Source organism: Amborella trichopoda, chromosome 6, assembly GCF_054954075.1.
Source record: "Amborella trichopoda isolate Santa Cruz 75 chromosome 6, AtrichopodaSantaCruz75HAP2 v2.0, whole genome shotgun sequence".
Classification (NCBI taxonomy): domain Eukaryota; kingdom Viridiplantae; phylum Streptophyta; class Magnoliopsida; order Amborellales; family Amborellaceae; genus Amborella; species Amborella trichopoda.
The window spans coordinates 5,980,560-6,052,648 of NC_142341.1; the positions used below are offsets into that span (position 1 = coordinate 5,980,560).

At 35.4% G+C, this 72,089-nt stretch overlaps 2 protein-coding genes, 1 non-coding gene and 1 pseudogene across 4 annotated transcripts; 2 read left to right on the forward strand and 2 right to left on the reverse strand.

The window, feature by feature from the left end:
* The first annotated feature begins 14,194 nt into the window (after positions 1–14,194).
* LOC105420674 (uncharacterized) lies at positions 14,195–15,537 on the forward strand (annotated as a pseudogene). The gene has a single exon (XR_016058405.1). The product of XR_016058405.1 is annotated as an uncharacterized LOC105420674 (transcript).
* Positions 15,538–20,765: 5,228 nt separating this feature from the next.
* On the forward strand, positions 20,766–23,820 carry LOC18434365 (uncharacterized). Its single transcript, XR_016058407.1, has one exon. It is a non-coding gene; the product is annotated as an uncharacterized LOC18434365 (transcript).
* A 10,171-nt stretch (positions 23,821–33,991) lies between these two features.
* LOC18434363 (nucleolin) lies at positions 33,992–35,014 on the reverse strand. Its single transcript, XM_006844435.4, has one exon. It carries the CDS (start codon positions 34,940–34,942, stop codon positions 34,313–34,315), a length of 630 nt encoding a protein of 209 aa, XP_006844498.1. The 5' UTR covers positions 34,943–35,014; the 3' UTR covers positions 33,992–34,312.
* Positions 35,015–45,484: 10,470 nt separating this feature from the next.
* On the reverse strand, positions 45,485–50,710 carry LOC18434362 (protein AUXIN SIGNALING F-BOX 2). The gene is made up of 3 exons (XM_006844434.4): positions 49,249–50,710; positions 47,777–48,269; positions 45,485–47,204 (listed from the first exon to the last, which is right to left on the reverse strand). The coding sequence occupies exons 1-3, from the start codon at positions 49,698–49,700 to the stop codon at positions 46,422–46,424; spliced, it is 1,728 nt and encodes a 575-aa protein (XP_006844497.1). The 5' UTR covers positions 49,701–50,710; the 3' UTR covers positions 45,485–46,421.
* Between the last annotated feature and the right edge of the window lie 21,379 nt (positions 50,711–72,089).

The window sequence follows — 72,089 nt, forward strand, 5'->3', positions numbered from 1 at the left end:
AATGTGGATTCGTTGATAGAATCTGTACCTTTTTATGAATAAATTTTGAATTCTATAAATAAAAAAAAGGTTGCAACCTTATAGAAACCGCACCCAAATTGTCCATCCATTCTGAATTCAATTTTTAAGAAAATAAGTAAATGTGGCTTGGGGTTAAAGGGATAGTACGAAGAAATTGAAAAGTGATCTACTTTATTTCTACTTTTGCATGTTGCTGTATGTACTAAACATTCTAGGCAATCTCATTTTTCAAGTGTTCAAATTTGAGCCAACCTCTTTTGCTTTTATTGAAAAATTGATTGTGAAATAAGCCACAGGAAGAAATTTCTCAATTCAAGTCAGAAAAAAAACACTACGTTTTAGAGGGGGACAACATGGGCCATAGGTGTGAAACTTTTCCTTTGCATCATGGAGGCTAGGGTTAGGGTTTCTAAATTCTAACCTTGAACTCAGTCTTCATACTCTGCTTGGTTTGTTTGAAAAAGGCCATTTATGTACCTTGTAGAAACCATAGTTAACCAAACTTAAGCAACGGTTATAAAAGCATCAAACATAATTCTAAAGAACCCCATGATATTTGTTTCAACTGCTAAAGAATCCACTATCTCTCTCTCTCTCTCTACATACTAAACAATCTCTCTCACTCTTACCATACTAAACAATCTCTCTCTCTCTCTCTTTTACCATATTGGTCCAAAAGAGCACACAGTTGCAGTTGTCTCTTTTATTTTTTGTCTTTATTGTCTTTATCTTTAGAACATGTGTATAGAGAAGCTAATGGTATCGCTCATTCTTTGGCTAAGAGAGTTCTATTGGATTCGCTGGCGATCGCTAATAATGTGGATTCGTTGATGGAATCTGTACCTTTTTATGAATAAATTTTGAATTCTATAAATAAAAAAAAGGTTGCAACCTTATAGAAACCGCACCCAAATTGTCCATCCATTCTGAATTCAATTTTTAAGAAAATAAGTAAATGTGGCTTGGGGTTAAAGGGATAGTACGAAGAAATTGAAAAGTGATCTACTTTATTTCTACTTTTGCATGTTGCTGTATGTACTAAACATTCTAGGCAATCTCATTTTTCAAGTGTTCAAATTTGAGCCAACCTCTTTTGCTTTTATTGAAAAATTGATTGTGAAATAAGCCACAGGAAGAAATTTCTCAATTCAAGTCAGAAAAAAAACACTACGTTTTAGAGGGGGACAACATGGGCCATAGGTGTGAAACTTTTCCTTTGCATCATGGAGGCTAGGGTTAGGGTTTCTAAATTCTAACCTTGAACTCAGTCTTCATACTCTGCTTGGTTTGTTTGAAAAAGGCCATTTATGTACCTTGTAGAAACCATAGTTAACCAAACTTAAGCAACGGTTATAAAAGCATCAAACATAATTCTAAAGAACCCCATGATATTTGTTTCAACTGCTAAAGAATCCACTATCTCTCTCTCTCTCTACATACTAAACAATCTCTCTCTCTCTTACCATACTAAACAATCTCTCTCTCTCTCTCTTTTACCATATTGGTCCAAAAGAGCACACAGTTGCAGTTGTCTCTTTTAGGGTATTTTGAATCAATCACGTGTTATTCAATTGTGAAATTGGCAACCATGATGAATAAAGGATTGTGAGCTGAAAACGTTTCTTCCTCTCTCTCTCTCTCTCATAATTCGATTAGAACTTATTATATCAAATACGTTAAAAAAGAGAGAATCGTGCCTATATCTTTCCAACTTCCGATAAATTGTTTTTTTGAAAAGAGAAAGGAAAGGGTTCAAGGCCAGGTGGTCCGGATGGTGGGATGCCACAACATGAAAGTGGGTCTTGGGTTTATGCAGCCTTGGTTGGGTAATGGATGTAAATTTTCAAGAGGAATGGGCTCAAGGCCAGGTAGTCCGGGTGGTGAGATGTAACATGACGATGCGTTTTGAGGCTTATGCAGCCTTTGGTGGGTAATGGATGTTACCAAATCTTTTATGATCCCAAAAACGGATTAGGCGAGGAACACAAGGACATGAAACCACATTCTTGCTCCAAATGACAAAGAACAAAATGTGACCAAACACAAGTCTCTCTGTCTATTCCTCAACAAGAATGAGGTAGTTGAGCTTAGGAAAAGGACAGTAGAGTCTACCTAATTTTGTTTTGCTTTAAATTTTCATGTGAAGTTCAGGAGTGGACAAGCTATGCTTCTGTCGAATTATATGTCTCAAAATATTTAGATCAATCACGTGGATCATCCTTAAAGTGAACAAGGCAAGAAAGTTAAGGACATGAAGTCACATTGAAAAGGTTCAATACCCTTTTATCTTTGTTTTGATCCAGTGTCCAACACTCTTTTATTCTGTTCACATTTCCTTTGTGGTTAGTAGTTCTTCTCACCCTTGGTCTCTTGGGCTTTGGACGTGGTGAGGGGTTTGAATGAGTAAGGTCAAGGATTGAAGTTGGAGTCTTTGAATGTTTCCTGAAAACGAACGAAGTGGTCTTCCCACTTTTCTTTTTGAGCAAGGTCTGAATAAATGGATCGACGACCCTGATGGTCCATTCTGAAAATTAGGTCGGATCGATGGATCGGTGATCCATATTAGAGAATTGGTTGAATCTGACCTTAAAATTTCAAAAAATTACTAAAAATCAATATACATAATCTTAGAGTAAAGATCCTATGAAGACACTCCCACACCCATTGTGTGTATGATCCCAAATGATCGCCATTAAATTTTGCACAGATCTCTAAAAAAGTTATCATATGGGTGTGTGACTTGAGTATTCTAGAGATATTTATCAAATTTAATTGTGATCCTTTGAAGTCCTACACACATGGGTGTGGGAGGGTCTCATAAGATCCTACGCACTTGACTTTGGGTTTTCAAGAAAAAATGGGGGTAATACATTATGAATTTCCATTATCTTGCAAAAGTTAGTGAATATTGAGATGTTGTTTCCAATTTGAAGGTCTGATCATATTCCCATTGTATTTCCATCCATTATTTCATGGAGCTTTTCTCTTTCTAGAGATGATGAGGGAAGAACTATTGGTTTTGAGGTGTGCTTAAGCTTTTTGCTATGGTGATCTCGGTTTTTATGTATTTGGTATTGTTTGTAATGTGATGAGAGAAACATGTCATGAGGTGTGTATGTGCCATTTAAATTTTCAAATGATGGCCGGGCGGTAAAAAATTTAGCTTATAAATTTTTTATTTTTAAGGGGAAAAGAGAAGGAAAAATCTAGGTTATTATCCCTTAATTTTTTTATATAATTGGAATTTTAGTTCCGTTGTCCAAAATCCCGGCAAAACTTATATCAGACCCTATTCTCTGTCTGTTCGTGGAGAGAGAGAGAATTCGTAATTGGTGTCATGAAGTTCAATGTTGGTACCTTTTGTGAAATTATGAAGTGAGAGTTTCTTATCCCCTTCTTATTGGGCAATGATGTCATATCATTGTCTTATTGTAATATAGTGGAAGCGCACTTTTAGAAAATCATATTTATAGTATTGTATGACTTTAAAATTTCCACACACCTTCTGCTCATCCCAATGGTCAATCCCTAAAGAAGTAAAATTCAATTTGCATCTTAATGCTCAAAATGAATCTCCTCCAATAATGAATTTTTTTTTAGGTAAGTTCCAACAATAAACTTAGACCATCCATTTGGTGAATTTCAAGATTTGGGCATTTACAAACTCAAAATAAACTTCTTATTTTTTTTTGGCATTGTTCATCTAATGATAATAACATCATCTAGAAAATTTGGAAAGAGAAAAATACTTTTGAGGCCTAGATCTAAGTGTGTCACCAAAATAGACGGTCTATATTAATTGAGCTAAAAGAACATTTTTAAGACGTGTTTTTAAATTTTGGTTTTTTATAATTGTTCATTAGAATAAAAATAATATATATCTAAAAAGGTCAAACAAATGACCCCAACATAATTTTTTAATATTGTTTTACTATATTACCATACAACCTTTACAAATCACTCCCCTTTTTTATTTTTCATTATTTGTTTGAGTATTTATATAACGTACTCCTTTGACTGTGGGTGTTTTAGTTGTAAGTTCATGTAAAATATACCACTTTATTTAGACCGTACCCCAAGAGGACGAGGGTATACTTCAAGGTCCCCATGAGGGAATTTGCCTTTTGTCCCACACCAAGGCCTTGAAGTGTAACGGTGAGTAGGTGGGATACAATAACGTTAGTAGGATGAGAACTTGAACGTGGGGTGTGGGGTTGTCCTAGGAGGGTGGAACTGAAAGAAAAGATCTATGTGATCATTTATGGGGGAATATATATATATATATATATATATATATATATATATATATATATATATTTTTTTTTTTTTTTTTTTTATCTCTTTTTTTTTGGCAAAAGATCACTTATTGTAATAAGATAAATTTCAAAATAAAATCAACATAACAATAAAACCAAGATCTTAACAACTTGATATAATTGAAATAACTATGCACTATGCTTGATAATATAAGATAAGATTGTAAAAAACAAAAGGAAGAGTGCAGGAGATTACCTCAACCAGGCTTATTACACACCACACCGAGTCACCACCATCCGATGGCGCGAGATCAACGGTCTAGCTTCAATCTCGAACTGGGAAAGCAAATTTCGACCAAGCCACACCAATGAAACGTGAACCCCTTTGATCACAAACTCAAACCCTAGGTAAATTCTCTTAGCAATCTAGTTTGAGAGAGATGGATTCTCTTTTTGCTAAACCCTAAAACCCGTATCCGTAAATCCATATTTGAAAGATAGGAGAGAAGAATTCCATAGCCTAAATCTTTAGGCTATGGAGAGAGAGAGAGATCAAACATAAGAGAGATAAACTTTCTTAAGAGAGAGAGAGAGAAATATAAGGTGTAGAGATTTTTTTGTAGAGACAATCATTTTTTATAGATTAGGGTTTTTAGGGTTTTATTTGGCTTGCCTCTTCTGATGAGATTGAACATAGACTGTCGATCAATGGTGACTTGTGGGATGAGAGATCTGAGTCATCCATTTCATAATGGGTCATTAACATTATGGAAGATGCATGAATCATTATCTCCCTTTCCTAAACTATTTTCCCATTAATAGAATTTAAATAAATTAAATCTAATCAAAATATTGTGCATACCATAAAATAACACAAGTCTATTCAATCTTTTCACAAAATCTTTCAAAGATATATCAAGTCAATATCACCATATGGCCACATGCCATATTACCAAAAAGTAGGAAAGAGAATAAGGGTGGGGCGTACCACCCAAGGGAGGTGCTCATGGGCCCCACCTTCTAAAAAATATGACGGGCCTATGTGCACAATGGCTCCCCATGATATTTTTATATATTTAAACTTAATAAAAGGATTTTAGAATATTTATTTGAATATGTAAAATCAATATCTTTAATTTTATAAATCCAAAAAATTATAAATAAAATATTCAGGGTTTTATAAAAATTCAAATAATATTTTTAAAATAATTTTCATCATAAAACAAACACAATTAAATTAATTAGATGGGAAAAAGATTCATATAGTTTAAAAATCAACAATCATGGGGCACTCCACCTTCAACTGTGGACTACAGACCACACTGGCTTTATCAGACCGACCTAATGCTTCCCATTATCTACAGTTCAAGCAGAGGCTCATTAGCGGGTCACCAAAGTCAGGTCGATGAATCAAAGGGTCGCTATCCCAGTCCGTGGATTATAGGTCCTCCCCTAGAGATGAGTTAAGGTCATCACGACCTGATGCGACCACAGCTCTATGGCGCATAGGGGTATCTCTCGCATATGCATACACTTCACCCAAAAAGGTGGATTTCTGGCTTTCCCGAACAATCTATCGATATGCATGTTGTGCGTGGTACATCGATGAGGTTTTACCCCCTATCTCTATAAGCCACCATCACACACAAGGGTCATACAGTCCTTCGACTCACTCATCCGGACATATTCTTTGACCTCACTAAGGGCTAACCGATTAGAACCCTTCTCGGTTTGTTCTTTATGCTCAAGTAACATGGGTCTTTTCCAACTGACTGGCCTAGATCATCAAGCATAGTCCGATATCTACAAACATTATTTGTTAGTATGGTCTACGAGGGACCACACTCCCACTGAGTTCATGTTCCACTATATCATTTCATTTTACAATCACTCATAAGGCCTCTAAAGGCCACATAAACCCAACAGGAGCGTCATAAATAAACAATCAAAAGGCTTGCCCTTATGATTGGAGGGGTGGCCTAGCCCTCTTCATTTTAAAAAAAATCAAATACCAACGTAATATAAATAAAAGTAAATAAAAAATTGGAGATTTTGATAGAACCGGCGGGTTCTTGATATTTAACAAATTTAGATCCGGTGGTTCCAAATATGGATCACCAATTTGTAAAACATTGTTTTGGAATCAGCTTGACTGATTGTCGATTTGGATCAGCTGGTTCCATCATGGATCACTGATTTTTAAAACATTTCTTTTTAAGAGTTCTCATCACCCATAAAGGTGCGTGACAAATGAAAAAAAAAAAAATGGAATGGGGGAGAATTAAGGTGATTTTGGGCTTCCACAAATCACAACCTCACACCTCCCAATCCTAATCTAACTTGGGCAATACTGAATGGGATTAGCATTTTTTGAAAGAAAAAGTATATAATGAAACCATTTACCTTTGATATAAGATAGTCACAATTACTTTTGACTATTGGATGTGAAATTGGGTGGCTGCATTTATTCCATTGACCAAGCTCAAAGTTCAATTTTTTTTTTGTTTGAACTTTGTGACACACTTAAGCTATCCAATTTCACATTCAATGTGATCCATAGAGCAAAGATAAATGGTCTCATTTTATACAATCCCTTTTCGAAATCCCTACTATATAGTACGATGTAAGATAAGTTCACATAGGCAAGTATAATAGTGGACCTCTCTTCAAAAAGCTAACTCTTGATCTACTTGAAAAACAGGTTGGGGCCTGTCTTCCGCGATAAATTACCCAAAAAATAAATAAAAATAGTGGGCCTCTCTACGGGCGTGAGTTAATCGATGGTGGCTGACCCTTTGGAGCAACATACTCTTTACCCCATGGGATTATTTTATACTCAATGTCTTTCCGGATTTTGTCAAGAGGCTGATATACCCTATAGGCTGTGACTATAACATGGGGCACAGAGATCAACAGTCTATGATCCAACTTATTTCACAAAGGAAAAAGTTTATATAAGGTCGAAGCTCTGAACAATCAAATGAAGTTGTGCCTTAAAACACACTATAAGAAGTTGTTTCAATGCCGAAAAACCCTCAAATCCAATCTTGACCTTGAGATACATGGATGTATAAAAAAGAAAAATAGTTAAAGTCTTGAAAATAGTGTATCTTGTAATACATTATCTAGACCATTAATTTTCAATATCTTTAAGTGTTTATAGATCTACTTAATCTACACTAATTTTTAAACTTTAAATTTTATAAGTAAAGATGAAAATAAATTTTCAGATCATCATAAAGATTTTCGATACTGAAACGATATTTTTCGAAATTATTTTAAAGTACGCCTTACTTTGAAAGTTTAGGGCTTCATCCTTATACAAACCACACCCTTTCACAAACTGTGGAAGTCATCGGTTCATCTCCGATCAAGAATAAAGACTACGGAGAATGTCCGGTTTGTTTAGACCATGGTTTACTCAACGATTACAATTTATGGTAGTTTGAATTCCCACAAAGTCTATAATTATCATTATCTGTTAACTCTATATTCCGATTTTAAAATATTTAATTTTTTTTACTACTTTTCCGAAATTTCCTAGTTTTTGTGTCGTCTCCATGACCTTTTTTTTTTTTTTTTTTTTTGTGGGAATTTTTAATCATGACATTCAAGATTTTCCAAATTTTGAGAGAGCTAAGATAAGAGAAAGTAGACTTGGGTTGGCTCGCCATGTACAATATAAATCCAGTGCTGCACCTATTAAGAGGTGTGAGTTGGTTTAAATAGAAGGCTCAAAAGAACATGATTAGTAGTAGTAACACAAGATAGGGCGACTTATGCCCTCACTAAGGGTATGACCTTGATAATGGGGTTGGGATCGGTGGTAGCACCACTTGTGCCCCAGCTATTCGATTATCACCTAACACATTAAAAAACCACTAACAATTTTAAAAATGGGTAGGGTATAGAGCAAAATGACAGATCATAATTCATGTCGAAAACCCCACATGGTTAGAAAAATGCTCTAATGATGATGATGGGTCAATAGTTTCTAAAAATTCTATTTCAAATAAATTTTGTATCATTATCATCATCATCATTTTTATTTCCACAACCACCACCACCACCACTGTGATGTTGTTGTAAGACTGGGTCTATGAAAAATTTTCACATGGAACTAGGAGTGTGTATCCTCTTATAACGTATTTTTCTATGTATGGGTGCAGGTCGTCCCATGTAGGTGTTTTTTACATGATTGTTTATGCCTTCACTCCTCTCTTTCTTATGTGCAACGCACTCAACTAGTAAAAGCCAAAAATTAACTATTATACTGATTTTGTAAAGTGGTTTGGCAATTTAGAAAATATTTTTTCTACTATTAATACTTAAAATTTTATTTAGAGAAGTTTATCAAATGAAAAAGTATATAATAAGACCATTTATCTTTGGTAAAAAATGATCACAATTAATTTTGACTATTGGATGTGAAATTGTATGGTCGAATTTATTCCATTGACCATGTACAAACTTCAAAAGAAAATTTTTTCAAACTCTATGACACACCCAAGCTATCAAATTTCACATCATATGGTTATAAACAATTGTGATCACCTTGTATCAAAGGCAAATGGTCACATTGTATACAATCCCTTATCAAATTACACTTAAAAGTAGTCCCACATTTTATCATCTGTCCACCTTTCTTTCGATCAACTTCCAAATAGCTCATCAATTAACATGTCATCTTGAATTTATAATTTATTAAATCATAGCTAGAACAGAATGTTAAATAGTTTAATTTTTAGGTGTTAATTGAAAATTTTCTCTTCAATTTATAACAATTTAAAATATGAGACTCAAAATTTATTTACAATAACATCAGTTGAAAATGAGGGATATGACACATGAAACATGCAATTACTTTTCTTGTTTGGAATAGAGATTGAAGGTTTCTTTAGGTAACAATGTTTTAATTAAAAAATAGTAGTTTATGAAAATTAGAAAGCATATATGTCGAATAAGAAATTTCACACCATCAAAATCTTTTTCTTATTTCAACTGTGATTTTATTTTTTTAATTCCTACTTATAGAAAACTTCTAAAACTGAGAAGAGAGAGAGATTTTTTGAGACGAAGTACCAGCTATTTGGCATATTTATTTTAGAGGAATCATACATGTCAACTGCAGGATTATTATTATTATTCTTATTATTATTTGAATGTTAGGATTATTTTCTTTTCACAGGAGCAATATATATATCAAGTGCAGGATTAAAGGGATAAGTAGAGACATCTCTCAGCCATGTCCCCAATTCTCCTCCTTGGTCCCCCAGAAGTCGAACACCCCCCAAAACAAACCCAAAATACCAGTGACACATTCATGGACCTCCTAAACCAATTCTTCGGGAAGCATGGGTCGAACGTGGGTCATGGACCTCCTAAACCAATTCTTCGGGAAGCATGGGTCGAACGTGGGTCATGGACCTCCTAAACCTTTACTCCGTGAAACTGGTCACCGGAAACCAATTCTCCGGGGAACTGGTCATGGGTCAACTCCGCCAGCTTCCCAATAACTGGAAACCCCTGCCTTCACTTCTTCTTCCATATTGTTCCCTATACTCCACCCAAAAAAAGGCACTAACCATTTCTCTCTGGCTTGGAACCACGATATCCTCTGACTACCCTCAAACTCATTGCTCAGCTTCGAGGAATTCGAGGCCAAGGCAAATCAGATGCAGAAAAAATGTACACAGCTGCCCTATGGCTTCACCAAAACCTTAGCCAAAAATGCCCACGTCTTTGGGGAGTTTGGATATTTAAAGGACTTGCCCGAGATCCCCTTTCTATTGATCGAAGCACCTGTTAGTGTATATATTGTATGGGCATATATCTCTTAATTAAATTAGGTGTCTAGAATTATGACAATATTAGTTAGTAATTATCAATACCTGTTGATATCTATCCATAATTGTTGGTGTCTATCCAGAATTGTTACTAGCCTTATATTTGTATAAGGTGTTATATATTCTTTATAAATCAATAAAGAGAGAGTTATTTACAATATTCTGAGTTTCTAATATGGTATCAGAGGTCAACCTCAGATCTGAGCTCGTGCCTCAGATTTGAAGTTGTCAGATCTGAGCTTGGTTTCAAATTCGTTCCGACTCTTTGTCAAACAGTTGCACCCAATCTGATGTTGTCTTTCTCTCTCTAAAGTGATCTCGACAGATAGTCGGGTTTTCTTTATTTTGGTGATCCGTACGGATTTTATCTCTCTCCTTCTTGATTCAAGAACCCAACAGAATCCCAGAAACTCTCTTAAAAAAAAAAAAAAAAGTCTCTCTCTTTTAGGTTGACGTCCACAAGCATTTTAGGTTGAAGCATGCATGGAAAAGCTTTGTGCACCCCTTAGCCCCGCACCCATATTTCCAACTATTCTTCTCATCCCTTATTTATTTTTCTTACCAAAGGATCCAGGAAGTCATCATTATTAATCAGTCTTGACCATGCAATTCGAATTTGCTTATTGCACTTTGAAGGATCCAGCACAAAGGAAAATCTGACCCCTGATCTCGGTATTATCATAAAAAAGACTCCCCTTTTACACAAAAACTTCAGCTCTCCTCTTCGTCCATAGTTGAATCAATCAATACTCTCAGTTTAATGAGAGAAACTCATAAACCAAGGAAGTACTGCCAAAGGCCTCAGATTCGCTTTCGACTCATCTGTTCTCTGCTGAGTTGTGTTTTGACTCTTTATCGAGTCGTGTTTCAACTCTCTGCAAAACAACCTTTATCTCTGTTCTGGACTGCGAGTTACTGAATCTGTCTCGAACTGCGAATTGCTAAATCTATCTCGGACTGCGAGTTGCTGAATCTATCTAAGACTGCAAGTTGCTGAATCTATCTCAAATCCACACCGAGTTTTGTTAGCTCTTCCAAGTGGCATTCTATTTTCTCAGCTGTCTCGACCGTTTTTTGTCTCCTGTGAAGATCTGGAGTTTTCTCAGTTGTCTCATCCTTTATTTTTCTCACTAAAGGATTCAGGGAGTCATCACTTTCAATGGGTCTTGACCATGCAATTCGAATTTGTTTATTGCACTTTGAAGGATCCAGCACAAAGGAAAATCTGACCACTGATCTTGGCATTACCACAAAAAAGACTCCCCCTTTACACAAAAACTTCAGCTCTCCTCTTCGTCCATGGTTGAATCAATCATTACTCTCAATTTATAGTGAGAGAAACTCATAGACCAAAGAAGCACTGCCAAAGGCTTCAGATTCACTTTCGACTCATCTGTTCTCTATCGAGTCGTGTTTCGAGTCGTGTTACGACTCTCTGTCGAGTCGTGTTTTGTCTCTGTTCTAGCTTGTGTTTTGGACTACTAGTTGCTGAATCTGTCTCGAATTACGAGTTGTTGAATCTATCTCGGATCCATACCACGTTCTCTGTTGGTGTTTTCAAGTGTCATTATGTGATTGTTGTTCAAGCAATCTGAGCATGGAGACCACTGCTTCTATTAGGCACGCCATGCACATGAAGACTTGAAGATCGAACTCATTCATTTTTGCAACTTATTGTTCAGTTTATGCTACTTATTGTTCAAACTCCAGCTGCTTTGTGTAAAAGCATCTTGAGTTTGAAAGGAAGTGTTAGTGTATATATATCTCTTGTATGGGTATATATCTCTGGATAAGATTAGGTGTCTAGAATTATGAAGCCATTTTTATGGAGCCTATTTATAGAATTGTATGATGATCTTTATAAAAGAGCTACATTATAGGAAATCTTCAACAAAGCTCAACCCAAAATCCTCAAAGCTTGGAGAAGATTTTGGACTCTGCAAACAGTCGTTTCATACTGATAAGTACGTACTTGTTTAAGTGCTCGTTGAGATTGAATCGCTCTCGTGGAGTCGAACACTCCTACCGGCTCTGCTTTAACCTTAATCTCTCTCGTGGAGTCGAACACTCCTACCGGCTCTGCTTTGACCTTGAATCTCTCTCGTGGAGTCGAACACTCCTACCGGCTCTGCTTTGACCTTGAATCTCTCTCGTGGAGTCGAACACTCCTACCGGCTCTGCTTTGACCTAGCGACCTGGTCTTGTCTTATAGATGAATTTTTTTTATCAAAATGTTTCTCTGATTGCTCAAGACATCTCTTTTCAACTGAGGAACAAAACAAGATCATTTTGTTATATTTTTAGTAAAATAGTGAAGGATATTCTATTAGTAATGCCCAAAGGGGTGGAGGGGATCCGTATTTGTTGTTCAGGTCGATTAAAAGGTACAGAAATAGCCAAAACTGAATGCAAAAAGTATGAAAAAACATCTCGTAATGTATTTCACCAGAAAATAGATTATACTCCTACAGAAGTATCTACTCGTTACGGAATCTCAGGTGTCAAAGTGAGGATCTCATATAGTAAAAAAAAAGAGGGACGTGCTATATCTGAAACGTACGAAATATAGTAAATATCGTAAAGGTAGATGTAGTAGGGGTCGCGAACCAAATGGTACAAAACTTGGTTATGGAAGATATGGCACAAAAAGTTGTGGAGCTGGTCGACTTTCATATCGAGCCATTGAAGCAATGCGTCGTGCTATGAGCGGACAATTCCGAAGAAATGGTAAGATATGGGTAAGAGTTCTCGCGGATCTCGCTATTACCAGTAAACCTACAGAAGTTAGAATGGGAAGAGGAAAAGGGAATCCTACGGGTTGGATTGCTCGTGTGTCTACGGGACAAATCCCATTTGAAATGGATGGTGTGAGTTTGTCAAATGCTCAACAAACCGCTACATTAGCGGCACACAAACTATGTTCGTCAACCAAGTTTGTTTAGTGGTTGTAACGTAATTGGTTACTGGAGAGAAACCGGGCTAGTACTCAAAAGAATTAGGTGAAGTGTTGTGTTTGTTCCTGAACGATGGAAGTGAAAAGACACTAAGGGAGAGTCCTTTCTTTTTACAATCGCTGAAATTGTATGACGAACATGCCTTCTTGTTTCAGGCGTACGACTCGAAGACGTAATTTCAATCTTCCGGCCTTTGGTAGTAGTAAAAAAACGAAAAAAGAAGAGCTAAGATTCAGGAAAGGAAGACCTTAGGTTAGGGTATTAGTTCCATTTGTTCAATGTAAGTAGTTTTCTTTTTATCCCTGGCGCTCGGCCTTATCGTGATTGCCTTCCTTTAGCCACCCAACAGAACACCCCTTCGAATCATCAGTTCAATTATGAATGATGAGGAAAGAAAGGCCGGGAAGGGCAGTCTTTATGGGGAGGGGGGGGGGGGGGGGGGGGGGGGGGGGGAAAGCCTGTATGTTTCTGGGGGGTGGGGGCTATCTATTTAGAAAGGGATCAGTCTCTATCCATCCATCCGAATACCACCGTAGGCTACCAAGTCAGTCTATTCCGGTGGTTGGTATATAAAAAAAATGAAGCAACACACTCAAACATGAACAGTTGGTTGGTGAGCTAGCTGCATTACTTGTGAGTCAACCCCCGCACATGGGCAAGCAGCGGAGGTCAGATCAACGCGAGGGCCACATACGTACATCAGTCGCATCTGTATAGTGTTGTTAGCAAGTTCAAGGCAGCGCACCATAATTGTTCCTAGTCTCTATTAGCAGAGAGCCTACTGAGTTCCCGGGGTCGAGCTGAGGCAGCCCGCTAGGCATGCATAATGCAGCAGCCCACTGGGCCTGCATGACGCAGAAACCCGTTGGGCTTGCATGACACAGCAACCAAACCTCGGGAACTCATAAGAGCCAATAATTATCAATAACTATTGATGTGTATCCAGAATTGTTGATGTCTATCCAGAATTGTTACTAGCCGTATATTTATATGAGGTTGTGTAAATTCTTTATTAATCAATAAAGAGAGAATTCTCTATAGTATTATGAGTTTCTAATAGGACGTGATGCTCGAAAACTCAAAAGAGAAGAACACGAAAGAAGGGAGAGTGAATTAGAGAAGAAAAAATTGTGTCGAAAGGATCAAAATGTGTTGGTATATTACCCGGAAAAGCGCTAATCCAATCAAGAAATCGAACTGCCCGAGAGAAGATCGCGTGGCTTAGGCCCTTGCAAGGTGCAGGGCTTCGAAGGTCAAAGGCAAGGAAGAGAGAGAGGTTAAATCATGCAAGGAGAGCATTGGAGAGGTATGATTCTGACCCCCAATACAGATATCTCCATGATGGGATTTCAGAAATTTTTGCCAAGGTAGCACCAAATCCCTGACCCTCGCAGCCAAATGGTGCCCATCTTTGGACTCTTCGTATAATCGAGAAAGTATCGCAAAAAGGATGTTCCCTAAAGATTCAGACCCAGAATACAAGAGGTATTACGCCTACTGGGTTCGAGATAGGCTGAGAAAATATGTGCTCGTGCCTCTTCGAAAAGCCCTTCAGCTGCCCGAAATCTATATGAGCACAAATCGATGAAGCACTCTACCTTATGACAGAGTAGCCTCAGTGGCCATGAAAACCTATAAGAAGCTCTTTCGAAAGCATGACGCAGAGAGGTTTGAGAGCTTTCTAGGAGAAGTAAAGAGAGGGGAGAAAAAGATAGCAGCTGGGGCTTTGCTTCCTCATGAGATATTGGCTTCTCGTGAAGACCAGGTGGCTGAGCTTCAATGGAGGAGAATGGTTGAGGACGTGAAAAAGCAAGGGAAGCTTAGCAACTGCTGAGCTGTTTGTGATGTTTCAGGATCCATTACGGGTACACTGATGGAGGTCTCTGGTTTCAGATCTTAGCGAAGAGCCATGAAAGGGGACTCTGGTAACTTTCTCATGCAATCCCCAAATACACAAAATTGAAGGGGAAACTATCTTTGAGAGGAAAGAGTTGGTGGAAACAATGGAGTGGGGCGGCAACACTGATTTTCAAAAGGTTTTTGATCTGCTTTTGATTTGTTTTCAGCGATATTGAGTTCGATCAGGCCTCTATGAAGAATTGGGAGCCTGATTATATGGTGATAGAGAGGAAGTTCAGAGAGAGAGAGAGGATATGAGAAGCCTCCTCAGATTGTGTTTTGGAACCTTAGGGACTCAAGGTCTTTCCCAGTGGTGAGTGGGCAAGAAGGGGTGGCACTAGTGAGTGGGTTTTCAAAGAATTTGAAGAATTTGCTGAAGGGGTTCATGGATAATGGAGGAGAGAAACTCTGAGCTCATAATAGAGGCTTCTATAACAGGGAAGCTTTTTGATAAACTAGTTGTCATAGACTGAACCATAATTAGGGAATGACTTGAATGAGGAAATCTAAATTGTTAATGCAGAGAGAGAATTGAATGAAATTTTTCTTTTGCTTCTTTTGTTATTTATTTCTCTAAACTAAGGATTTGGAAAGATGATGCAATTGCATATTACTAATGGACCAAATAAGCAAAGCCTCGTCTCATAACTCATTGAAAATAACCTTTATATTGATCTTCTCAGTTTGAATATTGTGTTTTGTGAAAAAAAAAAAAAAGTTTGAAAATCTAAAAATAATGTAAATTGCAACAAATTATCTAGGTCGTCTACTTTGGGCTAAAAGTAAGTATTATAGATCCGCAAGATTGGTACCATTTTTTGAGTTTCTAATTTTATTGTTGATGTTGGAAATTGATTTTAGAGCCATCATGGAGATTTCCATTATCGAAAGTGCTTTTTAGATAAAGATTTGAGGTGAAGCTTTATTTTGTTCTCATAGAGCCTAAGCCTTATAGAAACTTCATCCATTTGTAAAATGATTTTGCAAGTGGGGGAATAACGATATATTGTTAAACCAAATCCATTTTATTCCAAAATTTAGAGGTAAAAAATCAGGTCAAACATACAAATCACTAAAAAATAAGTAATATTAAATAATCGTGAAAGATATAATTATGATTTGGATTTTTTGATGGATACAACAAAATCCTTAAACAATATATTTGTCTTATAACAAATTTTTGTCAATATTTTCATTAGATACAACAACAATGCTCACTTTGATGGATTTATTGGGAGCGCATAATGGAACAACAACAAAAATACTAAACACAATTATTACATTAATATAATAATAAGAATTGTAACCTTATAGGATTACTCTTAAATATAGCAAAAAGAAGACCCTTAGTTTAGTTTGGGATTGAAGTTAACAAAAGCATAAAAAACCTAAAAATATGACGGTAGGAAAAAGTTTACATAAGGGCTCAGTTTTATACCGTACGGCAAGGTGCACCTAAAAATCCCACTAGTGAAGGTTGTTCTTATGCCGGAAAACCTTCAAATCAATGATCTCGACATCAAGATTCATAAACATGAAAAAAAAAAGATGGGATTTCTAGTCCTAAAATAGTTCATCTTCTAACCTATTATATGAACCATCTATTTTTAAGTATTCATAGATCTATTGATCGTCACTATTTTTAAAATTTTAAATTTCATAATCGGAGGCGACAATAAACTTTCATATAAGGCCTTGTTGCACCCAAACTACATTTTCAACATAGTTTTGAAACGCACCTTACTTCAAAGGTATAAGGTTGATACCTTATACAAACCTCACCCATGACAAAAAGGGCCATCCGAAGTGTGTTATTTTATACACTAATAAAATAACAAAAACCCCATAAAGGTAATATTAAACAAACTTATACATACAAAAAGCAAGCAAATAGTACTAATCAAACTTCTACATACAAAAATAAAGCGAGACGCAGTTTAGGCCTGACAATGGGCTCGTCAGCCCAACCTAGCCTGGACCAAAAGAGATGGCCTAACCTGGGCTGGGTCATGATAAGGCTAGCAGGCCTAGCCCTATTTTTTTTTTTTTTTTCTTTTCTTCTTCCTTACTCTTAGGGCTAGGCCTGCCCAACCCAGGTCAGGGCCAGGATTTGGCCACTTTAGCCCAAACCTAAGGGACTAGAGTCAAGCTAGGGCCAAGATTGGTCCTACCCAAGCCTGACCCATTGCCAATCCTAAAAGCAACAAAATGCTTACTTATACGAAACAACATGTGAAAGCAAACCCAAATATTCAAACTTCACCCCGAACTCCGAGCAGCTCAAATCTTTGGTTGTGATTTATGCAATCTCTTGCTCTTATAGCGATGCTCTTGATTTAGAGGAAAGAAAATTTTTCATTGAGTTACTCTTCCTTTAACTTTGCCTATTATTTTGAGTGGCCTGGAAGGAAGTGTACAGGAGAATAAACAAATAAATTATTAAAAGTTAGGGTAGAGGAGATTCTCTCTAGACGCATTTACATTTCTGCAAAGCAAATAATCTCCAACATTTGAAAATGAACTAGAGTTAGCCTATTTGAAGATGAGAATTCCAATTGGAGTAGAAAATTGACTTTTTGGTAAAGATATGGGTGGAAAATCAACTTCTCATCAACAATTTTGTTAGGTTCAAATAAATGAAAATATCAAGATATGCCTTTCAAAAGCTTGGTTTCACCCACTTATTCCTTCATTTTTCATTGGCAAAAGAGCGACCTAACTCCACAATATCAAGAGAATTCCATCGCAATTAATTTGCAACAAATTTCAAGGAGTTATGGATGATTTTGTGGAGAGATGTCCACAAAATCAACAACTACATCATTTCTATACAATTTTTCCATATGTTTCACCATTTTTTTTTGCTGGATTCCTCTTATTCTGGTTTCACATAATCGTATAGAACAATCCTAGCAATGATTTGCCTCAAATATCACCCAAACACTCAACATATAAGATGAGTCATGGGTCTTTTATTGTGCACAAAATATAATTTTACCAACATTTAAAAATTAGTCACAGTTGAGCTTCAAAATTACCCTCCATCTATGATATATGTATAGAAAGACCCATAATATACATTGTACATAAAACCGTAAGAAGAGGTATAACAATAAAGAAAAAAAAGTCACAGAAAAAGAAGTCAATAATATAAGGCAAAAGTTTATATAAGGATGCAACCTTGTAATGTAGAACTACGGATGCACCTCAAAAATCCATCGGAAAAGGTAGTTTTAATGTTGAAAAACCCTTTGATTGATCAGCTCGACATCGAGATGTATGACCATAAAAAATAAAAAGATTTTAAGTCTCAAAAATAGTAAATTTTACGACATATTATCTACACCGTCAAGTTTCAATATTTTCATATGATCTACTTGATTTTAACCATTTTTGAAATTTAAAATTTTATAATTAGATATAAAAATAAATCCCAAGAACATTTTACATCAAAATTATATACCATAATAAAATTTTAACGTGCACCTAACCACTACAGTTACGGATGCATCCGTATGTCAACTGCACCCATAATATAATGTGAATCTATTTCTAGAATGTTAAGTTGAACTTAAAACACTTCCCATGTTCTTGAAAATTATGTAAAAGAATTAGTGTCTTAAAATATTATAAAAAGAAGAAGAAGAATGGACATGGACATAGGCTTTTAAAATAGGGGTTGCCGACAAAAAGACCCTAAATCTTTTGTGCATGGATGTTCCAATCATCTCCTCTCATTAAAAGTCAAATTGAATAGCTTGAGGTGAGTCACAAAGTCCGAGAAATTTTTTTTTTTTTGAAACTGTCTATTAAATAACACTCTTACAATCACCCATTTTGAAATTTAAGAAGCAAGAATGATTATAACCTCCCGGTACAAAAGATAAATAGTCTATTTGTAGACAATCCCTTTAAAATATATAAATATTAGTCATAAAATTTCAAGAAATTGGTTGTGAACTGTTTTCGAAATGTATAAAAGTGAATTTGGTCCTTGTGTTTTAACAAGCAAAATTTTTTAAACCTCTAAGAATTCATCATTAGTTCGAAATTCGCCCTTAAACGTTTTTATATGGCAGAAGATGAAGATCTAATGAAATGATGACATTAATTTTTTAGAGTCTTTTAGAAGTTCTTAAAAAAAGAGAAATTAGAGTCGTAATGTAATTTAGAACTTAAGAAGATAAAAGATTTAGAATACAATTTTATTTTGATATTTAGTAAATCAAATTGTATTAAGAAATTCAGAAAGTTCATTAAAGATAAATTTCAGAAGCATAAAAGCCGTTGAAACAAGGATGGGAAGGAACATAAAAGTCTATATAGATTTTTGTTCAATTCGCCTAAAAACTTTCTCCCCTAGAAACTCTAAATGTACAGGTTGTAGTAAAATGCTCCAAAAAATCATTAAAATACAACAATGAGGGAAGAAATAAAGTTTACATTTAGCTTTTAATAATTCAATATAAGAAATTTGTAAGTTGCTTATAAACTATTTTGCTGTGATGAAGATTTACGAAATGATAATGTTAACTTTCTCCATCATTTCAAAGTTCTTAAAAATGGAGAAATTAGTCATAGATGCAACGGATTACACTTGATACCTAGAACTTAAAAACATAAAGAATTTATGTTAAATATTTATAAATCATAATAAAAGATTCTTGTATTTTGAGGATCTGAATATTCAGTATAAATAATTTTTAGAAGCACAAAGAAATTAGAATAGTTGATGTTTTTCAGACTGTTTTAATAGGAAGAAAGAGACGTTAAATAGCAAATATTGTATGAGCGTTTAGGTAACTTATAATACTAGAAGAAACAGTCGACTACAAGATTAATTATGTACCATCATTTTTTCGTGCCAAATCTCGAAAAACACCATTAAATCACTTTTTTCAGATATTTGACCATCGGATGAATCAAAACATGGATAAAGGTGCCCAAAAAAAAAACATAGATAAAGGTCACGTCCCTCTAACCCTAGTTTATAAATAGGACCAAATACACAACCTGGTCATGCTCCAATCCCGCTGAACAAAGGGCACCACGATTGTCAACATTTTTCATCACAGTGACGAAACATGGCCTTGTTCGAAAAATTTTGTATCCCAAAACAAGGCTAATGAATGTTCAATAAATATTGTGTACATTAAATAAATATTCAATGTGTAGGAGTACCCTGATAAAATCCATTATATAATTATAATTAAATGAAAAATAATTATTATTAACTATTGATTTATAATTATATATCCAATTTATCTAATTAGATATTAAAATAAAAATTAATAATCTAGAGAATGATAAAGATGGATAGACAAAAAGGATTAAATTTGAATAAATTAATAATGAAGAGTAAAGGGGTAACCATCTTGTGCAATATATAAAAGAGAATATACAAGTATAATGCATTCACGATATTTACCAATAATTGGAGTTACATTTGTAATTATTGTAATATACATTACATTTAAGTCTCTTACCAAAAAAAGTCTTCTCTCCATTTGATATGTCTTGAACTATTTCATCCATGTTCTCCCAAAATTGTCTCTTAATTACATCCACTAATCCTACTTGAGATGCATAAGCACTAATAATGTTAATTATTATTTTTTAATATAAATTTAATTAATAAAAGCCGATCACCTATCACTTTATATATATATATATATATATATATATATATATATATATTAACTACTTTGTCTTTTAAATCTTTACCTACCATTATGCCTATGTCATTTCTATTATTATCATTTCTTTTAAACCAATGTTTATACATATCTATTTCTTTAATTTTTTCATCATTTCTATTATTATCAGAAATCAGAATGTCAAAAAACCCCTTACCTATTTTTCACTACAACGGGTCGCTTTTGAGGAATTTCCTAGTTAACCGATAAGATGCCGCTTAGGGGAACGCCCTAGCATAAATATGAACAGTGGGTTGCCTATTTTATTTTAATTCTTTCACAATCGAAATTTAAGTTTAACCCTCGAGTTTCAAGTTCCCATGGATATTTTGATTCATTTCATTTTTTTTTTTTGACCAATTTATTTAGTTCATTTATTACAAGTTATTTTTTATAATTTTTCAAATATACATGTGGCATAAAAACCTTCAAACTTTCCTGTCCATCCAATTTAAAAAAATAAAACAAATATACTATTTTAAGCCATGGTCATTCGTATGAGAACACCTTCTAACCAGTGCTTCGAAACAAAATAGGGTGTCGAAGAACACAAATGCCAAAGCACGAGAGAGAAACGCAAAAGAAGATCGTAGTCAACACAAACATGTTTTCTCCCAGCCATTTTCTCCTAGGCGAGCCTCAACTGGTATTTGGGCAACTCATATACTATTCAGCAATCTATACCATACTATTCAGCAATCTACAACTCATACTCTCCAGCGATCTAGAAAATTGCCAACCTAACCCAAAAAGAAAATTATACAACAGAGTCTCAAGAATAACAAGCCATTTAGTATATTTATTCTAAGAGGAATCATAAATGTCAAAGAGGAGGACTACTTCCTTTTCAACCTCCAGTCTATTGCTAGTATTGTGCTGTAACCTACAATCCGTGGACCCAAGAAACAATCCTCTCTCTCTCTCTCTCTCTCTCTCTCTCTCTCTCTCTCCTTACTAGAAACAATCCAAAGATCCTTGGTCCCCAAGAAACATTCCTCTTATTAAACACCCCACCCCACACCCCCTTCTCTCCAATAACCTCCACCCTCTCCAGGTCTCGCCCATCTCTCTCTCTCAAAGTCTTCTTGGCCCCAAAACTCTCCATCCTACTCCATACCCTCTCTCTCTCTCTCTCTCTCTCTCTCAACATGGCCCCAATTCTCCTCCTTGGTCCCCCAGAAGTTCACCTCCCCAAAAACCCAAATTCCAGCAATCCCCATCATGAAACCCTGAAATCTGGCTACCCCCAAAACAAAACCCAAAATACCAGTGACCCATTCATGGACCTCCTAAACCAATACTCTGGGAAAGTGCTCATGGGTCGAACTGAAAACAACTCTGCCACCTTCCTAACAACTGGGAACCCATGCCTTGACTTCTTCTTCCACATTGTTCCCAATACTCCGCCTGAAAAAGTCACTCACCTTCTCTCTCTGGCTTGGAATCATGATTCTCTGACTACCCTCAAACTCATTGCTCAGCTCCAAGGAGTTCGAGGACAAGGCAAATCAGATCGAGAAAATTTTTACACAGCTGCACTGTGGCTTCACCAAAACCACCCAAAAACCCTAGCCAAAAATATCCACTTCTTTGGGGAGTTTGGATATTTAAAGGACTTGCCTGAGATCCTGTTTCTACTGATTGAAGGACATGATGCTCGAAAACTAAGAAGAGAAGAGCACCAACGAAGGAAGAGTGAATCAAAGAAGAAATATGCATTTCGCTGGATATTCCGCCGACGGAGAAGGATCAAAATATTCCCGAGTCGTAGACAGAAAACGGCAAATCCAGTCAAGAAATCGAACCGCCCAAGAGAAGATCGTGTGGCTGAGGCGCTTGCGAAGGGCAGGGCTTTGAAGGCCAAAGCCAAGGAAGAGAAAGAACAGAAGCAGTTAAGACATGCAAGAAGAGCATTGGAGAGGTATAATTCTGACCCCCAATACAGATATCTCCATGATAGGATTTCAGAAACTTTCGCCAACTTATTGGCCTCTGACCTAAACCATACAAATTCTGGTAATACCAAATCCCTGAGCCTCGCAGCCAAATGGTGCCCATCTTTGGACTCTTCGTATGATCGAATAACCCTAATTTGTGAGAGTATCGCAAAGAGGATCTTCCCTAAAGACTCAGACCCTGAATACAAGCTTTTAGAGGAGAGGTATTATGCCTACAGGGTTCGAGATAGGCTGAGAAAAGATGTGCTCGTGCCTCTTCGAAAAGCCCTTCAGCTCCCCGAAATCTATATGAGCACAAATCGATGGAGCACTCTACCTTATGATAGAGTAGCCTCAGTGGCCATGAAAACCTACAAGAAGCTCTTTCGAAAGCATGATGCAGAGAGGTTTGAGAGCTTTCTAGGAGAAGTAAAGAGAGGGGAGAAGAAGATAGCAGCTGGGGCTTTGCTTCCTCATGAGATATTGGCTTCTGGTGAAGACCAGGTGGCTGAGCTTCAATGGAGGAGAATGGTTGAAGACATGAAGAAGCACGGGAAGCTTAGCAACTGCTTAGCTGTTTGTGATGTTTCAGGATCCATGACAGGTACACCGATGGAGGTCTGTGTAGCCTTAGGGCTTCTGGTTTCAGATCTTAGCGAAGAGCCATGGAAGGGGAGTGTGGTAACTTTCTCATGCAATCCCCAAATACACAAAATTGAAGGGGAAACTATCTTTGAGAGAAAAGAGTTCGTGGAAAGAATGGAGTGGGGCTACAACACTGATTTTCAAAAGGTTTTTGATCTGCTTTTGAAGGTTGCAGAAAGCGGGGGGTTGGAGAGAGAGAAGATGATAAAGAGGTTATTTGTTTTCAGTGATATGGAGTTTGATCAGGCCTCTATGAGGAATTGGGAGACTGATTATATGGTGATAGAGAGGAAGTTCCGAGAGGGAGGATATGGGAAGCCTCCTCAGATTGTGTTTTGGAACCTTAGGGACTCGAGCTCTATCCCAGTTGTGAGTGGGCAAGAAGAGGTGGCACTAGTGAGTGGTTTTCAAAGAATTTGCTAGAGGGGTTCATGGATAATGGAGGAGAGATAAACTCTGAGCTCATAATGCAGGCTTCTATAACAGGGAAGCTTTTTGATAAACTAGTTGTCATAGACTGAACCAGCTTCTTCAACGTAAACAATTAAGGAATGACTTGAATGAAATGATTTTTATATTTTCCTGAGAAGCCTTGAATGAAATGAGATTTTTTAGTTGCTTCGCATTAAAAGAATCAAGGGAAACAATATAGTGAATATACTACAGAAGACTTTGTAGTTTATTGCTAAAAGACCACACAAAAAATCTTACTTCGAAAAGGAAAATCAAGGGAAACAGCCGAATACAGTTTAAAGAACCACAATATTAGAGAGCAGTACTTAAATGCTCACAGAACATATATTTATTGAAATAAGAAAAAGAGAGCCAAAGCCCACAAACATGCAGGATGAATAACACATACTTTGGTTGGTTTTATGTATGAATGACACACGAAGCCCTGCATACAGAACATAAATTGCTAAAACCCATCATTCTATCAGTTTTCTCAAATTCTCAAATTCTTGATAACAGAAGAATTTATAGGGAAATGTTATGTAGACAAATATTTCTTTTCAGTTTCACAAAACAAAGATTGATGGAACATGGGCATTCAATTGAATAAAATTGCATTCATTGAACGTTTTATTATCAGTAAAAAGAATTTTTATGGTAAGCAGAAAGAGATGAAGATGGGAAAGGACATCCCCTCCATCAGAAAATAGGATAAGGGCTCATTTCGCCTCAACTATAAGACTCATGTCCAACCATCCACTTTGTAGATCCTGATTCCAGGCCAGGCCTATGGGCCTGGTGGCAAGGCCAAGGTAAGTGGAATAAAAAGTAATTAATTCAAGGAACTAGGAAGTTACTCAAAAAAAAATAAAGATATCATAGCCATCTTAGAAAGAGAAGTTAGAAAGAGAAGATAGTGAGGCTTCTAATAGTAAAGGAATAAAGTGGGTAATAAACGAATAAAGAGAAGACAGATAAGAGGACCATGGGTGGAAACAGGTTTCTAACAATGAAGAGGAATATAGTGAGGATCCTCCACCGAGTTGACGCCCTCGTCGATCTTCTGTGCAAGTACTCTTTGATGATCCTCAAATTGCCAAAGAGTTGCCAGCTAGCCTCACTCTCTGGTAGTCCCTTCCACCTGACTAAATCGTTTTTATGCATAGCCACGCTTCGACTGCTGCTTACTCAATCAGCCAAGAAGCATTCGACCTCTTTCTCAAATAAGGTTCTGGTGTTTGGAGGTTACAGGTGGAATATTCCTTGTCTCGTCACCTTGGTCTTTATTATCAGGTGAGAGGATCATGGGTGGCAACAGGCTTCTAACAATGAAAAGGAATGTGTGAAAGCCATTCTGGGTGGGAAGGTCATAATTTTTGGGAAACCACTTACGATAGTTATTAATAACAAAGACAAAATCACATCTTAGTCTAGTCTAACTGGAGTTTACCTGGTCTTTGCTAATGTAGATAGCAGAAAATCAGTCTAGCAGAGGTTTAATATGAAACAAGACCACGGGTGATTGAATTCCATTGGTGGTAGAGAGAGAGAGAAAACTGGGATAACAGACGATTCATTTAAGAATATTAGTATATTGATGCCAAATAGTAGAGAAAAGGCTCCGATGATAATGATTACCAAATGTCGTAGAAAGCAGGTTTCAGCTGGACATGTTCGACTTGCAACAGAAAAATTCAAGTATCCAGCCAAAAATATGGTATCAGCAGGAGACTTTATGCTATATTAAACTCCATATATAGATGAAAGATGTCCGTCTAAACACGAAACTGTCAATAGATACAAAGTTTAATAATTGTAAACAGAACCAAATTCACAACTATGACAAGCTAATAAAGCACACTAAGTAACCAACAGAAGCAGGTAACAAGAAAAACTATTTTCTAAATGACCGAACAACCATATTTGAAGTCTTCGGCTGACCACCGTTCATATTGCAACATCATAGGTTTTGGGTTATTGCGACAAATGACCCCAAAGAACATCTGTGCTGGAACAAAATGTTGTGTATGTGGTTTGTACATGAGCAATATTAGGATACTAGAATGTGAAATATGGATCACAAAAGCAAGTCTCCATTGTTTCACCATCAAAAGTAACATAACTATGCTTGTCAAGAATCCAAAAAGTAAATCTTCAAGAATAAGTATTCTTGACTTTTCCCAGTGGTCTATACTTAATACCCATCACATATACCAAAAAAAATGCATACACAGGTCATATTTGGAACATGGTCATCACTCAACAGAATAAATAGTTAAGTACAAAACTACAATGTATGTTTATTAGTAGAGAGCCATGGGGCTTTGGGCTAGATTTTTATTTGAAAGCACAATATTCTCCTTATAGAATCCCAATAAATAACGTTTTCCCAAAGCAATTCTCTCCATATAAAGTCCTAATGATAAGATTCATATAGGTTTAAGATAATTTTTTAAAGAAAAAAATTTATATAAGGTTGAAACCTTAAGATATAGAAATAAAGATGCACCTCAAAAATTCATCAGAAAAGGTTGTTCTAATGTTGAAAAACCCTCTAATTGATCATTTCGACAGCGAGATGTATGAATATGAAAGAAAAAAACAAAGAAAAAAATATATATTCTGTCCCAGAAATAGTGCATCTTGCAACACATTATGTAGACCGCTCATTTTCAAGATTTTCATATGTTTATAGATCTACTTGATTTTAAACATTTTTGGAGTTTAAAATTTTATAATTAGATATGAAAATAGATTTTCAAATAATCATTTTTAAAGATTATGTTTAAGGATTATTCCGATCAAGTAAAAAGACAAAAAAGCCCCTGAATGTTTAAGGATTATTTCGATCAAGTTTTTATTTGAATTATTTTTTATTGTTATTCAGTGTGTCCTATAAAGATTATGTACACCTCAAATTTCATGTGGATCTAATTTGTAAAACAATAAAAAATGAAATCAACTAGTTGCCATCAAATCGGCCCAGATTCAATCTGAACCATTGGAATGGTGCTTGTGCACCCCTCAAGTGCCCACACAATGTGGATGCTATATTTTTCCTATTAACTTGGCCTAATGACTATTTCACTATCAATAATCTCCTCCATTAAAAAGGCCCACCATCTCAAGACCTCAACAGTTGGAGAACTTGCATAAACGTCACACCTACCCACCTACCAATCCACAGAATATTCACCTTTCCCAGACACTAATTTCTGGCACTTATCACCATAAAAACACATTTCCCATCACTCCGTTGATGGCCTGCCTAACTAAGGTCATCAACTTCTTTACCAAAGCCACCTGAAAACCATTAATGGACCGTGCAGAAAATCACTCTACCAAGGAAGCCACCAAAAACCCACCCATATGCCTCACACAAACCCACCCTTCGATCTTTCTATGACCACACCTTGATTTTTTATTCCATATAGTCCCCAATAACTCATCAAGAAAAACAACACACATACCTATAACTTTGAACCATTGTTCCCTCGCTACTTACGATGCACAATTACAGTTATAGATATGGCTGCAACATCAAAGGTTTGCAATTCAACATGGTTTTAAAGGTATCCGACATGGACAGAGCCCGCTTTGGAGTATCCATGCATCGTAGCTCACCAACTCTAAAACTCATATGCAAACTACAAATTGTTAGAAAATCATCATCATTATCCGAGCCATATCCCAATTATCTAGGGTTGGTTACATGAACTTGTTCCAACACATTCCACTCCATCAAGGGTCATACCCTCAATTAGACCATAAATCGCTATATAATGCAATATTAAAATTTACCGGCAAACAACACCAGCAAAATTAACTGCGTTTTAAGAGAGACAAATAAAAATCATGAAGGAAATCACAAAAAGAAAGAACAAAACACGCAGATATGAGTATTCTGACAGGAGCCACAAGAAAAGAAGAAGAAAAAACACCCACAAAGGTCACTCTCTCACACTCTACACAATCTCAAAGATCAATTTTTTTCATTCATAAAATTCAATCCCTCCATTACATGTATGTGTAACCCTTTTATATAAGGGTCCTTTCCAAAACTTTCTAAAAAATATATTCTCTTCCTTATCTAATAAGGGTGTACGCCTCTTAATGTTAGGATGTAAGCCGTCCATGCAACCTAAACAAATAATGTAACTCTTATCTCTTTAGGAAAGATAACCCATTAGGTCTCCCAACTCCTGTTAGAAAACGTAACTCCTATTGCTAAACGATATCTAAATAAACACTCCTATCCCTAATAGATGACTCCACCCTAAATGTTATATAGAGAAACAATCCCAAATACGTATTACCAATTCAAAAGGATAAACCTATCTCTAAGAGACTTACCTCTAAAACAAAGAGATTATTTCAAGTTAAAGATGGACTCTAAAATTAACGAACCAATCAAACTTAACCTAAAAATCCTAATTTTAATCATTAATCCTAATAAATAAAAATAAAAATCCTACCCAAACTCTAAAAATAAAAATAAAATTTGTAGCCACCAGATTTTGATCTGCATCATTCTCCTCTCGTTGGAGAAAATCCGTCCTCGAGTTTTAAAATGCACTAAGATAAAATTTGTAGTAGTCCCGCCGCCTTCTTCAGCCTGAATATTGACAAAACGATCCTGTGACCTGTGAGTTACTGCATAGATCAACAAGGTTTCCAAAAAAGCTAGGCGGCCCCTAGGCAGCCTGCCTAGCGACCAACGGCTAGGCGGGCGCCCAAAACCTCGAGCACCCCGTAGTCCGACATGGGCCAAAAGCCAAGGAGAAGAAAAAACACCCACAAAGGGAACTCTCTCACAGTCTACACGACCTAAAAGATCAATTTTTTTCATTCATAAAATTCAATCCCTCCATTACATGTTCGTGTAACCCTTTTATATAAGGGTCATTTCCAAAACTTTCTAAAAAATATATTACCTACATTGTCTATTAAGGGTGTACACTCTTAATGTTAGGATGCAGTCCCTTAATGTTAGGCTGCAAGCCCTCCATGCAACCTAAACAAATAATGTAACTCTTATCTCTTTAGGAAAGATAACCCATTAGGTCTCCCAACTCCTATTAGAAAATGTAACTCCTATTGCAAAATATTATCTTAATAAACACTCCTATGCCTAATAGATAACTCCACCCTAAATGTTATCTAACGAAACAATCTTAAACACGTATTACCAATTTAAAAGGGTAAACCTTTTTCTAAGAGACTTATCTCTAAACCAGAGAGATTATTTCAAATTAAAGATGGACTCTAAAATTAACGAACTTATCAACCTAAACCTAAAATTCCTAATTTTAATAATTAATCCTAATAAATAAAAATAAAAATTCTACCCAAACTCTAAGAAAAAAATTAACAAAAAAGCCACCAAATTTTGATATGCGCCACTATATTTCTTCTCAATACTTCCACCCATGTCCTTCTAGATCCCTTACCCTTTTAGAGCTTTCCACTTAAACCAAATCACCCCTCCCAACTGATGCAACTCTAGGTCGATGTTGCTCATGGTCAACCCATCTAAGTCTATTGTTCCTCATCTCATCGCCTATTAGAGCCACCCCTAAGTTCTCTCGGACGTATTCATTCTAAATTCTATCATTTTTTATCTTTCCACATATCCATCTCAACATACCTATTTCAGCTACACTCATTCTACGGATATGTTGTTTATTGAATGCCCAACATTCCATTCCATAAAGTATGACTGGTCTTAGAACTGTCCTATAAAACTTCCCCTTCAGTTTCAATGGTACGCAGTGATCATATAAAACTCCGAAAGCATATCTCCACTTCGCCCAACAAGCTCTAATTCTATGTGTGACATCTTGGTTGATCTTTCATTCTCATGGATTATCGACCCCAAATATTGAAATCAATCTTTTTTAGACACTTCTTGGCCATCAATTGTAACTACTACCTTGTTTCTACTCTATTATTACTAAATTTTTAGTTTGGCTAATTTTAAAACCTTTAGATAACAAAGCATCCCTCCAAAGTTATAACTTGGCATTAATGTTGGGTCTAGCCTCATCAATCAAAACTCTCATCCACGAACAACATAAACATGTTACATCATCTTGTAGATGCCTAAATAACTCATCCATAACCAAAACAAGGATTTATGGGATCAATGTTGACCCTTGATGTGGGCCTAATGTCACTAAAAACTTGTTTGCCTCTACTAGTTGTCCTCACACTAGTTAGTGCTCTCTTGTATATATCTCATCATATCAATATATCCTTTAGAGACTCCTTTCTTTTCCAATACCCGCCAAATTAACTCTAGGTACCTTATCATATACTTTCTCTAAATCAATAAAGACCATGTGGAGGTCGTTTCTCATCTCCCTAAACTTCTCAATCAATTGCCCAAGTGGAAAAATAGCTTCAATTGTTGACCGCCCAAGCATAACATTGAACTAAATTTCCAATACACTCATTACATGTCTAAGTCCTTGCTCAATCATTCTCTCCTACAGCTTTAGTGTGGCTCACAAGTTTGATCCCTCGATAGTTAGTAAAGTTCTATGTCTTTTTTGTTCTTGTAAATAGGTACCTTAATACTTTTCCTCCATTAATCTAGCATTTATCTGTTCTCAACATCTTGTTGAACAGTTTGATCAACTAAAATATGTCAATCTCTCCCATGCACTTCCAAACCTCTATTGGGATCCATCTGGTGCTAAAGTCTTTTCAATCTTCATCTTTCTCGAAGCTTCTTTCACTTCAGATATTTTAATCCTACAAATGTATCTATAACCTCTGACCTTATCTATGTCAAGGATTGCTCCTAAAGTTGTGCTCACATAGAGTTAATCATTTAACATTTTTTGAAAATAAATTCTCCACCTTTTGTTTACTTTGTCATCATTCACCAAGACTCTCTGATCTTCACTCTTAATGCATTTAAAATGATCTAGATTCCTACACTTCCTCTCTCTCTCATTTTTGCTAGTTTGTAGGCATCTTTTTCACCTGCTCTGATTGTAAGTTGTTACGTATATTAAGCAAATTGGAAACAACCTTGCTACATAACTGCACTTTTGTCTCACCTACTTTACAAATATTTTCCTATTTTGGTATCATATGCATGTCAAATAGGTATCAACAAATATACCAACACAGATTCTCCTGCTTGTAAGCTAACCATTGACTACATCATTTTAGAGACTTGCTCTTCTTTTTTGTTTTGAGCATATATATATGAACTACGGCAAACTATGAAAATATGGATCGATTCATCATTTTGAAGAGCAAACGTAGCACTTTGAAGATATGCATATGTTCAACCAACTAACGGATTTTTTTTTTTTTGGGGGGGGAACTAATCATGAAACTTAATACTAATAAAGAGAATGATTTCGTTATCTCTTTGTAATAAATGTCAAATTCTTGAACGAAATCCAGGCCAAGAACATGGCCAAGGGGCAAGGCCAAAACGCCAAGTCAAGAGTGAGAAACAAAGAGTTACACAATGCAACAAGAGCATTAAAGTGCTACAATTTGAAACCTGATAAAGGTTCTCCATAATAAGTAGTTGTGAAGTGTTTGCCATATTATGGAGTTCTAACTTGAAAAACATACATTCCAGCAAGCTAAGAAGCCTACGTCCTTTCTGTACCATGGAGATCGTTGAAGAGGGTGGCAGCAGCAATGTCATTGCATAGGCATCATTGAGGGCAGTGTGTTTCTGGCTCCTATTCCCTATTTTAACAATATAAAACATCTTTGCAGGGAACTGAGGGTCACCATCCGCCACATCCATAGAGAGGCATATCAGGCAGAAGCCATGGCAAACGAAGGGACCGCTCAGAACCCAAATGGATCATATCAAGCTGGCTAAAACCACTTTCTCTATCCAATCTCTTCTCCTATCTCTCTCTCCACCACTTTCTTAACCTCCCCTCCCTTCACCTATCCTTCCTCTCTCTACCCTCCATAGAAAATGTAGAGCACCCATCGATGTGGGCTGCCTAACAAATGACTCCTCTCACTAACAATCTCACTCTTTCTCCATCTCTATCTCTCAACTCCTTTTTCTTCGATCTACTAAAGCCTAAGGAAAATCTTGGTACATTTTTGTAAAGCACTTGGCTTGTGGGCGGCCACCCTGACATCTTGTAGGACTTTTGTAAAACTCTCACTTTATATAACATATCATTGCCACTTATAGGAAAAAGAAAAAGAAGCGCCTTGCAGCAAATGATTCCCACCTTTTTTCTTATTTCTTTTCAATAAAATTGTAACCCTATTTGGACTCCTTGTATGATGGAATAACATTAATTTCAAGATCATTCCTTTCTTGGAGTAGTCTCCTCATTTGGTAAACCAAATCATATGCTTAGGACTCTCTGCAAGCTTCTTGGCACCATGCAATGGAACAATAACACCAAGACAACATCCTTTCCATTACATACCAATTTCTTAAAGTACCACATTTTAAAAACCCAGCAAATGAAACCACAAGTTGCAACTACATGCAATAAATTAAACTCTAAAAGAAGCCAACGTAACATAAAACTTGCTAAAGTAGTGAAATTTACACAAGTCCTCATTTGGCACTATTTTAGGTAACCAAGGAAGCATTTACCTCTTCTAGATAATTTTAGCCCTGTAAATCCCAAACAAAGCCCCAACACCCCCATATCAGTAGAAGGGTTCCATGAACTCAAATTGGCAAATGGAAAAACATGAGGCCAATCATATATTATCAACAAATAATTATTAAATATAAAAGAAAACTCAAACTGTGAGAATTGAGATAGTACGAGGTATAACAATTCCTTTAGGTTTTGTCTTAAAAAAAATGATTTGCAAATTGCAAAAGTCATCCAAAATGTGGTTTGCTTTGACCATACTGTACTATTGTAAATCAGCTAGTTCTTATGCCTTTGCACTTGGCTAATCTTTCCAGAATAGAGAGTAGATATTTTGCTTTCCGTTTTCTCTTAGTATGAAAACCTATTGAATTATAGTAAGTCACACTATACTATATGAGATTATATTGCATGTTTTGTACATACATATATATTTCTACATAAAGGCCAAGACGAAGGGAAGATGACAAACAAAGTGGAGCCAGAGTTGCAAGTATTGGTACATTGAAGTACTCTTAAACATCAAACATGAAACTCTAGCTCACTTTCCTTTCAATGAAGCCATTTAGAGAGGATGAACATAAAAACTAAAAATGAATTAGGAAGGACTAAAGATAAATACAAAGGTTACCAAAGTTATAAAGGGTTTCAATCAATAGTCTCTAGGAAAACCTTTGCTGCAATGGCAAAAGGCTTCAATCAAATTGATGTTGCCGTAGCATATTCATAACAAATCTATGTGAAAAAAATATTTTGTCAGAATTAGCACTAGATATATGAGACCTCTAAGGCAGTATATTTCTCATACCATTGCAGCCCACCCTTCTATGACATCTCATCAGTGTAGTGTCTGTATGTGCATGTGAAAAGGAGTATATTAAGGGATATGAGCTTTTGAGTTTTCGATTATTCATATATTTACTTGGAACCTTCTAATGGCCAATGTAGTTTTTGCTCCTAAAGAAACGTGCCTATAATGTGTTTCCTTCTCTGCCATAAAGGAAAACATAGTTGTGCTTTTAGCAAGTCTGTCAGATAGTGTTAATAGATAATAATTGTGAAGTCACACAATTCGCCAAGTCTAGAAAAGCTTTGAGTCATAATTTCAGTGATGCACAAAATTTTCATATCGATATCCTCACGAATTGACACCCATCATCATAACATTTTGCAGGATCCAATACAATATACAGCTACAGAAGGGCTGATACCATAGTCTATAGAAATATTCTATCTGTATTAACCATGAAATCCTGAACCATCAGAAAAACTTTCACAAAAAATCTATGCATACGCCACATGTTATAATGGTTATGGGAAGCTTATGGCTACCTACCCTCAACACGAAATTTGTTTAATCATTATCACGTGCATCACATAAACTACATCTTTCAAACTATTTGCTAGTTATTCTTGATTTTTCTTTAAGTTCTATTCGCAAGTTAAATCTACAATGCCACATTTTTTTCTTGGATAGTCTGTTAAAAATTTTCCAAGTCTCAAACCAAATAATACATTATAATGTACCAAACAATCCACTTACCAAATGGCCAAGTTGAAACAAAAGAAGCAAACAGAAGAAATGTTAAAAAACTTTGCATAATGTGACTATATTATAAATGAAAAGAAAACTAAAGTAGAAAGACAATTTTCTAAGTCAAACACCAGAATCTAAATAGACAAGAATATAATACGCATTATAATTTGAAGTTGGATCAACATTAATGCCGCATAAAATGCAGTATTTTGGTAACCATAGAGAACATAACCACTACAAAAAGCAATTTCAGCCATTCATATCAGAATCTCTGCATTCTCAAGTCTAGAGAGAGAGTATCAGAACACATACAGTATCTGTTCCCCAAGCCAACACTCCACCTCAAAGCATAGCACATCAAAAATTGGTGTTCCATCATCATCATCACTATCAACACCACCATCATCTTCATATGAGGATGTTCATCTTCCTCTTACCCTCAATTAAGCACGAAGATCACTCACTATCACCGTCATCATCGTCACCTTCATCACTATCACCATCACTATCCAAATGGTCATCGTCATCGTCATCCTCATCATCATCATCATCATCATCATCAATATCATCAATCTGGTAAGGCCCTGGATAAACAGAGGCTTGCCTTCGAGCCCTGGGTGGTAGAATGTTAGAGGGGTCGACCTCTGTTAATGGATCATCTGATAAGTCTTCACTATCATCATCATAACCATCATCACCGTCGTTGTCGTCGCCATCATCATCGTCATCTTCATTTTTAATTTCCTCCATTTTTCCCTTTCCCTTATCGCCCATTTTAGCCTTTCCCTTACCATTAGAGTCCGAAGAGCATTTCCCCTTAAGCTCGGCAACAATCTTCACCCCCTCCTCCTCTCTCTCTATGCATTCTTCTCCTTCTTCCTCTTTCGCTTCTACTCTTTCTTTTTCTTCTGCTTCTTCCTTGTGTACTTTCTTTATCGAGAGCGAATCGGTAAATTTAGGGTTTTTCTCCGGCTCGGGGGGTAATGGGGCCTCTGGTTTTCGTTTCCTGCAACAGTCTGAAGCCTCGAGCTCCGCTTGAGGGTTGGAAACAAGCGTTGCCATGGCATCGTCATTGTTCTCAGACATGGGTTTCAAGTCAAGATAAGAGGGGCTAGGGTTTTAGAGAGCGAGAAGGAGGTGCTCCCTATTTGTGGCGGCAATCTCTGTTTGGGTTTGAGGAGTCTAACCTAATATTAAAGTGGCTTTGGTTTCAGTGTTTGGTGCACCTGTGATTCTGCTGAACGAGGGTGATCAGAGAGTTTGGGTTTATTTTTTATCGCATAAACTCACTTCAAAACTTGAGGTTGTTTTGATGTTGAAAGTCTCTCAATTTCATCATCTCTATCTAAGATTTATGGACATGATAAAATAAATAAATTTTAAATTTTGTATTATAAAATTTAAAATTTTAAAAATAGTTAAAATCTAAGTAAATCTATAAACATATGAAACTCTTGAAAATAGATGGTGTAGATAATATGTTGTCAAATGCATTATTTTTTAGACTTAAAATCTTTTTATTTTTCATGGTCATACATCTCAATGTGAAAATGATCAATCAAAGGGTTTTTCAACATTAAAACTTCTTTTTCCGATGGATTCTTGAGGTGCATCTGTAGTTCTACATTATAAGGTTGCATCCTTATATAAACTTTTTCTATCTTATAATATATTATCTAGAGTCTTGACTGTTGATTTTCAAGTGTTAATAAATATGCTTGATCTACACTGTTTTTTAATCATTAAATTTTATAGTTAGAGGTTAAAATAAATTTTTAGACCATTATAATGATTTTTTATACTAAAACAGCATTCCTCAGCACCATTTGCAGGTGCGTCATAGTTTGATTGTTTAGAGTATGAGCCTTATAAAAACCACACCCCCTTATATAGTGCCTTTGGGATGTTATATTGTGTATATTGCAATTGCGATATCTCTTTTATATAACGTGTGATATTTTTCTTTTTTTTGGGTTAGTTTTTCATTTTTTTATTTTATCTTGACATTAGAGATTGAAAATCCAAAGTCATAATAAATGAATATTTATAGTCATATTATTTGTTTTAGAGATATTTTTAGGAAAATATCAAAATTATTTCAAAATTCAAATATTGAAAATCTCAAGTTACTCTTGAATTTTTTAATATATGAAGATACTCTTGATTTGGATTTTTATGCAGCTTTCGATACTCAAAATCCAAAGTCAATAGTGACTTTAGATTTTCAATAATCAAAGTGACTTCAGCTTCTTTTTTTTTTTGAAAATAACTTTAAAAAGGATGATTAGAGATATTGATAATCGGAAATCATCAATTGGCATAGTACCTTCGGATTTTCAATCTCCGGAAGATTTCATGCTCTCAAAAAAGGATATTGTCTATTCACTCCTTTGGGGCCGCAAAACCCAATCCAGGAGTATTTTTAGGACTCAGCATTTTAGACACCATGCTCAATAAAACTTCCAAATTACAATCACTATGGACTTGAAAAATAAAAAAAATGCCTTACCATCGCATAGCAAGGGCCTAGAAAATTCAAAAATCAATTTTTTAATATAATCATCTAATGTTTTTAGGTATTTCTCTATACTTCGTAGGGAAAGATCTTCCAAAATTAATCCTCTGCTCTGAGGGAGTAAGTATACAATACACTCCCAAAGGAGTATAACATAATATACGCGCTCACTTTTATTGTTTACTTAGGATTTGTAAGGAATGTTTTACGGTCCTGTAAGAACATAGAACCTTAATTTTAGGTGTGATTGTTCAATAACTTTCATACTCCCCTGGGATCAATAACTTTCAGTACGTATACTCTCTTCAAGAGTTATTTAGAGTATGAAATTTTGGAATACAGTTTGTAAGGAAACTTTATGAAATTTTGGAATACAATTTATAAGGAAACTTTATGAAATTTTGGAATACAGTTTATAAGGAAACTTTATAGCTTGGAACCAGTTCCATGTGGCCAAGCTCGCATATGTAAAAATGCAGGCATCTTAATAAATATATTTTTGAGATGGATTTTAAGATTTAATTTTTAAAAACATGTAATCTCTAACATGGCGATCATGAATAAGAATAAATAAATACATTTAAAAATTTAATAATAATAATTCTAGTAAGAAAATATTTGGAGCGCTAGTTTCCATTGTTTTTAGATGGAACACCTACATGCATCCATCGTTAAGATGGATGCTTTACACTTTCTGGATCACATTCGTAGAAATACGGTCCAGCCCACATGAAACAATTTTCCTGACTTTATAAGGCACTGTTACAGGAAGACGGTCACGAGCTAGAAGCACATATTCTAGAAAAATGAGAGGTGCAGGCATCCACAGCCCACAGAGAGGCTAGATTCACGTCCCTCTTTGGACAAGCGGGCCATATTGTATGTTGGAAATTACATAAAATCGCCATGCACTAAAATCGGAGAGAAATTCAGTAAAAAATATGATATTATTGCTGATCTCCAAAAAAAATATAAATAAATAAATAAAGGTCCTCATGAATGCACTACTTTAAGCCAAATCTCAAAACAAGTACTTTAATCTCTCTTTCTCTATTTGTCTCTCTCTCTCTCTCTCACTCACTCTCTTTTTTTATCATTAAAAAAAAATGAGCTATAAATAAATTTATTTTTATATATTTATTGTTTCTTTGTCATTCATTTCTTTAGTATGCAACCACCTGGAAATTCAAATCTCTCTCTTAATATATACTTAAGAGAATGACATAGCTATAAAAATCAGTCTTTTTAAATAAATTCTTTTATTTATACTCTCTCATTCATTTATTCATTATGCAACTATAGAAAAATCTCAAAAAATTCATAGATGCTTCTAACCCATAACATAAGAGATGCCTGAATACGAACTAGCAGTTGAAAAATTGGTGCTTTGAAGTGACAAACATGCGTGTTGAATGAAAAAGATAATAATACTAGGAACTCATCCAGGTAGAAATAGATTACAGCAATGCTTTGCATAACATGTTTTATAATACATTGCATTCGATTCCACGATGACTTCAATTGTATATATGCAAGTGTTTAAATACTTTTCTCTATGTAAATTCTGTACACTGCTTTGCGACTGTATATAAAATAGTTCCAATGACCAAATTGTTCTTCATATCTATTTGAAGCTCATTTTCACAACCCTTAGGCCTTACAAATATTGAAATAGAACCGCTTTTGTCTATATATGTTCTAATAATTTTAAGGAAATATTTAAATTTCTTGAATCATATTTCGCCTCTTATAAAAACTTTTGCGCGTAAAAAGTATACCACACGTATTTTGGCCTTTTATGCATCCATGGTGACCTTTCATCTCATATTTCTTGTAAAGTACATCATAGCTTCTTATGAAGTCAATATGCTGATTGAATAAAATTTTTTAAATATATTCTTTTTATTTATACTCTTTCATTCATTTATTCGTTATGCACGTACAACAAAATCTCATAAATTTCACGGATTCTTCTAACCCATGGCATAGAGACGATTGAATACGAACTAGAAGTTGAAAAATTGGTGCTTGAAGTGACAAACAAGTGCGTTGAAAGAAAAAAACAACAATACCAGGTAGAAATAGATTACGACAATGCTTTGAAAATTGGTGCTTGAAGTGACAAACAAGTGTATTGAACCAAAAAACAACAATACCAGATAGAAATAGATTACAACAATGCTAGAAATAGATTACAACAATGCTTTGCATAACATTTTTGATAAATACATTGCATTTGATTCGACGAGGTCTTAAATTGTACATTTGCAGGCGTTTAAACAATTTTCTGTGTGTAAATTCTGTACACAACTCTGCAACTGTATAAAGTAACCCCATGCCCAAATTGTTGTTCATATGTATTTAAAGCTCATTTTAACAAACCCCATGCCTTACAAATATTGAAATATTCACACAACAAAGATTGGAGTCATGTGAAGTTCGTTGAAAAAGAGGGGATACCAACAATTTGATCTTCAAATACCTGAGTGATTGCTACACTAGAGAGACATTGGTCATTAGTGTAATGCCATCAACTTACCGGGAAAATGGAGGAAAATCACTTTGATCTTTTGTTTCGATTACATTGAAGTTACACTTACGAATTACGTGTGAAACTCCATGCACTTTCAAAATAGTTTGAAGACTCGAAACTTGAGGTTTATGAACTGAATAAGAAAGAAAAATTGCAGAATAGAGAACATTTATTTGAATATATTCAGCTATAAATGAATAAAATGAGACCGGCGTCTCCTCCCATATCTAAGAATAAGGAAGCAATGCAACATGAATAAATGGGAGATATAATAAAGCAATAAAACCTACTAAAAAATCAGAGGATAGATCATATTAAGCTCACGTTGAAGGTTTGAAAACAAATCTAGCACAATCATCTATCTGAAGTCAACAATCAAATGTAACTATCCTGAAGTATATGAAACAAACAAAACTACAAATGCAGTCGAATTTTGTGGCCACGCGTGCATAAGTGAAATTGCTCAAAACCCTATTGCGAGATCACAAAGCGCACTTCACCTGCTACAAACCTCTTCTAACTCTGCCCTTGCTGCAAAAATCCTTCCTCTTGAGTCATTTTCTTACTTCTTTATCTTCCAATGCACTCAAAAATTGCCAAGCATTATATTCTCCAAAGCAATCATCTTTACGTAAAACAAACACTGAGACTTCTGCAGGAAACACAAGTCAAAGAGTTTCAGGAAATTAATCTAAAGTCGAGACCCTATTAAAAAATAAATAAAAGAGATTTTTTTACCCCTCCTCAGATGAACTACACCTATCCTATCTAGCGTATATATTTATTCAGAATAGCTCCTAATAGGATAGCCAAAAACATGGTAGAAGATGATGCAGTGCTCCTCACAATTGCTAGGATTAAGGCACTATGATTAAAAAAAAAAAGTATAGTATTTGACTGTTTGGTTATAGGAAGTCTCATATGCTATGTCCACGATATTTGCCTTCCGTTAGATTTACACATGCTTCAAATATGAACCAGACGTAATTATCTATATATTAAAATGCATGTGGAGATAGATCAACAATTCCTTCACACGTATATAAGAACCCTAAAAACCACCTCACTTTGCATAGCTATTAACTTTTTTCCTGAATTTCTTTGTAATATATAAGTCCAATCTCTGTTTATCCATTTTTAAAATACTACTTATTCATAAAATTCTCATGCCCAAAATTTAATTACCTGATTTCTGTCAGAGCTTTAAAAAACAGGTGTAAGTCCTCTCGTATCCAAGTTTTACGAATCAAGAAAAGGGTAGAGAAAAATTAAGTAGAGGCTAAAAAAAAAAAGAGGGACCATGGCACTAAAACATTCATTGAGAGACAATTTGCCTTTACGTACTCACATAAGTTTTCCATTATTTAGGCAAAGATTGAAAACTATTGTTGCTATAGATACTTATTTTTACATTATCAAATCATTTTGAAAAAAAATTTATAAAAATGTGAGTTTTAGAGTTCTGGTGAGTTTTAGAGTTTTAAATAAAATCTCTCAAATGTCATCCAACTATATATATATATATATATATATATATATATATATATATATATTTACAAATAGACGCAATTAACATGCGCAGCACGTGCCCTCCTAGTCCATTCTATGTAACAATGCCCTATTGTCCATGGAATACCATAGAAATTTAATGCAAAAAAAATTTACTCCATAGATTTATGGTTTACCAAAGAAAATCTTTTATACCCTTTATCTCTCTTTTAAAGTTCAAATCCCCTTTTAATTGTTTTTCTATAACTAATACAATATTTCAAGACTCGGCCAAATCGACTCGGACTCAACCACTTGTTTTTCTATAACTAATACAATATTTCAAGACTCGGCCAAATCGACTCGGACTCGACCACAGCAAGGTGTTGAGGCGAGTAAAGGCCAGTAAATAGGTACAAGATTGGGAGTGTGCCACTTGTGAGTATTGTAGCAACGAGCCCAATTACAGTAAAATTCGAGAAAGCATACTCGAGTTCTAAGTTCCAAGGCCAGTTGCTACAGTATTCAAGTATTATTGCTGGAACAAAAATTAAGAAAGGGGGCAGCAGTATACCCCTTTTGTTTCATCTCTCTCTCTCTCTACAATCTCTTTCAAAAACCCCTAAACTAGCTAGCAATGACTTTAAAAAACCCTAATCTCTCTCCATCTCATTCCTTTTAAAGACCATCTTTTCCTATATGTGGCCCTAAAACTTTGAAAAGCCCTAGATTCTCTAGCTACAATTCCTTTGCCTTGGTAATGTACTTGCTCATCGCCTCTCCTCTCCTCTTCAGAAGTCTTCCATCCATCTCATTTAACTCTGTCAATTAAATTGAAAATCGTAGGTCAGCTAGGGTTAACAGGGCCAACAAGGGGCTTGTTTGTAGAAGCCACAAAATATGAGGTTATTGGTGTCTTGGCAGTTGGCGTATTCTTCAATCTCTTCCTTCAATCATATTTGAATTTTGGTATCTTTATTTTCTAATTTTTAGAATATTTTTTTTAAAAAATATGTTAATTTCATAATATTAAAGTTTATGGGGGTTTTATTTTTATATTTATTATAATGTTATAGTTCATAATTATATATTTATAATCAAATCTTGTATTTTATTTATTAATTTATTTGTATTATAAATTTTGTAATGTATTATTTTTTCTTATTGTTCTAAATAATATTTTTTAAATAATGTCTTATCTTTTGAATTCGGTCTGTGTTTAAAAAATCACTAATTTTGATTTTTTAAACCTTGATGTAATATACTATTTTTTTTTGTAGTTGTTAATAATATTTTTGAAATTAAATGATATTATAAGATACTTCATCCATAATAATTCTATGATTCTTCTTTTATGTGATATAAATTTAATGGTTAACATAAGTTCATACAAGGAAAGAATATCTCAATATTCGCATATTGATGAAAAAAAAGAAAGTTAATAATGTAGTACCCCCATTTTTTATTGGATTCCTAAAAAACAATATTTATAAATATTTATAATGGTTTTTAATAAAAAAAATTATTTTTTTTATTGCCGAATCCGACCGATTCGGCAGTTCTTGATCCAAACCGCCGATTTACTGATCAGGATGGGTTTTTGAGATGTCCGATCCGGGGCACCAATTCGTTTTTTAAACCACTAGTAAATAGTAGTTAAGTAACTCCACGATAAATTGTAATATTGTTATAAAAAATAGGTTTTGTACTTTAGGTTCTACACATAAATTTTATGTTAGTGATCAAAAGGTGGTGGAGATACAAAGGGGGTGCGTCACATTAACAATATTTTGCATCCAAAATCACATAAACCAACAATGAAAACAATATAACATCAAAACAACAACATGAAATGAAAATACAACAACATCCTCATCACGTAACATAAGGATTTAACATAGTTTAGTCACAAATTGTGACTTACATTTATAGGATAATGATACAAGCATTTACTTACTTATTCAATGGAGATTACAAGAGAAAATAAAGTTCAAAACTCCAATTTACAACAATTTTATCTCTCTAAAAACAAGACTCAAAACAAGACATCAAATACACTACACGAGTGCTTCTTGGATACTTTCTTTCTCTAGAACTGGTCCTGCAACAAGGTTTCAAGAACTCAACAAAATGACCTTCTTCTCTCACTTTCTCTCAACTAGAAAGTAAGGTAAAAACAAGACACTGCCAAGCCGTATGAGTCCATCTCTTCTCTCACTAAAACAAAAGGGAAAAAACCCTTTTAACATGAGACTACCAATGCACCCCAACCCTTGGATCAAAACCAATCCAATAGCATAAAAAATAAGGATGAAAAGTATATATATATAAACAAATGAAGTTCATACCCACATGTGTGATTTGGCTTCACACATACGACATTTTCCTTTTACACAAGGGAGATGAGTAAATGAAGTCCTAGTTGAATGACTTCGCTTCCAACAAATAAATGACTCAAAAAAGAAAATTTAAGATAATATAGTTTTAAAGTTCAAAATACTTTTTTATTTTCAAGAGATTCATGAACATGGTGGTGGAAATTATTGAATTATGAAATTTGAAGTCCATATGAAACACGAAAATTGGAAGGATACCAACTTTTAGATAAGTATGCGGCAGGCGCACCAAAAACCTTGCTACATGTGCTAAAAACCCACCACCATAAAACTTAAATAAAAATAATTGGCAATCAAACATTAAATTTTATAAGATGAGGGAAAATAGACTTAAGTGTGCTAACCAATATGCTACATGGACCTTATACAACATCAGTTAGGAGGGGTGAATTTGTTTAAATAAAAGGCTTTAAAAGGACAAAGAGAAGGCTCAAAACTATATAGAAAGAAGTAGTGAGAAAAGATATGGTAATTTATAGTTTGACTGAAGGTATGATCCTTGATAGAACAAAATGGCAAAACATGATTCGTACAGCCGATCTCAAATAATTGAGATAAGACTCAGATAATCATAAAAATATATAAAAAGATTATTAACCTTTGCTACAGTCACAATCACTTTTAGTAAACTCATGTGAAATTGAGTAGGAATCCATTGACTTTCTCGAACTTTGTCACACACCCAAAGCTGTGAATATCGCAACGGTGATCGTGACCATAAAGATCTTGTAGTATACAATTTGTTCAGATGCTCCGCAAACAACACATATGCCCATGTAGCATCTTAGGATCTAATCCAGAAAGGAGGACCTCCTTGCTCCAAGGGACAAACCATTTCCCATTAAACAAGAGAAGCTGCTGAAGGACCACACATCAAATCATTCATCTTACGTAGGAGAAACCTAATCCTTTGATAGAGAACCATGAACCAATGGGTTCACAATTCATTGAAAAATACGTCATTTCCTTTAGTGAAAGATGCTTATCTAAGTTTAGAATAACAGTAAAAGGGTCATTTTTCTGGTCAGCCTTTGCCTCAAAAAGAAGAGGGGAGAATATGCATGATGGAGAACGAAATAGTGGCCTCTGAAACTTGCCTAGAGGCAAAGCAACAAGAGTGACGATGCCACCATCTCAAAAAGTTGTTTTAAAGCTCCAAGGGCAGCGACAAGACAAGGAAAAGCAAATCCAGCCCCCAACCCAATCGCAGCCTTAGAATGTCCCGAACACTCTCACTCTCTGTTTCATGCTCAACCAGCCATAAAACCTTTCCCTCCACACATGTATCTTCTAGGGGTGGCAATGGTCAGTGCCCCGGCCCACCTCAGCCCTAAAAAACTAGGGACTAGGCCACATAATATCACTCGAGTTTAGAGCTGAGCAGAGCGGGGCTGGGCTTATGCCATGACTGACCCAATCCGGATAAGGCTAGTGCTGGGCCAAGTCTGGCCTTATGGAAACTAGGGTTGTTGGACTATGGGCAGGCCTGGCACGGCAGCCCTGCCGTTGCCATCCCTAGTATCATCTCTCATAAGACTCTCTTATTGAGAGAGATTATAGCCTTCTTTCCAGTTCTACATGAGAGAGAGAGGGAGAGAATTGCAGCCTTCTTGCCCCTCAATGATCTTTAATGTTTCCTATGACAGTATATTGGGAAATAGGCTTGAGAGAGGGGGATGAGGCAGGGTTGGGTTTCCTGGGATGGAGAGAAAGGGTTCTTTGGATGAAACCATTGTATGATAGTTGCTGTGTGTGTACACAATAAGACCATTTCCATATTGTACAAAGAGATTACTTATAACTATTCAAATTTTGATAGCTCGAGTGCATCACAAAATTTGATATATTTTTTTTATTTTAACTTTGAACTTGATCAATAATATAATTACATCCACCCAATTATTACCACTTTGCACAAAAGATTAATTGTTACCACTATGTGCAAAAGGTAAGTAGCTTTATTCCATACTTCTCCATTGAAAATTTGTGATCTGAGCTTACAAACGACTGAAATATTCCAGCCTCTCCCTTTTTCTTTTTCTGTTTTGAACATTCACACAAAAATCACCACCTCTCCCTATTACTCTCTTTTTTCTTTTTTTTTTGGGGTAATTCAATGGAACAACAGGCCCTACCCATTTTTTTTTGGTTTAGGAGTCAATTTTTCTCCCTATTATTCTTTTTTTTTTTTTTTTCTTTTGGGTAATTCAAAAGATAAAACAGGTCCCTACCCATTTTTTCCAGTTGAGTCGTCAATTTTTTGAAAGTGTTAGCGAGGCATTGTGATGAAAATGATAACATAGTGACCAGAGCCTGGGGGTGCTACCACCACGACCCAACGTGGTGAGAATTCAATAACATCGGAAAGCAGGCATTGGACCCTCCAGATCCAGCTTCAATTCACCTCACCACACTCATCACTGCTGCTTTCGCTCTCTCAACGATTTTTATCATTACTCTCTCTCTCTCTCTCTCTCTTTTGCGAGTACCATGCACCGAAAACCGAGTCCCATCATCAAACGAGAGAATCTATCATAACTTCAAGGGACCATCGCTAACATTATTGACTACCTCGGAGAGTCACCAAAAGTAAATACAACCATAGGCCCATCAAGTGGGTCATACTGGCATCATATACCAGGTCTCAATGCTGAGCCATTAACCAGAGCGAGAGAATCAAAAAGCCAAGGAAAAAAGGACACGAAATCTCTTCATTTATCCATTAAAGTCAAGGTTCAGGAGATCTAGTCAAGCAAGTAAATTAATTATCATGGAGTCCACAGGCATTAAAAACAAGTCTAAAAAGCTGCCCCATTTTCTCTCTAGTTCTCTCTCTCTCTTCAATGAGGTAAAAGGAAACAAAAGGAAAGCTCTGATCGTGACCGAACCAAATGGATAATGGAAGAAATGATGGAGGACACGAGGACCCAACCTACACAAAAAAGCATTCAGTCGGAAGGCCAGCCACCTTTCACCACTCTCTCACTGACCCAAATCCCATTTACTCTTTCAGTCACAAACTCCTCACTACCGGTACATTTTTACCCATGGCGTCTCTCCCAACCACAACAGATTTCAGAAACCCACAGCTGATCACCCTTCTCACTGATACCAGAAATCATATTCTCAATTATACTCCAAACCATGAGCACAATCCTGAGTTTTCCCATTTTTGTGAGGTATGGTGAAACCGGCTTAAATCTCTAAAAAATTCACATAATCTAGCTCCCAGAAGACGTAGATTGCTCCAAAACTATATTAGGAATCAGTAAGGGAGACAGGTTAAAATATCCAACATGGGTCCTTCATGAAAGATAGAGGGGTGCTAGCAAAAACACCACAATGAAAATTCTCACGAGAGAGACCTAATACCATCCACAATCAGAAATTCCTATTTTCCTCCCAAGAGAGAGATAAGCAGAGGATAAATCATTACATTGGCTACAATAAGATACCAATCCCTCCACCCTCATTCCCACAAACTGCTCAAATGAAAAGGAAAGGAATAAGAAAAAAATAAGAAAAAAGAACCAAAACTAAAGTAGAAGCCGACCATACAAACCTGGGGTAAAGAGGGTAGCAACATCCCAGCCATCAACTAATGCGCATACCCTGTTTCTCTAGGCTCTCTTTCTACGCCTTCCATACAAAGTTTGGCATGTCCTCCCTTCGCCCTACCAATGTTCGATACACATAAACCTTATCAACCCTATGCTCCCTAACCGGGCTCCCAATAAACCTACACTCTCTCTCACTCATTACTTCCACATTCAAACCAGGCGCTCTCTCCGCCAATTCCTTACACCCCCCATAACTCACCTCACACCCCGACATCCAAAGGGATCGCATTGTTTCGAGCTTCCCCACTCCAGTAAGTAAAGCTTCATCCCCAAAAGGACTATCCCTAATCTCCAACTTCCTCAAGCTTGAGCACCCTCTAAGCACATATTGCATCCCCTTGTTTGACTCACCAGCAAAGGCTACGGATAACATCTCGAGCTTCTTACCATACATACCAATGTAGAGGAAGACTTGGTCAGTTAAAAGGCCAGAGACAGAGAGGCGCTGGAGAGATTTGCATTCTCTAACAATTGAGCCAAAGCCTTCGTCAAGGGGCTGCCTTGTCAAGTGGTCGGGGGTGTGAGGTTCGATGATGCAAAGGCGAAAGCGGGTGAAATTAGGGCAAGAGCGAGCGATGGTGGTGAGGGCAGCATTGGTCATCTGGCGGCAGAAGTAGAGAAGGGAATGCAGGCGGGGGCAGCCTTGAGCAACAGCAACAAGGCCCCGCTCGGTAACATAGGGGTTGGGGTGTTGGTGGTGGCCAAAGGGGTCGGAGGGGAAGACACGCAGCTCTTGAAGGTCCTTGCAGGTGGATGCCACTGCCTCAAGACCCTTGTCCTCTATGAAGTCCAGGATCTGTGGAAATTTGGATGTCAGCAACAATAAGAAGAAATAAGCATCTCTCTCTCAAGAAAAAAGAAAGTCCCATGAATGAAGACTCTCTCTCTCTCTCAAACACACAAACACACTAGTCTCTTTTAGTACAAACTTCATGCTCTCTCACTCTCATTCGTGTCTCTCTCACACACACACACTAGTCTCTTTCAGTACACACTTCATGCTCTCTCACTCCCATTCGTGTCTCTCTCACACACATCCCACTTATTTCAATTTGCCACTCACTCCATCTGTCATACATGCAAATGTACACTCTCCACCCCTTTCTTTCCAGCTCTGGCTCATGTGTGCACACTTGCATCTCTCTCCCTCTCTCACACACACACACAAACTTCCTACTCTCACTCACATGGAAGGAAGAAAGGAGAAAAAGTGGAAAACATATGCAAAATCAGTTCAGACCAAGGAACCATCAGTCATGCTTTACTAAAAAAAAAAAAAATCAGTTCAAGTTTTTCTCTCCCAAGTAACATAGTCAATTCAATTACGCCTATGCCCACCCCGTCTCTTCTCTTATAAGACTGACATACCCAGAGGCGTTGGAGCTTGTGGCACTGTTGAATAAGCTTGATGAGTTCTGGGCCCTGGATCAATGCATAACTGAGGTTGAGAGATGTGAGGTTCGCACAAACAGAGTAAATGGACGGAAGATACACTGGGGCCACCTCCCAAAAACCAGAAAGGCTCTTAATATTCTTGCAATTGTGGAAAGCATTGAAAAGCTTGATATAATGCTCGGAACGTGGTTCCTGTGTAAATGCTCCAGTACCAAGTTCCACTAATTGGGGCGCTCGAGCAAGGATCTTATGGAGCATCTCCAAAGGCACTGAGCGATTCATTTTTAGGCTCTTGAGATTAGGGCATCTTGCTACAAGACGCTCAAGAACAGCTGGGTTCACCTCTCCTTTGAGGCAGGCAAAATTTAGAGAGACAAGGGATGTGCAGGTCTCAGGAAAGCAGCTGAGCCAGGGGGTGTTTTTCTCTTCAATCTCACATTCTTGTAAATCAAGCTCTCTAAGGTTCCTGTACAAGAGGATAGTGGAGTATGAACATTAATTTGTCAAAAGGTAATACAACAACAACTACGACACAGACAAAAATGTATCGAGAGAGAGAGAGAGAGAGATTAGATTCAATGCACAGCACATGTGTGTGTGTGTGAGAGAGAGAGAGAGGTTTCTCTAGGAACACATTTCAAGCAACTCCGGAGAAGGTAGGATAGAAGGCATCCAAGAAACACTTAAATCTTCAGAAACAGTTATAATTACGAAAAATGAAATGACAGAAGAAAAAAATGAAAGTGCAAGATGAAAACAGTAGAAAATCGAAACAACTGCCATAGCAGAAGATATTCAGTATATATAGATAAATAGATAGAGAGAGAGAGAGAGTGATTTTGAGTATTACTATTTCCAAGGGAAGTAAAACCAAGCATCAGATTGCATACCACTCGTAAGAAAAAAAACAAATAACAGCTACAATAGAAACAACCCCAATTAGAGTGAAACAATGCCCAATGTAAGATGAACACATAAAATGAACATCACAAAAGTGCATTACTTCTTCAAAGAAATTCAAACAATTTGAAGGTTCTAAAATGTCTAAAATCCGAACAAACAAACGCAATAAAATGTGCTTATTCCAACAGAATTCTCCAGAATGCTAATACGTTTGCATTACAAAGTGAATAAGAACAAGAACCCTTAACATGTCCTTTCTTACTTCAAAATAATAAGAGAAACCAAATTCTTTCCAGTAACATCTCACATGAAGGAATCTCACATCACCACAAAACAAAATAAAACTTAACCAAAAAGGAAATCACAGATATCAAAAAAGCAAAATCCTAACGCAATAAAAATATCTTCACAGCAAAATAACAGAGGGTAACAATATAACAACAGACAAAAGTAACCCATCAAATTCATGCAAAGCTATATCAGAAAAAAAAAAAAAAGAAGACAAAAGCATCATTAAAATTGATAACAAGAAGAGAAGAAACCTGCAGTTTGCCGCAATGGAAGCCAGACCATCTGTCGAGAACCCCTCACATGAAATAAGCACCAAAGCCTTGAAATTTGGAAAGGCATGGGAAATGAGGTCAAGGCAATCATCAGTTATCAACATTCTCTTCAGTTTAAGCTCCTCAAGCCATTGATAACTCCTGGCCATGGCTTCAATCCATGGTAAAACATGAGCTCCCCAGTCGTGAGGAACAAGGTTAAAATCAGCAAAATGCGGCTTCCCCTTTAAACTTAGGGCCTTAACCCTAGGAAACCTAGATATAACCCTCTCCGGGTTAGTGGCATAACAATTCCCTATAAATACATTTCGCCGTGAGCATCTCTCAACCCTAAACCAAGATTGACAAACCACAGATACAGAGTTCCTATCCTTGTGTGAAGATATGAAATCGAATACATGTTCAAGAACCTCTTCTGGAAATGAAGTCATAATGTTACAGTATTGCACAACAATATGCACCGGTTCCACTTGAATCTAGTCTACGTATCCCTAGCGCTGAACTTCGTATCTATTGAAACAAGAAATATGCAGGGAGGAGATGCTCTGAAAATCATCTCATCGCACCAGACAAATTATTGCGGCCTGAAATAATGTTAAAGAGCACAACAGATGGATCTACTCAAAAATCCATTGCTAATCTTTCAGAGCCAGATTGACCTTGATTACTGTTAAAAGATACAGAAAAGGAGATGAGCGACTCAATGCTTTAGAACCATTACCAATCCATCTACTATCAAAAAGTTCAGATCTTGCCTCATAACCACTACAAATCTTCTATCTCCATTGATGATGATCACTTGAATGAACTACACAAGCAAATCCGAGAAACGAAAATAACATCGGTATAGGACTTCAGCAACTGATTCATACATCATGATAAACTCGAACCTGCTTACATCATAATAAACTTGAATATATTCTTATATCCACTTGGAATCTAATAGTTCCATTACTGAAACCTTGAACCGGCTCTGAAGCTTATCAGGAACACATACCAAACCTGGAAACAAAAGAGCAAGAGACAGATCTCCTTGGGCAAAAGCTCTCACTTTTGATACAAAAACGGCATCATTGTAAGTCCAGAAAAGAAATGCAGAGATTCTCTATGCTGAATAAGCTCAATGCCCCTGACTAGTATTCGATCTAGTGAAGAAGTTAACGAAAAAGAAAGAAGATTACAGAGACAGAGATTCCAGTAAAATCAGAGAGAATGATTGTCAAAATGATTTCACAGTGAAAACCTTAGAAAAAAAAACCTAAGATTTCCTCTGAGATCTACAGAAAAATAAGACTTGACATCCAAGGGGAAAGCTTATCATAACGTGAAAATAGTTACTATAAAAGGAAAGGGAAGACGCTCCAAACCCTAGCTCTGAGATTTTTCCCCGTTATCTTCCCTCTCCTCTCAGTCTCTGCAACAAAATGTTATCCCAAAACCTCTCTCTACGCCCTTTTTCTCTCTCCTCTTTAACCTGGGGTCTGTTTCAAACCTGAGTTATCAACTCTGGTTAAGGAGGGGGGTTAGCTACCCTATCCTCAGATCCTAATCGGACGGTGAGATATGCGTAAGGGATATCAAAGGAGAGATCTCAGCCGTACGTAGTTGCTCTGTTGGACCTGCAGGCATGGGTCCTTATCTGCCTCTCTATGAACAGTTTGTGCCCAATATTTTTCACCCGCACGAGTAAAAACCAAATGCGAAACAAAAGTGACAAAATAAAAAGCAAGAACATTTGTCAGCAACAAAAAAAAAAGGTTTATTAATTGCCCCAGTATTGGGTAATGACGAAAGTACCCCTGCCCATTTCGTTATCCTTCTTTTGTCCGCTAGGTTTTTTAATCTTTTCGTTTTTTGAAAAGACAGCTTGACGTCGAACTTTAACTAATTATAATTACCCAATCTTAATGTAACTAGGGGAAAAAGCACCTACTGCGAATCTCAGGTCCGCTTGAGTTAGGCTCGGTGGCCGGGCCTGATCAGCGAGGCCCGCCTGGCCGAGCGCTACAAACTGTGGCAAAGCTAGCGCCACTGCCAGCTTGGCTCGGCCATTTTTGTTCTTGTTTTTTCTTTTATTTTTTCTTCATTTACCTTTGGGCTGGCCCTACAAAGACAAGGGCCGTGCAGGTCAGCGAGGCCCGGCTGGCCGAGCGCTACAAACTGTGGCAAAGCTAGCGCCAATGCTAGCTGGGCTCGGCCATTTTTGTTCTTGTTTTTTCTTTTATTTTTTCTTCATTTACCTCTGGGCTGGCCCTACAAAGACAAGGGCCAAGCAGGCCCATCCATCGTTACCCTTAGCAGAGTTATGTAGCTGTGAGGACCATAACCATCCAATAAGTGGTAGTGAAGTAGAAGGAGATACATAGAATCACATGGCATTCAAGGTGGGCCCACTATCTCTCCATCACCAATCAAGGACTTGTTGGATGGTGATGAGTGATGATCCTTGAGAAGGCAAAATTACTTTGGGCATGAGCATTATATTGTGCTTCACCATGCGATGTTGTCCATGATAGTAGTTATGACCATTGTTACCATAGACCACTCTATGGGACCGGTTGGATCACCGATCATGTTTTGGTTAGTTTGGTCAAAGGAGAAACTCTTATTTGGTTGAAAAATTATCAAAATAAGTGTTTTAACTGATTGGAGTATCCAGTTAAAAGTTCAATTGATTAAACATAGTTGAAAAACTTTTTTACAATATTTTTTAGGATTTTAAATTAAGAAAATTATCAAAAATATATATTATTTTTTGTCTAATTAGAAATAAAATCATCAACTTTCATAAATTTCGTCCACACCATTTTTTTCAATTTTGGCTTTTTTTTACTAAAATAGTTTTTACAGTTGTCGCATCACCGTAATGGTTACTGCGTTACATTACTTAAAGTACTATAATGACTACTGCGTTACATTACTTAAAGTACCGTAATGATAGAGCCTTCACGGTAATACGACTACCGTAAAAACTATTTTGATAAAATGATAAAATTGAGAAAAAATAGTGTAGACAAGGTTTATGAAAGTTGATAGTTTTTTACCAATTAAACAACTATTAAAGTATATTTCTGATAATTTTTCTTTAAATTACTATTTTTTTTTTTTACATATATTTTTAAATGTGGTCCAACTAATTCATTTAGTGGTCGAATCAATTCTGATTGGACCAAACCAATCCGATATAAAAGTGCCCTTGCATGTTTATCATTAGGATTATACATTGTGAGACCAACTTTAAATAACTGTGCAATATTTTGAACTTGTAAAAGCATGAAAAGTTCAGCTACTTTTAGGAATTGATGCAAGATAAAAACATTAATTGGGAAATTAATTGGCCAAGGGCTAAAAACTCTCATATGTACCTCACTAGCCGATGAAGTTTTGGATTCCTTTTCCGTTATGTCATTACTCATTAGCGTTAAAAAGGAGGAAAACTGACTTTTAGAGAGAGAGACGGCCGGTTTTAGAAATAATTACGTGAAAAAATGAGATAAAATAAAAGTACAGAATATTGGAGAGAGAAAACGGCACAAAAAATTTAGGGATTGTCTATAAATAATATTTATTTTTTATATATAGACTTATAATTATTCTCACTCATTAGATGTCCAATTAGATGGTTTAGGATAAGTCGTGAAGTTGATAATTTGTTTTTTGAATTTTGTGTCTATTTAATGATACCCTTACAATCACCCATTTTAAAATTTAAAGGACAATAATAATTGATCTCCTTTTACAAGAGATCTATTTATAGGCAATTCCAAAATTTTAAAGTATAATACCAAGTACCAACCATCAAAGAAAGAGAATAGGATAATTAGAGAGGGAGAACACGTACATGAGAGAGTAAATTTAGTGAGAATGACATACAATTTAGATAAAAGAAAAAGTTTATATAAAGTTGTCCCTAAACAATCAAAGGCGCACCTCAAAAATTTATTGAAAAGCTTGTTTCGATGTTGAAAACCCTTAGATTGATCATCTTGATCTTGAGATGTATAGATATGAAAATAAATAAAAAAAGGATTTCAAGTATGGGAATTAAAGCATCTTCAAATATAGCATTTGGGCAGCTAATCTAAACTATTTTTTGAGCTCTAAATTTTATAATTAGAGTCAAAAATAAATTTTAAGGCCAATATAGATATTTGCTACTAAAAAATATCATTTTTTGATACTATTTATAGATACAGCTTGCTTTAATTCTTTAGAGCCTCAACCTTTTGCCAAATGTTCCCTTAGATAAATATCTAAAAGGTGTCGTTTGTATAAGGTTTTGGCCCTAAGCAATCAAAGTAAGGCGTGCCTTAAAATAGTGTCGAAACATCTTGTTTTTGTATCATAAATCTTTGCAATAAATTTAAAAATTATTTTATCTCTAATTAAAATTTAAAAATTCAAAAATAGCAAGCAAATTTATTAACGCTTGAAAATCTCGAAAATTGGTGGTCTAGATAATACATAACAATATACACTTCTTCCAAGACTTAAAATCTATTTTTTCTCACGTCCATATATCTTGAGGTAGATGATTGAATTGAGGGTTTTGTAGCATCAAAAAACCTTTCTTAGTGAATTTCTAAGGGGTGCCTTAAAGTTTAGGGTCTCATCTTATATAAGTTTTTTCTATATTTAAAAGATAATTTAAGAAGTAAAACTTATTTGTGAAAAAGGAAAATCTTTTCCAAATATAATTACACCAAATCTTATGAAGAGGAAGAAATGGTAATTGCTCCAAAACATAACTACGACCAAGCTGTTAGGAAGAGAGAGAACTCCACGAGCGGGTTTTCCGGGATTCTCTCCTTTCCCATTTGTCCTTTCTTTATACATTACCATCTTAAATATTAAATAGTTTTGTCATTTTTCTATGCTAGTATGCATCAATTATTTATGTTTCTCCCCCTTACTTCCCAATAGCATACCCATTATTCTATTATCTCAAACAATACTTTTGTAGGTGGGCATGCACAAGGATCAAAAGGTCCTAGGGTTAGGGTTAGGGTTAGGATTAGGGTTAGGGTTAAGTTTAGGGTTCCCCAAACTACTACCTTAGGGTATCCCCATGTTCTTTTAGGGCAGGTTAATTGTCCAAACTATGTCCATTTCTTCTTTTGGGACACTTTTTAAGTCCTAAAATGCCAAATCTATTTGGGACCATCTTCTTTAAAAACGTCACCTTTTAGGGTAGCTGGGGTACCTAAGACATGGGCCCTACATGGTCCATTTTTTTCCTTTTGGGGAGAGAGAGAAGGAGATGCTCAATTGGGATACATGATTGGCTGTTCCAGCTCTCTTATTTTTCTTTTGTTTTTTTCGATAGGGTGAATTGAATGGGTTTATCATGGAAAAGGAACAATCAATGGGAAACCAATTATCTTATATGCGGTTTGATAATTTGAACATTTAGCCAGAAAAAGGCTTTATAATTCTAGCCCATTATGTGGTTTGTTGCCAAGTGAGAAAGAAATAGAAAAATCAATTAGGGCACATTTGATTTGTGTGAAATTCTCTTTTTTGATTAGGTGTGAGAATATTTTCACTTTAATTAACTGTAGATTGATGTGAAAAGATACATTAGGACCAATCGATGTAAAAATATTATCACACCTAACCACATGAGAAAATTATTTCACGTGAAAATATTTTTTGGGAAATACTTTCACACAAAAACAAACGTGGCTTTTAGGAATAAATTTATACAAGGCGCAACTTTGCAATGTAGAAGGGAGGTACATCTAAAAAACGCGTTGAAGAAGGTTGTTCTAATGATGGAAAATTTACCAATTGATCAACTCAACTTCTCAATACTAAGCATGAAAGAAAAGTGATTTCAAGCATTAAAAATAGTGCATCTTGTAACGCATTATCTAGATTGTCTATTTTAAAAAAATTTAAATGTTTAGATATTTGTTTGACGTGTACCATTTTTAGAACTTTAAATTTTACAATTAAGGATGGGAATGGATACTGAGGCTATCATAAAAGTTGTTAATATTGAAACTGCATTTACTAACAAGATTTTGATGCGTTCCTCACTTTGATTATTTAAGGTGGGCAAATAAACCTCACCCATAACTTGATTATACTAATTAGTGACAAAAAATTGTCTCCTCTCTCTATCTAGTGCGCGTGTGCATGGGTATGTGTATATGTTTAATTGTTTTGTTCAATGGTTTAAAAAACGGATCGGTGACCCGGATCGGGCTTCCAAAAAACCGATCCGGATCTGCGAATCGGCTATCCGGATCGGGAATCGGGTGAATCGGTCAGAATAAAGCTTAAAAAAAATTCGAAAAAATTATTAAAATTCATTATAAATATTGTTTTTTAGGAATTCAATAAAAAATGAGGGTACTCCATTAAGAATTTTCATGTTTTTGAATGAATATGCGAATATTGATATGTTCTTTCCTTGCATGAACCGCCATTCAGCATTTAATTTACAGTATTTCGTACTCATCCCTACACTGTTGCTGTTGGGACTCGATATGTGAATAATATGGCTGGGATAGGGTGGCCTCAGAATCATCATCTCTCTCGTTTTCTCTTTGAATAATATGGATTAAAAAAAAAAAAAAACAAATTTTCAAAAATATCGATCATGGATTAAAAAAAAAATCACAAATTTTCAAAAAATTCTATCATGGATTACAAAAAAAATTTCGATCATGGATTAAACAAAAAAAATCACAAAGTTTCAAAAAATTCAATCATGGATTACATAAAATTCGATCATGGATTACATAAAATTCGATCATGGATTACATAAAATTCGATCATGGATTACAAAAAAAAACAAACAAAATAAACAAACAAAAAAAAACAAAAAATTCAATCGTGGATTACGAAAAAAGAAAAAAATAGTTCGATCATGGATTACAAAAAATTCAATCATGAATTACAAAAAACTCTATCATGGGTTACAAAAAAAGCAAAAAACAAAAAATTCAATCATGGATTACAAAAAAAAAAACAAACATTTCGATCATGGATTACAAAAAAAAAACTAACATTTTGATCATGTATTACAAAACATTCGATCATGGATTACAAAAAATTCTATCATGGGTTACAAAAAAAAAAAAAAAATCGATCATGGATTACAAAAAATTCTATCATGGGTTACAAAAAAAAAAAAATCGATCATGGATTACAAGAAAAGAAAACAAACATTTCGATCATGGATTACAAAAAATTCTATTATGGGTTACAAAAAACCAAAAAATTCGATCATGGATTACAAAAAAACAAAAACAATTCGATCATGGATTACAAAAAAATCGATCAAGTACTACAAAAAAATCTATCATGGATTACAACAAAAAAAAAAAAAATTCCGTACGGAATCGCCGATTCACTGTTCGGACTCGCCGATTCCGTACAGTGAATCGGCGATTCACTGTACAGAATCGTCCGGTTCTCTCTAGAACCGGACGATTTCCGATTTTTTGGGCGATCCAGTCCCTTTTCACGATTTCCGAGTCAAATCGGGCGAGTCCGGTTCGACTCGGCGTTTTTTAAAACGCTGATTTTGTTATTTTGAATGGATTTAATTCAAAAGCTCAAAAATGTTTTAGTACAACTAAATTTCAGCCAGTTGAATGACACAAAGCGAAAAAGGCCCCTCTTATCCTTTTAAGTTTTAACAAACAACGCCCTATTTAAATTTTTAGATTTCAAGGGGTTTTAAGTTTTTCGTTTTATTTTTGCCTAAGGTCACCCTAAATAAATACAAAAATCAATAACATCCGTGTTAAGATTCAGCTTAACAAAACCAAATAAGCCAAAGCACCCCAAATCAATTGTTTTAGGATTCACTTTGCTTTAAGTTTGGGTTTAAAACTTGAAGAAGAAGCTTAAATCGCTAAAAATTTCAAGGTACCCCTACATTAATGTTCCTATTAAAAACTGTATAGCAAAATAGAAATAAGAAAAAATACATAACAAAGTTCGCTCAATTTTCAAGGTTCCCCCACATTAATGTTCCTACCAAAAACTGTATAGCAACTAGTAATAAAAAAAATCTTAAAATTATCAAATTTTAGGAGCTGCAGGAATTCTTAGGGTTTTTCCCCTTAGAAGTTGAAGAATAATCTTATCCTAAGACTCGAAGAAGAAGCTTAGCTGATAACACTATGTCACATTTCGTTCTTACATTAAGGTAGGACAATAATAATAATAATAGGTTTAGTGATAGTCAAAATCATTGTGCCTATATTCTATTCAAAAGACTAATGGTATTGTGATAAAAAGAAGGGGTTTTCTTAAAGAGCAAGAAAGAAGCCTTAATGATCTCATAACACTCATCTTTTTAAGGGTTGGCCCTTTGAGATCATGGGAAGAGATCTCCAAAAAGGATATGCGTTTCCAAAAGAGACATGACTTATTAGAGGGAGACGGCTTTCTTATAAGGTTTTGAGTTGGTTAAACTTTCACTTTCAGATAAAAAGTCTCTTTATTTCTCTTGAGATTATCTTTTCGGTAGCAGTGTAACAGTGAGAGCGAAGATGTTGATCTGCAATGTTGCTCAGTAAGGAGAGCACGTTTAGAAAGGAAGATAGGTGAGTTTTTTTGCTGATATTTAAAGAGGTATATATTTGTTACCCAAAACTATAGTATTTGTTGAGATAGTGGATTTCTACTTGAGTACCCTACAAATAATATCCTCCAATCTCATTTTTACATCCCCATTTTATTTTAGGGATAGCCTAAGCACTACAATCTTTGATGTCAATCTCTTGCATGAATATTTCCTCTATTCCACTCCATCATGTAGAACCCATGTTGGAGTATTTTTAGCATTTTTTGGGATGTAATCTCTTCAACCGACCCAAAAAAAAAAAAAAAAAGCAAGGAAAAAGACAATTCAATGCACCTTTCATGTGCCTGAAACATAATAAGATTAAATAGAGCGCATCCAATTTTTGGATGGTTAGATCTACAGGATAAGAACTCAGACCCTATTTCTTTTGAAAAGAGTAATAAGATGATTATACCCTTGGGAGTAGTGGACATTTCACTATTGGAAAAACATTCTATACAACCACAATTTGTTCTTTTAAATCTTATTCATGAAAATGTACCGACCGTATGAATGGAGAGCTGAGACGGAACAAAAAGATACTATCGTGCCACTAGACAAAAAGTCTTAGAATTCCTCACAAACACGCCTCTTTAGAATGAATAGTATACATAAGCAAGCAAAAATTATCTATGTTTGTGCTCAAACCCTAATTTCTTGCCAACCGACCTCTACTTAGGATTGGTAATGGGCCCGGCCCTGGAAATATAGGGCCTGGGTTATAAAATGTGCCCAAGGGTCGGCTGTGCCTGGGCCCGGACTGAACCGAGCCATGGCCCCTTTGGCCCGGCCCCATGCCAGCCAAGGTCCAGCCCTTTAGTTCGGGCCTGGACTTGGGCCAAAACCGGCCAGTCGAGAGGGGCAAAGGAGTATTTTTGATGCTCTACTACACGTTGGGGCAGTTTGTCTAAAAACTGTAAGTTAAATATGCCAAAAAGATTTAGTGCTCCTAAAGGAGCATACTTTCCATTTACTCCCTCACATAAAATATATAGAAGTAACTTAAAGGTCCCAAAATTTTGAGGATGCAACATCATCGAACCATAGACTAACTTCAAAAAATAAAATTTTCAAGTCTCACCCTCTGTGCACTTAAATAAAATAATGGCTCAAGATAGAACTGAGATTGTCCAATTTTTTGAAGGTGAAACTTAAGTCTTAAATGACTCAAAATTCAAAATTTATGCTTTGAAAACAATTGTCTAGTAATTATAGGTAGTTTCCAAAATTTTAGATAAAAAAATTCTTCCCAAGTTGGTTTTCTGTTTGAGGGAATAGATAGTATGCTCCATAGGGAGCATAGTACATGTGCCTCTATAGTTGTTTAAAAATCGGATAGAATATGCGCTCAAGAGCATATACACTATTCTCCTTCGGAAGCATGGTGTGAATCTGCTACGTCGACGAAAAGACTACTTTGGTAGAAAATTTTTTGTCTAAAAAATTCTGGAACTAGCTAAGAATCATTACATGATAACTTTAGTGAGAAAAAATAGAAAATATCTCCATATCTCGTATTTTTAGGTTTCATTTCTTGATAAACCCAATATTTCAAAAAATATCTTCTAACCCCTTTGCCACTTTAAACCAATTTTTTGACCTAAATAAATGTAAGAGAGACATGTTCTTTCTAAACCCAATCCCCTCTCTCTCTCTTCACTTATATACCCCAAACGTCTATCTCATTTTTTTTTTTGCATCTCACTCTCTCCTCCCATGTTTTTCTAAACGCCTCTCTCTTCTCTCGATAACCTCTCACCTCCATGAAGCCCTTATCTCTCTCTAGAAGTTTGGGAGGATGGTTTTTATAAAAGACATGTCTTTTTAGATTAATTTGGCCTAAAAAAACACGTTTAAATTACCTCAGGGGGTTAGAAAAAATAAAATCTATAATTTTTATCTTTTAAAATATGGGATCTATTGTGAAATGAAACATAAAAATAAGAAGCATGGAGATATTTTTCTTAAAAAAAATTTGGTTTTTGATTCTCAAACACTTAGATCTGACACTCCAAAATTTAGACGGTCTCTATTCCATCATCATATAATATATTTTTTTAAGAGCATAGAGGGTGCACTTGTAGGGGGCAATGGGTCGGGTAGGATCGGGAGCCAACTAGGTCCCACCCGGACCCAAACTTGACCTGGACCCAAGTCTGATCCATGTAACTCGCACCCAAACCCGATATGGGCCCCGATTGGATCCAAGTCATATAGTCTAGGACCCGACCTGGACCCATGTCTAGAAATTAAAAAAATAAAAAGTTTATTTTATATATTATTTAGTATATATTTTATATTTTTTACGTATTTTGTACCGGGTCGGGGCGACCCAACTCAATTGAATCCATGCCGGACCTAAACCAGGCCCAATGCAGGTTGGGTCTAGGTCATATAGACCTAGACCCAATCCATTGGGTCCAAAAAATGGACTCAGACCCGGTTTGCGTCTACCCATTGACCTGACCCGATTGGAATCCCTAATTACATCCCAAATTTGGCTTTTCCTAAAAATTCTCCTAAATAGACAATATGCTCTAGTGGGACATTGAAATTTTTTGGCTTTTATAGAAGTGTAAGGTTCAGATGATTGCTATATTTGCTGGAACCTACCGAGCTGATGCTGATTATATGGGTTATGTGATCACTCCCACGAAGTTAATTGTAGTTTAATCCACTTAATCCAATTACATAAACTTAATTATTCAAATTAATGGGCATCCACTCTGGCCCTGGTGTCTTAGGTATTAAAATGGGGCCGTAAAGGACAAAGTATGAGAAGGAAATTGGGGTGGTCGATTGTGCAATACACGTGCGAGTTGTCGATCAAAATGATCGACGGTTCGGATTGCCATTTGCTTAAACTAACGGTAAGATCACTTGAGAATCTTGAAAATATTTGTTTTTTGAATAAGTCATTAAGTATCCAAAAGATGTGATTTCGTTATGCTTAAGTGAGGCTAATTGCAAGCTAAATTGTTGGTCCCCCATCTCTCTCTCTCTTGCAGCTGTCTTTTTTACAAGTCAAAATCAATCTCTCTCTCTCTCTCTCTCTCTCTCTCTCTACATTTGGCCACATTAACTAGTAGTAGGAGTTGGGGACTTAGATCTGAAGTCATAATATTCTCTCTCTCATACTGCAAACTAAATTTAGATGTCCCTACTGTCGATGCATCATCCTGTAGATTCTTATGATGTGTCATTGTCCTCCACACATTTATTTTAAATAATAATTGAAGCACCCAACGAACCTCCCACTATCTCTATTAGTCTACATTATTTTTATATTTTGATTATTTTCTCAAGAAAAATCGCCATACTCTCATTTCCATAATCAACTGCAAATCACTCTTTCTCATATCAAAAACGAATTTACATAAAAATCTCTTCCTATTTGTACCTTTGTTTCTCCCCTTAAGTAATGGCATGCTATTGCTTATAGAAGGTGATAATTTTTTTTAAAAAGCATAAAAGAGCTACCACCTCCATAGATGGGCAAACTTCTAGTTTTTTTTTCTGTTAGTGGTTGTGGAAGCCGTTTTTAGCTGAACATGCTGCATCAAAAGTTGCCAAACCTTTCCCCGTACCGACATTACTCTTCTTATATTACTACTGGCAAAAACACTTTCCCTTATTTTTTGTTGCCATTGTTTTTTAAGCTCATCGACTATGCTCCATTGGAAGCATATTATATATTTACTCTCTTGCGCAAAACACCTGGGAATGTTTTTTTTATTTGAAGTTTCGGCATCCATCTAATTACAATTAGATGATTATTTTCAAAGAAAAAATAAAATGATTTTGAATTCATAAACAACTAGATCAGCCCCTCCAAAAATTAGGTGCAATCTTGGGGTTATTATTTTAGTCGCATAGAGAGAGAGCCTTAATTTTTTTTTTTTTCTTGAAGGTAGTTTGTCTTACTCTAGAAGTCACATCTCCAAAATTTGAGATAAAAAAGATATCCTCAGGGTAAGTTTTGCCCGAGAGAGTAAATGAATGGTATACTACAGCAAGAGTAGGAAATCTTTGACTTTTTCTTTCTGCCAAACGAGTATACTCCATTTATTCCTGGGGGAAAACCCCATCTAGGTTTATCTTTAGGACCCCAAATTTTTTTGTGTATTTCAAATATAAATTATCATCAATAAAAAAAAAAAAAAATCATAATTGCACCATCTAAGCACTTCAAAATAATAATGTATTCGGATTATTGAATAGAAACATTGTAATTTTTAGAGAGTGAGATCTAATGCTCCCTCGGGAGCATAGTATACATGCTCTTTTTTCCCTTCATTTCTCAACGTATTTTTTGTCCTCAGTTTTTTAACACATCTCTTTCTTAGGCTACAACAGCGCATGCGTTGAAAACTACGCATCTGTTTGAGAGAGGAGCCTTTGAGGAGTCCCACCGCCCATTCAAGGGACACGAAATCCTGGCCGTTCGTTGGGCTTAGTGGGCTCCACAAGCCGTCCACGCGCTATCATCCGACGTCAGCTAGAGAGATGCCATGATAAAAGGTCGTGAGAACAATGCATGTGGATGGCCATTGCGAGTGTGGGGACTGGGGACCAAAGAATCTCTCTCTCTCTCTCTCTCTCTCTACGAATTTCTCTCTCTTCATGGCATAGATATTTCGAGGCGTGGTCAATCTCAAACCACACCTTTGAAAAACTTTGAAAAGTATATGACAAAAATAAGAAAAAAGTTTATATAGGAGCAGGGGACCTATTTTTTTGAACAATATTTTCAAATTTTATTGATTGGAAAATTACAATAGAAAAGTTACATCGTTAGCAATTACCAAAGATCGAAAGTCTACATCTTTTTTTCCCAAGTATTATTCGCTTCCCTGTAAATACGTTGGAAAGGAACTATCAGGGAAGCTACCAAATCCTCATCGTTTTGAACCGTCAGGGAAGTTGCCAAATCTAAAACTTGAAGCCAGATCGATTTGAGCTTCCATGGAACGCGATGTTCCTTGTCGCACTGTCTAATAACATTTATAGAATCCCCTCCAATAGAACAACATGATCCTATTTTTTTCTCTTTAAAAATTTTCAAACCATGGAAAAGGGCTACGGATTTAGCATAGTTGGCAGTGTTGATGCCATAAGGATCTGCATAAGAAAATATGATCTCTCCATGTTAATATCTAACCACACCTCCAAAGTTTGCTTGATTAGGATTACCCAATAACCTTAATTCAAAGTTACGCTTAAAACATCCTTGCCTAGGCAGCAACTAAACAATTAAATTAAGGTGCACCTTAAAAATTCACTTTAGAAGAGATTGTTTTGATGCCTAAAAACCTTCAAATCGACAATCTCAACCTCAAGATATATGTACATGAAGAAAAATGGAATTTCAAGTCTTAAAAATAATGCATGTTGTAATGTATTTTTTGGAACGTCAATTTTCAAGATTATCAAGTGTTCATAAATTTGTTCAATGTACATTATTTTTGAAGCTTTCAATTTATTAATTAGAGATGAAAACAAATTTTCAGGCTATCACAAAAATTTCCAGTACTGAAATAACGTTGTTCAACACTATTTCTAGATACATCTTACTTTGATTGTTTAGGGCCGGCCTTATACAAATCACAAAAAAAAAAAAAAAAAAAAAAAAAAAAAAAAAAAAAAGTATATATATATATATATATATATATATATATATATATATATATATATATATATATATATATATATATATATATATAAAATAAAGATATCCACAAGGAGGAATTTTAAGTGTGCAAATGATGTGTAGTACTTAGCCTCACGTTGAATGCTATCATTTGGGGACTCGGACTGTTACCCTTCCCATTATTGCATTCTAGGAAGTTGCTTTTTTGAGAACCCTTGACTTGAGAATCCCCACAATAATGCAACAAGCTAATAATTTCATGAGTGCTTTTTGAGAACCCCTGACGTGGTCCCGCGAGAGGTCGGTTTAGACTTACTCTTGTAGAAAAACCTACTCTCGGAATTTTTTTTTTCTAATTTTAAATTTTGAGATTCACTTTGTAACATTAGATGAATTTTAGAAAAGAAAATAATTTTCAAGTTTCTAATACTAAGATATGTTAGTGTAAAAGTTAGATGGTGTTTATTTAATTTTTTAGTGGGTTTTTTCATTTTTAGGGATTGTATTTTATGATAATGTTTACTTTTAACAATTAGTTTTAACCAATGGATGTGAAATCTAATAGATTGGAGTATATTACAATGACACATCTTTAATAAGTTTTAACAAAGTTTTAAGTTGGTTTCCTACCTAATACAACCCAGCTCTTTTATTTAGGCCTGAGTCAGGTTAAGAGAAAGTTTTAAAGTCTTCACCTTCTTAGACCAATCAACGACACATCCCTAACTATTCTAGTTTACAACCAACGACCAATAATTGTGACCTTATATCAAAAGAAAAATGGTCTCCTTGTATGCATTTTCATTTCTTTAAATGTAAGTCGCATACTTTTTTTTTTGCGGCTGGTCGCTAGGTTGGGCATTGCTAGACCTTTGATATTTAGAGCCCCTATTCTCCACATTTTTCAATATTAATTTAAAATATTTCGCTACAAGAGTGAGGATTGGGTATTAAAAAGGTCAAATTAATGAATCAAGTTTTACTAGCCAAGTGGTGGTGGAGAACTTTGGTATGTGATCATCATTTGTGGAAGGAAGTATAGATATCAAAGTATGGATGTGAGGATAATGGGTTCATTAATAGAGGAGCGATGGACGATACCAATCTCAAACTTGGAAAAAGATCTATGCCTCAAGGGAGTTACTGTTGAGAAAGATAAGATGGATAGTTGGGAATGGGGAAGCAGTGAATTTTTGGTCTCACAAATGATTGGGTCATAGACCATTGAAGGTCTTGTATAAAGAGCTTTATTTATGTTAAGTGTGTCTCGGAATTAAAGAGTGAGTGAAGGTATTACCAGTAGTGTGAAAGAAAGACTTATGTGATCTTTTACCGTGGAATACATTTTTTTTTTTTTTATTCACTCTTTTCTTTTGACAAAAGATCACTTACATATGGTCTTATTATAATAAGATAAATTTCAACATAATAATAAAACCAAGATCTTAACAACTTGATGCTATTGAAACAACTATGTACTATGCTTGAGAATAAAAAATAAGATTGCAAGAAACAAAAGGAAGAGTACCGGATATTACCTCAACTAGGCTTACTACACCCCACACCGAGTCACCACCATCCGATAGCACGGGATCAACGGTCTAGCTTCAATCTCTAACTGGGAAAACAAATTTCGGCCAAGCCATACTAATTGAACATGAACCCTTTTGATCACAAACTCAAACCCTATGTGAATTCTCTTAGCAACCTAGTTTGAGAGAGATGGATTTCCTTTTTGCTAAACTCTAAAACCTTTCGCCATAAATCCATATTTGAGAGATAGAAGAGAGAAGAACTCCATAACCTAAACTCTTAAGTTCTTTCACAATGTGGGAGAGAGAGATCAAATATGAGAGAGAGAAACTTTCTTAAGAGAGAGAGATAAAAAGATAAGGTGTAGAGATTTTAGTAGAAACAATCTCTTTTTTATAGGCTTAAACAAGATTAGGGTTTTTTAGGGTTTTCCTTGGCTTGCCTCTTCTTATAATATTGAACATAGACTGTCGATCAAGGGTGACTTGTGGGGTGAGAGATCTGAGCCATCCATTACATAGATGAGCTATCAACATTATGGAAGGTGCATGAACCATTATCCCTTTTTCTTTAACCATTTTCCCATCAATAGAAATTAGATAATTAAATCTCATTAAAATATTATACATTCTATAATCTTTCATAAAATATTCCAAAGATATATCAAGTCAATATACACTTTCAATATTTGATCAATATATGGTCAAAATATTCAATATCTTATTTGACCACATGTCATAACATAATATTACCAAAACATGAAATAACTTAAACTCCAAGAAATAATCCAATGGGTGGGGCATGCCACCCATGTGTGGTACATATGGGCCCCACCCACTTGACACATGGTGGGCCCATATGCAATATGGCCCTTCCGTGATATTTTATATAATTTTAAATTATTGCAAAAATTCTAAAACATTATTTGAATTTTATAATTTTGTAAAATCAATATCTTCATTTTTATAGGTCCAAAAAAAAAGTATAAATAAAATATCAAATGACTCATAAAAATTCAAATAATAATTCTAAAATGATTTCTATCGTAAAACAAACATAATTAAATTAATTTGATGAGAAATGAATCCATGTGGTTAAGAAATTTAATCTGCAATCATGAGGCATTCCACCTTGAACTGTGGACTATAGACCACACTTGCCTTATCGAGCCGACCCAGTGTTTATCATGACCCACAATCCAAGCAAGGGCTCCTTAACGGGTCACCAAAGTCTGACGGATGAGCCAAGAGGTCGCAATCTCAATCTGTGGATTACAGTTCCTCCCTTAGAGACAAGTCAATGTCACCAAGATCTTATGCGATCACAGCTCTATGGCGCATAGGGGTATCTCTCGCACATGCATACGTTTCACCCTAAAAGGTAGATTTCTAGCTTTGTCTCTGTAGGCTACCATCACACACAAGGGTCACACAGTCCCTCGGCTCACTCATCCGAGCATGTTATCCGACTTCATTAAGGGCTAACCCATAAACCCTCATCGGTTTGTTCTTCATGCCCAGGTAACATGTGTTCTTCTCAACCGACTGGACTAGATCGTTAAGTACAGATCGATATCAGCAAACCATCGTTTGCTTAGTATGGTCCATGAGAGACCACACTCCCACTAAGTTCATGTTTCACTATATCATTTCATTTTACAAGTACTTATAAAGCCACATAAACCCAACATCTTCCACTTGGCCTTTGAATGCCTTATATTCACTCTTTCTAACTTTCTCTTATTCCGATCTCTTTATCCCAATTACAATATTTCTCAAGCATTTTTACTTATTCTCTCAATACATTAATCATGACTTTCATCATCAATCCTTTCACAAAATGATTTATAGAAGCAACACATTTTTTCTTTGCTGCTCGAATCTCATCCCAAAAATGGTCATAGCTCATCTTTCAATCGCATCGCGAATTATGGACCTGTTGTTGCTAAAGACCATCACGTACCCTCATCCCATGGGGTCGTATGTTCACGGGCTCAAAAGAGTTCTTCACATAAGCTGCTCCCTTTTGTAGCCATACAACCAGTACCAAACATTTTGGTTCCATGGGTGAACAACATTATAGTCTATTGTTCCATTTGGCATGTCAAATAATAACAGGTGCTCCTACTGGAATATTTAGTTTATCTGGATCTCGATCTTTCTCAATCTCACATCATTCCTTAGGTGATAAAAATATGGTTTTATATGCTTAAAGTTCTTACGGAATCGTGGTTCTTTTGACACGCATATCGTCAACGTGTTGTCGCAGGAAATTCTTACTGCCTCACAACGTACGAGGTGAAAGTCAAGTCGATTAAGAAATTCTTAATAATTTCATCACATTCTGTTTCTTTGATTTTCAAGAAACTGCACCCCCTCTAAGCATGAACACATATCCAGATGTAGACATCGCATTATCTAGATCTGTAAGATAGCTTGCACCTGTATATCTGAATATCCAAGTAGCTAAAAAAACATGAGACTGTACAGCTCCCACTCAATTATTGCGCATACAACATATACATTCTCAACACTCTTATACATATATCATGAGGTAGCATATCAAGTCTCATGCAATATGTAATTCAATACCCATTGGTTTCACAATATACAAAAACCTTCATAAACCACAAAGGTTCAACCACATTAGACATCTTGGTAGTAAATTCATACAAACCAAGTTATCTAATCAACACAATATGCGTTAGGGAAACCCACTATGATGACATTCCTACAACATTTCCTATAATTCAAAGTCTTAGGTAATCGAGGATCCTAAATAACTAGAAACATGGGTCAAGACATATATGTATGATAGTTTTTCTCCCACTTTTATAAATACCTTCAAGATAGAATGTTTTTCTTTTTAATAAATTTTTTTTGACTTGGTATATACTGATACATTCACAAGCAATAGTTATATAATAGTATGACAATTTAAAATGATTTTCATAAAGACTTAATGGACCTTGTAAGATTATGTGGTTTTCTCCAAACCATATTTATAGACTTCGGCTTTTATCAAATCATCCAATTTAATTATAAAATACATGCTTAGCCTTCATAAATCATTTTGCCGCATTCACCTTTAATTTCCTTTCAAGTCAAGTTCATGGCCACAAAGCAAATCATATATATCATCTTATAATTTTATCCAAAATAAAGCACGACTTAATAATGTTTATTAAAGCCTTGACCAAATACTCATTTTTGGCAATTATGAAGAATTTATCAAGAGATCATCATCACATGCAACACATCATATTATAGATATTATTGAGAGGATGGTCACTAAGACCAAGTTCCATCAGAACACTCCCTTTGTGCTTACATATTTGAAGGAGCTACACTCATCTCTCGTGTTTCATCCTTAGGGCTCAAAGCCCTTGATCAAATCACATCTTCATGTGCATCACTACCTTAAGTAGTTCATACTCAAGCACAAGGAGGCACAAAAGCACAAGGTATTCAAAATCGACACTTTCAAATTTGTTAGCACTTATTACTTAATGTACATACACTCCATAAATATTCATAAAACAATTAGCCAAAATATAATCAAAGCACATTAAACAAAGTTATTAAATTCTCTTTCCCTATATGACCTTATCAAATAATGTGGGATAAATATCATACATCAAAATCATATAGTGTAGTACCTGGGCTTTATTGATTGATCGCTTTTACTTGTTTGACAAGCTTTTATGATCTTGGAAGTATACGTAACTGATAAAGAATATATTGGTCATTGGTTTCACATGTCACGAAGTGTCAATCTCTTCCGCACTTGGATTCTCCTGTCTTACACCGTGAAGAAAATATCTTCTTCATCCCATTATTTCAAATATCATAATTTCGATTCGTCCACTGATCTTTAACGTTTCTATGCTACTACCAAGTCTCTCTATATATCCTTTCATTTCGAAGATATTTTTATAGGTATTGTGTTTCTTCTTCTTTCTGCTATTCTTAGATCGAATACTCTTATCATAGAGTATCATATCTTGTCAACTCTATATTACCTCTCTCTGAAGTTTTATTATAATAAGCCATACTTATAGCACACTATAAAACTTTTTTAAAAGAGTAAAAAAAAAAGGGCTTCATAATTAAGAATCCAAAGATGTGTCTTAACATGCCACATCTTTTTAATTTACAGCAGAATAGAACTTGAGCATCCAATGATAAAAATATGATATCTTTCAACTTATAAAGAGTTAATCTTCGAATCCTTTTGAGTATTGAAATAGAATCAAAAGAATATAAAATAGTGCTCAGTTCGATCCCTAAATCATACCATTTAGTGAATATTCATTTTAGTGACATTTACATCACAATGCAATCTTTTCAGTTGAAAATCAGGTTGAACACTTCTCAATAAAAAATTTGTTTCTCTTAATCCTCAAAGAATTTCTTCTCGAATTTTTTTATGTTGAAAACTAGACTCAAAACCAAATTATGACATCATAGTTTGAGTCCCATATAATACTTTTCTTGAGATAAATAAATAAGTGACATTTACGTCATAAAATAAATCATACTGTAGAATTCCAGGATGAACATTATCTAGTAAAATTATCTTTTCTCTCTACCATCAAAGAGTTTCCCTTTCAAACTAATTTTGTTTGAAATTAGACATATAATAGTAATACATATATTTTCACAAGCCTTATATCACTATGTTAAGTAGGCTTGATAAATATAGTTATTCATGTCTTCAATAAATGACATACCAAATTACAGAAAATTCAGGATGACCTTTTTTCAATTCAAAATTTTTATTCCTCTCTTCCCATAGATATTTATCTCTCAAATAAATTTGATTATAAATTAGACTCAGAATAGAAGTTTAAAAACTTAGTGTGAACCATAAAACATTCAGTTAAGAATAGAAATTAAATCTTAGCTTTCAAGTCATGAAAGTAATTTTAATTGCAGAAAACAACACTTGCGCATCCTTCAATAAATTGATCATATATTTCAAACCACAAAGACTTTCTTGATGAAACATTTTTTATTTGAAAGTAGACTCAATTTTATGTGTCACAGTCCAATTTTAGCAAAAAATAAAATCATATGATTGGTGAGAAAAAACACGGAATTCATTGGACAGTTTCAGAATTTTGCATGGTCAGAACTGATACCCTTCATTGTTGAGTCCATTACTCTCAATTCCTATAGGATCTCCCACTGAAATTTTGCAAGTAAATCCTACTCTTAAAAACACAAATATCATTAAGGTATCTAATAGAAAAATACCTCATTATATTCTTCATATCATTACTCTAAAATAGCCCAGAATACTCATTATGCATAATGCCTTTTCGGTGTTGAAATGTTTTAGTAATTCTTAACCGTGGTTGTATTTCTTGACCACAAAGGTCATTAGCTTTCCTATATCTCATTCCTAAACTTAATCTAAACTCGATAAAGAGAATAGATAACTAATGATATCAAGTATCAATAGCGCTGATACCAATGAAAGAAAGACATATGTGATCTTTTACATGATAGTACAATTTTTTTTTTTTCACCCTTTTCTTTTGGCAAAAGATCACTTCCATGTGGTCTTATTATAATAAGATAAATTTCAAAAGAAAATCAACATAACAATAAAAACCAAGATCTTAACAACTTGATGTAATTGAAACAACTATGTACTATGCTTGATAGTAAAAGATAAGATTGCAAGAAACAAAATGAAGAATGTTGGATATTATCTCAACCGGGCTTGTTACACCCTACACCGAGTCACCACCATCCGATGGTACGGGATCAACGGTCTAACTTCAATCTCGAACTAGGAAAACAAATTTCGGTCAAGCCATACCAATGGAACATGAACCCCTTTGATCACAAACTCAAACCCTAGGTGAATTCTCTTAGTAACCTAGTTTGAGAGGGATGAATTCTCTTTTTTCTAAACCCTAAAACCCTTAGCCATAAATCCATATTTGAGAGACAGGAGAGAGAAGAACTCTATAACCTAAACCCTTAGGTTCATTCAGGATATAGGAGAGAGAGATCAAATATGAGAGAGAGAAACTTTCTTAAGAGAGAGAGATAGAAAGATAAGGTGTAGAGATTTTGGGTAGAGACAATCCCTTTTTTATAGGCTTGAACAAGATTAGGGTTTCTTAGGGTTTTCATTGGCTTGCCTCTTCTTGTGATATTGAATATAGACCGTCGATCAACGGTGATTTATGGGGTGAGAGATATGAGCCATCCATTCCATAGATGAGCCATCAACATTATGAAAGTTGCATGAACCATTATCCCCCTTTTTTTAACCATTTTCCCATCAATAGAAATTAAATAAATTAAATCTAATTAAAATATTATGCATTCCATAATCTTTCACAAAATATTCTATAGATATATCAAGTCAATATACACTTTCAATATTTGGTCAATATATGGTCAAAATATTCTATATCTTATTGGACCACATGCCATAACATAATATTACCAAAACATGAAATAACTTAAACTCCAAGAAATAATCCAATGGGTGGGGCGTGCCACCCATGTGTGGCACATGTTGGGCCCCACCGACGTGACACATGGTGGGCACATGTGCACTAAGGGCTCCTCCATGATAGTTTACATAATTTTAAATTATCAAAAAAAATTTAAAACATTATTTGAATTTTATAATTTTGTAAAATCAATATCTTCATTTTTATAAGTCCAAAAAAAAAATATAAATAAAATATCAAATGACTCATAAATATTTAAATAATAATTTTAAAATAATTTCTATCATAAACAAACATAATTAAATTAACTTGATAGGAAATGGATCCATATGGTTAAGGAATTTAATCTGCAGTCATGGGGCACTCCACCTTGAACTGTGGACTACAGACCACACTTGCCTTATCGAACTGACCCATTGTTTTTCATGACCCAAAGTCCAAGCAGGGGCTCATTAGCAGGTCACCAAAGTCCGACGCATGATCCAAAGGGTCGCAATCCCAGTCTGTGGATTACAGGTCCTCCCTTAGAAACAAGTTAATGTCACCAAGTTCTTATGCGACCACAACTCTAT

Bases quoted from the DNA above. Each gene is read 5' to 3' on its own strand.
- LOC18434363 (XM_006844435.4), bottom strand. From the start codon at position 34,942: ATGTCTGAGAACAATGACGATGCCATGGCAACGCTTGTTTCCAACCCT.
- LOC18434362 (XM_006844434.4), bottom strand. From the start codon at position 49,700: ATGACTTCATTTCCAGAAGAGGTTCTTGAACATGTATTCGATTTCATA. The intron at 48,270-49,248 runs GTTTCTTCTCTT...CCTCTTGTACAG, and splicing joins TCCATTGCGGCAAACTGCAG to GAACCTTAGAGAGCTTGATT. The intron at 47,205-47,776 runs GTATGTCAGTCT...AAATTTCCACAG, and splicing joins ACAAGCTCCAACGCCTCTGG to ATCCTGGACTTCATAGAGGA.